General features: G+C 43.1%; 7 protein-coding genes across 9 annotated transcripts; 5 read left to right on the top strand and 2 right to left on the bottom strand.

The window, feature by feature from the left end:
• Window positions 1-33,479: 33,479 nt before the first annotated feature.
• LOC142987125 (uncharacterized) lies at window positions 33,480-41,154 on the bottom strand. The gene is made up of 4 exons (XM_076135680.1): window positions 41,053-41,154; window positions 40,369-40,665; window positions 39,891-39,973; window positions 33,480-39,631 (listed from the first exon to the last, which is right to left on the bottom strand). The coding sequence occupies exons 2-4, from the start codon at window positions 40,652-40,654 to the stop codon at window positions 38,768-38,770; spliced, it is 1,233 nt and encodes a 410-aa protein (XP_075991795.1). The 5' UTR covers window positions 40,655-40,665; window positions 41,053-41,154; the 3' UTR covers window positions 33,480-38,767.
• A 603-nt stretch (window positions 41,155-41,757) lies between these two features.
• LOC142987127 (uncharacterized) lies at window positions 41,758-42,649 on the bottom strand. The gene is made up of 3 exons (XM_076135682.1): window positions 42,347-42,649; window positions 42,137-42,222; window positions 41,758-42,066 (listed from the first exon to the last, which is right to left on the bottom strand). The coding sequence occupies exons 1-3, from the start codon at window positions 42,486-42,488 to the stop codon at window positions 41,914-41,916; spliced, it is 381 nt and encodes a 126-aa protein (XP_075991797.1). The 5' UTR covers window positions 42,489-42,649; the 3' UTR covers window positions 41,758-41,913.
• A 266-nt stretch (window positions 42,650-42,915) lies between these two features.
• LOC142987128 (juvenile hormone esterase-like) lies at window positions 42,916-45,882 on the top strand. Its single transcript, XM_076135683.1, has 4 exons — window positions 42,916-43,146; window positions 43,256-44,031; window positions 44,301-44,804; window positions 45,272-45,882. Exons 1-4 carry the CDS (start codon window positions 42,931-42,933, stop codon window positions 45,426-45,428), a joined length of 1,653 nt encoding a protein of 550 aa, XP_075991798.1. The 5' UTR covers window positions 42,916-42,930; the 3' UTR covers window positions 45,429-45,882.
• Window positions 45,883-48,455: 2,573 nt separating this feature from the next.
• On the top strand, window positions 48,456-49,648 carry LOC142987126 (dynein axonemal intermediate chain 2-like). Its single transcript, XM_076135681.1, has 3 exons — window positions 48,456-48,609; window positions 48,682-48,829; window positions 49,248-49,648. The coding sequence occupies exons 1-3, from the start codon at window positions 48,467-48,469 to the stop codon at window positions 49,605-49,607; spliced, it is 651 nt and encodes a 216-aa protein (XP_075991796.1). The 5' UTR covers window positions 48,456-48,466; the 3' UTR covers window positions 49,608-49,648.
• On the top strand, window positions 49,607-51,155 carry LOC142987096 (dynein intermediate chain 3, ciliary-like). The gene is made up of 4 exons (XM_076135646.1): window positions 49,607-49,987; window positions 50,095-50,406; window positions 50,484-50,588; window positions 50,901-51,155. Exons 1-4 carry the CDS (start codon window positions 49,607-49,609, stop codon window positions 51,153-51,155), a joined length of 1,053 nt encoding a protein of 350 aa, XP_075991761.1.
• Window positions 51,156-52,008: 853 nt separating this feature from the next.
• Window positions 52,009-54,862, top strand: LOC142987095 (dynein axonemal intermediate chain 2-like). The gene is made up of 6 exons (XM_076135645.1): window positions 52,009-52,205; window positions 52,306-52,453; window positions 52,536-53,285; window positions 53,525-53,836; window positions 54,472-54,576; window positions 54,665-54,862. The coding sequence occupies exons 1-6, from the start codon at window positions 52,009-52,011 to the stop codon at window positions 54,860-54,862; spliced, it is 1,710 nt and encodes a 569-aa protein (XP_075991760.1).
• Window positions 54,863-56,714: 1,852 nt separating this feature from the next.
• On the top strand, window positions 56,715-64,475 carry LOC142987124 (uncharacterized). Of its 3 annotated transcripts, none has more exons than XM_076135678.1 (10): window positions 56,715-57,232; window positions 60,529-60,683; window positions 60,779-60,950; window positions 61,047-61,186; window positions 61,261-61,334; window positions 61,430-61,723; window positions 61,803-61,973; window positions 62,298-62,493; window positions 62,568-62,638; window positions 63,253-63,394. In XM_076135678.1, exons 1-9 carry the CDS (start codon window positions 56,974-56,976, stop codon window positions 62,622-62,624), a joined length of 1,518 nt encoding a protein of 505 aa, XP_075991793.1. In that variant the 5' UTR covers window positions 56,715-56,973; the 3' UTR covers window positions 62,625-62,638; window positions 63,253-63,394. The 3 variants fall into 3 exon arrangements, with proteins under 3 accessions (XP_075991793.1, XP_075991792.1, XP_075991794.1); XM_076135677.1 differs by having other exon boundaries at window positions 61,026-61,186; XM_076135679.1 differs by lacking the exons at window positions 56,715-57,232; window positions 60,529-60,683; window positions 60,779-60,950; ... (4 more) ...; window positions 62,298-62,493; window positions 62,568-62,638 and adding an exon at window positions 62,662-63,159 and having other exon boundaries at window positions 63,253-64,475.
• The last annotated feature ends 6,186 nt before the right edge of the window (window positions 64,476-70,661 follow it).

Genomic DNA, 70,661 nt, shown 5'->3' with positions numbered 1-70,661 from the left:
TATTTCCAAGCTTATTTTATTTTTAATATCTCATGCAACTGCAAGTTGTTATTAGCTTACAGACTTATAAATCGACTACTGGAAGTGTACGAAACAATTGAACGTCGAACAAAGCAATAAACATGCACGTTGTTGTATGTGTATGTGATGTGTGTGTTGTATGAATGGCAGCAGTACTGTATTGACCGCGGCACAACAGTCGCACAGCTCGAGTTAAACGGAATTAATTATAACAAAACTAACTGTTGTTCGACTCCAACAAATAACTAGCTGCCTCGTGTTGGTCCGTGCTACTCCCCACCACTGCTCCCGCCGTTCCCTCCGAGATACACGCAAATAAAAGCTACGTACAAAGTAAACATGTAAAGTATCATTTAAAAAAAAAGCAACAGCTTAGTATTAACTTTTTAACCTATCCCTAGAGCTTCATCCATGTGGTTCTGGTCAAAAATAAAAGACTGTTTTGAAAAAAACTACGATAATAAAATAGCCGAGTGGTGCAAGTTGGCATCATGCACCTTGTATTAGGAATAATTATCACTTGATGATGAAACCTTCCATACCTAACTTTCATTGGCAAGCTGAGTATAGTTGTTAGTCAGTTGGACGCTGGCAGTGCCGCGGGTGATACAGTATGTATTGCATGTAGTGCGGCGCGGCGGGAGCGAGCCGAGAGAGGCCACGGTTAAAGTAATACTAATACCGCAGAGACAACGAGTGACGGACGCAACTTTGTGCGCGCCCGCCTTTATTGCACCCCTGCACCTCAGCAGCGAGACCCCACTCAGATGTTACATACATTTCCGTGAATATCTCTTTTACACAGATTATTAAGTTATATGCGATGTTCAAAAGTAATATATATATTGAGCTGAGTCAATGACAGCAGGCTTCTGTAAGAAATAGAACCTTCACGTAGCACGCAACGAACTACATGAAACACAGAACAGCGTACTCTGGGTGCATTTTTTTAGAGCTCATAATCGCTAACTTGTCATTAAGAGTTATAAGTTTATACTTCATTTAAAGCTGTGTAGTGACCTCTCAGTTGTGTCGCGCTGGCAGGCAAGCGGTGGAAGGCTCTCGTTATGTATTTATCTAGCGGCGAGTGCAAGTATAATTGTGTAATATCGTCTCTCTGCGGCTCCCTGCGCTCACCGACGTTACACTTTCATCTGTCGCATCACTTGTCGCGCCGCTGCTACCACACATCTTATGTTACATTTTTAGCAAAAAAATATCTAACTAGCATTATCTCTCTCTCTCTCACATCGTATGGTTAGTGGTCAACCTAGTGTCAACTAACATTATTAAGAGTTTAAACGAATGTGTTGCTCTGTCGTTGAGGAAGTTGTAAAATTATGTTAGTAATAAGCCAGCAGAGCTTAGCTGCTGGCAAACATTACGAATACACGGGTAGTGACGTGTTTAGGAGTGATTGGTGTACGACGTGTGTGTCGTGTATGTCGTGTGTGTCGCCAACATTGCCCAATATTTGTTCAATGTTTGTCGAACGCACTCAATTCGAATGTTTGTTTGTGTATTACCTGTGTGTCTGTGTGTGTGTGTGCACGTGTTGTGTGTGTGTGTGTGTTACCTGGCTCGTCGCCGCCGCCTCATTGGCTCGCTGCCTTTAACGTTGTTTGTTTTATCCTTATTTGTTAAAGGAAAAGTTACACAAATAACAGTTTGGCGGCAAATTGGGAACGACTGTACTTCGGTTTTTTCACGTAAATAAAACGTAAATATTAAGCTTATGGCTTCATACAAGGTTGTACACGACTGAAGTGTATTAACAGCCGCGGAACGAGAGTTAGCAGCTTATTTAAATATGGCTATGGGTGGGGAACAAGTGGAAAATATTGCGATGTTATTGGGTTCTCTACTTAACATACTTGTGCTGACATACAGATCATTAAAAAGCGAATGAGTAATAACAGAAATAAGTTTGACGAACATTAGTAACTACACAATGAGATTTATCATAATTTTGGAGATTATCATTTAGAAATGCCACTTTTCGTTTAAAGGTGTCATTTTATGGACAACATTTTAATTTGATTCACGCGGTTATCAAGAGTATTGGATCAGTTTATATCGGCTTACTTTCTTAAGACGATGCCTTTGAGCCTGTGCTTCAGGATTAACTCTTTAGTTAATTATATTATAAACAAATATATCATAATATAATTTAAACAATTTTTATTTCAGATCATATTATTCTTTAATAAGGGAAAATAATAAGGGATTCATTAATTTTTAGCCCAACATTGAGTTAGTTACAATTCTTTTTTAACGAAGATAGAACGAAATTGTTTATTAGTAGACTCACAAAAAGGGTTTGAAAAAGGTGTAAGTAAATATTTCTACAGACAATTAAATTTAGTCTTAAAAGAAAATATAACAAACCTTTTGTTAATGCCAACGTCCTTGTCGGTCACCACTCGGGGCTCAAACCTGCGACACGTCTCTAGTAGAGACTAACTACATTACTGCTTATTTACTCACTCATCAGTCCGTCTGATACATAGGTACAGATTTTATTCCACCCTATTACTAAGAGGATTATGTACGGGACCACTAAATATTATTATCATTCTAAGGCCATCGTTCAGATTACTTTTTGAAACCCAATTTAGATAACTTTGAAGTACTCGTTACTACATTACTTTTATTACTCGCAGACTTATCAAGATGATTGAGACCAGTTACTGAATATTTAACTACAAGAATACGCTTCTATTATGTGTTATTCATACCAATTTATTTTAAATTCATATTGCTTATGAAGTTCAATAAATTTATTATAAGTTGAATAAATTTTTGATATTCAAGCAAAGCTTTAAAGTTACGAGTGTTCATTGAAATCAGTTGAATAGTGATTGTGTTTCGTAGATCGAAGACATTGTTATAACGTTACTACATAGGGTGCAATAATAAGGTTTAATAGTTTGTAGTGAGCTCTGAACGAGCGCTGTCCTGCTGCTGCAGCCTCGACGCGCTGAATGCGATACTTAATGTAACTCATTTGAGGTGTTCAGTGTCGCGACACAAAAACTGTTCACTTACAGTATATTTACGAGAGCGTACATTTAATTAATGACCGGTCGGTTCATAGCGCGGCGCGGGCGAGCGCGGCGGTGAGGGCGGCGGCGCGGGCGGCGGGGGAGGGGGCGAGTCGAGTGCGCGCCCGCGATTAGCTGCTGCTAATTAACGTTATTCAATATTTGTTTGCAACGAAAAGGTTCATTACAACACCCCTCCCTCGTCCTAAGCAAATACACGAATTACGCAGACAAACAAACAAACAAACAGATACAGATGGGTTTTTCTTATCGTCGTCTCCGAGCCGCCTCGCTCACTGCGCGCGAGTGTGTGTGTGTGTGTGTGTGTGTGTGTTTGAGGAAGTGCTCGCGTTATGAGTACAGTACACACGGTACACAGTACACAGTACACAGTACAAACAGATAATTGCTAGTCAGTTATTTGTCCTGTATCTGCGGCGGCGAGTGCTCGTCGTTAATTACGCGGCGACGTCGCTCATTGTGCTTCAGATACGTGTGACAATATCGCTGTCAATTAACACTTCCTTCCGCGTTCCTCCCGGTACACAGCCTCCCCCATTAACTTCATGTTTATCTGTAATGAGACAAACTAATACTAAGAATAGAGCGGTTCGTGTTGTTTGTTTTAGATCTATTTACAACACATCTGTTTGGCTTTTTGTCATACACTAAATATTTTATATTTTGCACAGTCATCGTTGGTTGGGACATTGCCAGACATCTAACCCCCTGTGCTTGTTGTAAATGATAACAAATATAAGCAATAAATATACAATATACAACAGAAATGAAGATCCAAATCCTAAAAATATCCTAGTATAAATGCGAAAGTTTGTGAGAATGTATGTACGGATGTTTGTAACTCTTTCACGCAAATTCTACTGAACCGATTACGATGAAATTTGTTGTGTAAGTAGCTGAAGACCCAGAATAACACATAGGCTACTATTTTTATCCCGGAGTTCTCGAGGGATCGGGATTTACAAGGGAAGGGTATCCACGCGGACGAAGTCGCGGGCGGCCTCTATCAATGATATAACATTGGTGAGTAATTCTTGGAACAAGTAATAATAAGCATTGATGTCAGTGATGTGATATGAAGCCACTTATGAAATAATTAAACGAGTTTCGTTCTATATTTACGGAGAAGAATGATCCATAGCGATTCATGTTTTAATAATATATTTCACCGGAAATTCGATTACTGCGAAGCATATTTTGTTAAATTGGAGATAAATAATGAAAAAGTGTTAAAAATATAATAAATTGAAATTGCAATGAATATAAAATGAATACATAAAGAGTGTGATTAGTGCGGCGCGCCCACAACATTATTATATTTGATTGTATCGCGCTAACACGCTAAACAGAACAAACGAAGTCAATTAAAAGTTGGCACCGCGGGCCGCACCGCGGGGCGCAGCACGCGGCGACCACGGTGTCGCCCTCTCCTCTCTACACACCATCTACACCCGCTATAACTTTCATACACCGTGTTTTTGCATCAACCAGTTTAACTGGTCACTGTACCTATTGTAGGACAATCTCATAGCTTAGAATTACTTTATTTTTCTAACTGTCATCCATCACGACCTTCAGAATTACCTCATTTTCCTAACGGAGCTTTTCCCTGACCGACCTGCCGCTGACAGTCGCAGAACAAATCTTGCGAAAGAAAAGTAGTACCATAGTATCGACTTGGTATCGACTAAATGTCAAACTTTTATTACAGTTTATAATTCGTAAAATATATTTTCCATTTTCCAACATTTTCCCTAACGATAAAAATAAGTAGTTTATTAAGAAAGTAGGTTGTAAAAATATAAGACGGTTCTCAAGAGATTTACTAAGTTACAAAGTAAAGTGAAGTGGCACAAAACTATCCCGACATTTTAGCCGCGCTCGTAAACATCTACTCGTAATAACTTCATGACTTTCTTTCACTCAAAGGTTAAGCAGAGGTATGAACGTGGGTGCGCCACTGAGCGCCCACATTCATTGCTATAGTTAAAAACTTTAACACCTCGGTGTATACGTAACTTAGAGGCTGTAAGGAAATCAAAACTTAGTTATTTATAAGTCTTTAATCTATATACAGTTTCTTCTGTTGGACGAATGTGCCAATGAAAAAAGCTATAGTTTATACTCAAACTAATACTAAAGCAATAATAGTTAATGTTAATTTAATGATTTTATGAGATTAACTACCCCACGGATAAATTAAGTTATTATTTTAACAATCAAAGCCTAGAACCAACTGCATGTTTGCATTGTTGCACATTGCAGTGTTGCAGGTAGTGTTGTGTGTGGTCGAGTGTGGTGTGAGGAACAGAAAGACGTACATTTACACCTTTATCTTAATGGCACGCATTCGTTACTCACTCGTGCAGGGTTTTTATTTCTCCTTTGTACAAAACAAAGCAAAGATAATGACTGTGTGTCACGAATACTGGAATAAGTCGTAAGAAAAGTAAACTATCTGTATAAAAAATATTTGCTTCTTGATTATCATCTGCAACATATGATCATAGTGTCTTACACAGCTTAACTAGATGTAGACATAAATAAACCTTAAAACTTCACACAGGCATATGCATAAATATATACAACTAGCTGACCCGCGCAACTTCACTTGCGTTACATAAGAGGGAATGGGTCAAAATTTTCGCCGTTTTTGTAACATTTTTTACTGGTACTCTGCTCCTTTTGGTCGTAGTGTGATGATATAGCACATCAAGAATTTTTCAAATCTGACCAGTAGTTCCTGAGATTAGCGCGTTCAAACAAACAAACAAACAAACAAACTCTTCAGCTTTATAATATTAAGTATAGATTTGCGATAAAGGTGATCTAGAACTGTACGGTTGAAGGCACTAGTGACTCCAATAAATGACACATTATAATTCCGATGGCACATGACAGCACCTCGCGGACCCCGGGGGAGGACAGCGGGGAGAGGGGGGGAGGGGTGTTAGTGAAGAGAATACGAACACAATTGAGTTTGTTGGATACTGTACGTGAACTGACTGGACCTTGAGGAGGTCAGCTAGAGGTCATTCTTAACTATCGCGAGGAAGTTGGGAGAACGACGATACATTGCAATGTGACAAGTTTTTCCTGACAAGTATTTGCATTATTATGATAGATAGAAGTGTTTAGGGATCGTGGCAAGGGCGATCTTTGGTCTCGTCTCTGCCTAACCCTATGGAACAGGACGTGATGTTATATTTGTATGTACGATAAAGCAACAAGCCGTTCCATTTTCATGACTATATGTTATAAGCACCATACAATCATCGTCCACACATTATGATCAAATTAATTGAATAGAATTAAGATATTAGATCCAAATTATACAACATTATATTACTAACAACACAATATAATATGTTCATATAGACATGATGGTCATGTCCATACTAATTATGAACGTCACTGTGGTAATAGTGATATTATGTGTGATGTGATATCGGCCGCGCAACACGACGCTTCAATACACCCGATACACCGCTGCACTGTGTGCACAGATACAGAACGTCACAAGTGCATTGTGTACCTGTGGCATATACGACCTAATCATCCGCGACTAGCGTTATTAACTCATGTTATATTCCTGACAATTATGTAATGAAAACTATTAGTGCAAGGTAGTGAGTGTGAAAGTCTGTGGTGTCAACTTACAAGCTGTTTATGGAAGTTGCATAATACATCGGAAAAGAATGGTACCAAATCTTTTGAATTGTCTTAAAAATATACCAGTGCATATCGGTTTAATTTGTAGGGCAAAATGTCCCTTAATAAATGCACGAATCGCAAAGTCTCGTAAGAAGAAAAAATAACTATAGAACGCATAAATAAATAAGAAAGTGATTTTAAGTTAGAAATGTAACTTGTTTAGATTTATAAAATAAACAAACCCTCAAGACTCTGCATCAACAACTAGATGTAAACAGCGCACACATAATATATGTATGTATATAAAGGGATGACAACTAGCACTTTTCCGTCGATGTTGAAACCTGCATCTATTTAAATTCCATCAGACTAACACGAGCATACATCGTGCCGCCTGTTTGCATACTTGTTAACCACAACACACATTAGAGTTTACTATGTTAATCCGATGACATTCGTTCAGTATTCGCTTTAAACTACGTCTCATCTATTCGCTGTGTTCTATATAAAAACTTCACCTTGTAGGAATTATCTGGTAGATTCAACCAAATATCTGTAAACTGTAAAATTTTGTTCTGACGTTCGTCCCATACCAATGACATTCTGCAATACCAGTATGAAAATATGAACTTAATGCTTGATAACGAACTTAATGCTCTAGTGTATAATTCCCCTTACGAGCACGTTGACTCCGGGCGCATGCCATGACCTGCCACTACAAATATAAATACGCACACACACACGCACACACACGCATACACACAGACACACACACAGTCATACACACATAAATAAAGCAAAGCTAAGTGTAATTAATGAGAGCTTAATTATTCACATTGGATGTCCTTTTGTAGGTGGTGACGTCACGGCTCCGTGCCGCCGTCGTGTCGCCGCCGCGTCGCGCTAGCTTCCGAATTAAAACTAGTTTGTTTAGCGATTTGATTACATACACATGTTCTGTGCACTTTATTAAAGTAGTTGAAAGAGAGTCAGGGAAGTTAGCGAGTGGGAAATTTGTTTAGTGCAATCTGTAAGTTGTTCCTGTGTGTTACCAGCGCTTTTCTTTTCTGACACAATTAAAGCGCACGCTGTTGTAACTTTGCCTAATTTAAAGCTTCGTAAAGTGGCGTTTATAATCTGTAACAATTAGCTTTAACCTGGCTACTTAACCCGATGCTTAATAGTTAATTGCAACGAACCGCATGGATGTTTAAGTATTATTTCATGCTTATCACAAAGATAGTAGCATTCACCAGTCGCTGGACTCTGTAATGATGTAATCCAGAGCAATAAATTCAGTTATTGCTTTAAATCGAATAACTAGTCGTCGAAATAATCAAAATAATTCATAGCGTTGAGTTTGGGTCTAACAAAATACACAAAAAAATTAAAAAAGAAAGACTTGCTGTAAAACCCAGGTCAGTTCACTTGGTGTTGATGTGTGAACAATACGCGGCGTGTAGCCTCTGTGGAATACGCGGTGTTGAACCGACGCGACATCACCTGACGCGGACGCGACCAGACGCGACGAGACGCGACGCGACGCGACCTGGGAATCACTCGCTGTAACAATATTACATGACAATATATACACGTACATCTATACTGACCATATTTGTTAACCTAGCTATCTAATCTTAATAGTACTTTGAGTTAGTATCACACATGTTCTCCAAATATTTAACCTTCAATAAATCTCCTGATGATTTCCTTATCTCTACCGTTATCTACACTAACAACGTTCACTATCAGTGTACAAATGATCTCAATATGAATGTATTCACAATAATGTTCCACGTACAGTATACAAGTGTGTACACTGTACACGTTGTACGCGGAGCACATTGTGAGAGCATAAAGATGCCAATTGATATTCCTCTCGAAGCACAAACTTTTTCTATCAAACGACAATAAACGCTCCGCCGCACAATACAAAAGTGTCGTTCTTTATTGAAAGCGCCCACTAACTCCCACTAACGCACTGTAACGCGCACTAACGCGGTGTATCGCGCCCGCACTCAAATTGTGGAACACATTATAATTATAGTACACAGTTAAGATAACACTTAAGCCTCGGGGACGAGTCATTGGCTCCAAATAATTATCCGGAGCTGAGCGGTGCGGAGCGGAGCGGGGCGGGCGGAGCGGGCCGCTTTGTGTCCGCCTTAATTGCGCCGCGCCTCGAGGCGCTGTCTGCCGAGCGACCGACCACCGGCGATACCGCGCCGCGCCGCTTCGGGCCCGCCCGGCGCCGCGCCGCGCCGGACACTCGCCAGGAAGAGACTCGTTAATCCGCTCCTCGGGGCCATCGTGCGCCGAATTCTCTTTAATGAACAAAATCATTAAGTTCGCTAAGACGCAACCTTAATTATATTATAACGTTTTGTTTCAATGATACTCGAGATTACATTTTTCTCTTCTTTATTATTAATGCGGCGCGAACACGTTGTGCGCTTCCAATAAACAAACGTACAAAAACGTCTGTCGTGTGTAAACAAAGGCCGCGCGTCTTTCTTGTTCACAAAACTTTACTTATATCCGCGATGCAGTTTTTTCTTCCGCGACTCGGTAAAAAACGAGAGCAAGGCTGCTACGGGCTACGAGCTACGAATGGCTACGGCGCTACGGCGGCTACGGTGATGCTCTCAAAGGCGGTAACTTTTCAAAGTAGTGTGTGAGTGTAAGTGCGAATCGTTGGCGGTTCTCATGTCGGCCGGTGGGGGCGCCACTGCGGCGAGCTCGCCACTATTCACCTGCTCGGCACGTATTTTTCCCGGCGGCCGTAAGTAGTTCCGTCCGTTGAAGGCGATGTTTAGTAAATAAAGTGCAGTACAAAGTGCGGGCGCCGGCGCTCCTATCACCGCCTCGGATATTATCTCTGCGGGAACTGCGTCGGAAACCAGATTTGTTTTAGAGGCCGCACTTGAACGCTCGTCGGAAGTAGTTCAAACAAACAAGTGCCACTATCGTATTATTACGAGAGCTGCTCGCGCTGAGTGCAGCCGCGCACCGCCGCGCCGCGCAACCTCTGTGCCACGTCTAATGCTATGGAAATACCCTTATGTGTTTTACTTGCTCAACTTACTTGTAGTATCGTGTTACTAAAGCCAACATTGTACGATTATGTGGTAAGCACAGATATCTTATTTCATAGTTTATTTGAATTTGAGTGTATGCTGTAGGTTTACATATGATAAATGTTCTATTATGCACATGAGTAATAACGTTCGTCATTATAACTTAGCTGCATGGTGCCTTTGTGGTCAGTTCGTTAGGGCCGGGACACGAGGGGACGCGACACACGGCGGAATCACGCGACATAATGTAATCGTGTAGCGCGGGGCACGCGCGCCGCTCAGCGACACAATCATTGACTCAGTACATCGTCATTACCGAACTGTTAGACACATCTTTTAAACATTTAAGTTATTAAATATCTTAGTTCTCTAAATAAATGAATATTAAATAAACAAATAACCTTTACCCACGATGAGAGTAATTGTCCTAATTCAGATCAGCGTCAAATATATCCGTCTAATTCAATTTCCCGGTTTATTTAAACATTTTAAAATTCGTTTCACGCGACATATTGCAACAATTTTCAGAAAAAAATATTGTGCGAACGACACTTTAAACTTTTTTCTCTAAGAAACACGTGCTCAAATTTAAATAAACTCACAACAGCTCTTTTATAATAGTTTATAAAGCGCGGGTCAGCTAAGCGAGTGTCGGCTAAACTCGTCGATGGTGTATGGTGCCAGTTACTAAAGTGTTTGGAATTTAAAACGATGTCGCTTAAGTAAAAGTTTAAGATAACAAGTTTTTAGTGCACAGACTTGAATAAACGATTCAGTGGAAGTTGTGCCGCACTGCTCTGCTCTGCGCTGCGCTGCGCTGACGCGGCGGGACGCGACGACGGCTACGTATGCAAACTCTTGCCGGAACTCGCCGCTATTATTCCCCTTCTTCAACTTTCTGTATAAATAATGGAATACAGCTATCGTTTAAGACGACACTGCACTAGCAGAGCTACGCGCTGAGAGTGAGAGTTTTTACATGGAGCTTTTTACTGTCGTCGTAGTAAAATTATCTCATTATTAAGAGGTTTAGTCCCACCTTAATGATATAAACCCAGTTAATCGAGGCTCTTATTCTATAAAAATGACATCATAATAAAGAATCGTTTTTAAAAAATATCGCTCACTTGTCTATTAAGTGTCAATAAACGCATGCAACGCACGTAAGTTTCACGTCAACACACATCTCCCGGGTGAACGCGTCGACACGCTGACACACTGTGCACACTGAGCCCTGTGTCTGTGTGTGTGTGTGTGTGTGTGTGTGTGTGTGTGTGTGTGTGTGTGTGTATGTGTATGTGTGTGTGTGTGTATGTGTGTGTGTGTGTGTGTGTGTGTGTGTGTGTGTGGTGAGCGACAAATAACATGCGCATATATTCCCGTGCAGCTTTCCATCAACACACCGCGCGCTTTCCAGCTGCACTAATAGATCGTGATGGATGTGTCGATATATGCGCTCACTCCGCTGAGTTTACAACATCGCAATGTAATCGTTCGTCAGCGTGTCGATGTGCGAGTGGTGCGAGTGGTATAAAAGTAAATGGCACATAAAGTGAACGAATGTGTTTGGTGACGCACTCGAAGGAGACGTTTACGATCGAGTGTCGACAAGCTTTGTTTATCGCCGCATGTTTCGGTAAATAGCCACGTAAATTGGACAACGTCGGTCAAGTACCTTCCTTGATTGGATGAGTATAACATGTCGAGTAAATCATAGCCTTGTATAAAGCTAATTACGCCGCTTTACTTACGAAAAGCTTTAAAAGCCGTCATTGACATACATAACATACATAACAGTTTGAATTTTGCTAGTTTGTTAAAGCGTCAAAAGACTTAAAACCTGCATGAACGGTATTCTTGATGTCGCTCTTGTTGAAGTTTTGTAATCAGGTTTAAACTAAATCTCTAGTCCCTGGCAGTCAGTATTAGTATTGTCATCAGATAACCGTCCACACTGATCACGATTATTGTAATTTTGTGTAAATACATGACGTGCTCGATAATTAAATAATTTGCCTAATTGTTCATTAATACTGCGGTCAAATGTTTGTCAACTGATCGCGTATTTGGTTACTCTATACTTCTATACTCTATAACATAATTATTTAATATTGTGCAGTAGTGACGCTTCTAGTTCCATATCACTATTGTTTTAAAAAACACATTAGAGCTCAAATAAATTATAACGGGCTAAAAATATATATTTGTACATAATACGGATATAGCAGATGTCTGACAAAAAGGGTATAGATATTAGCACTCCTGTATTTTCAGCCACTAATTGGTCATCCAGTGTCAATCTATTCAGGTTATCAAGGAATCTATGGATTACATTCAAATTGTTGTATTTAAGATGCTGGTTACATTCATGTTAGAAAATCGTGATTGCTTTACGTAGTTACGTAAAACTATGTGACGTACGTAGTTCCAGTGGGGTTGAGCTCGGCCGGCTTGTTAATAATAAACATGTTGTCATCACATTTGTCTGCTTTCATCGCTTAGTTATGACCTGACTGACGTGTAACCGCCATACATAACTTACTTCACAACTTAGATCATGTAAACATATTGACGCAATACTGCAAGCACTTTTAAATCTAAAATATACCTGTTACAAACTCAATCTGACAATTTTGTATATCGTCCCATATATAGCAGCGAAACTACTGTCAATAAGTTAACCGAAAGTTGTACCTTACGCAACCCGGGTATGAAACTCAAGACTTATACTTATATTATTATTTCTGAGGCACATTTATTCAGCTTAAACGCTATTGAATAGATAGACTGCCGCTGTAAGTACCTCAGAAACCGGGCATTAGTAATCTAAATTTGGGTACGATATCAAATAACATGAAGTTAAATGTTTATTTCAATGATAAACTCTGATACTTTCACTTACAATCGCAATATTTATTCAATAAGTTACAGAGAAGTGGGTTGTCGTTGTAGCAATTAAGTAATACAGAGACGCACTGTTGCCTGTTGTGTGATACTCACAGTACTGCGGGGACTCTCGGTGAACTGCAGCCGCGGTACACGACCACAGCTGCAGGAGATAACCAATTAACTCACTTGTACCGTTGCAGCTCTACTTATTAAAAATATATTATATTGAATTTGTAAACATTGTTTACAGTAAAATCAAAGGCAACAATAAAATTTGCACCAATATTTTTTTTACATTGTTGTCAGATTTAGAATGTTATGAGTGTTAAAATATGTGATATGCTAACCCACACCTGACCACTGTGCATGACCATGGCCTTAAATGAAAATCCTACAGGAGTCAATCCAAAAATACTTTTAGGAACAAAAATGTGAGTGCTTTTACCATTAGGTACATAAAATTACCTAAAAATAGTAAAAGTAGACATTGATAGCAGAAGTCTGACGACATAGTTGTAATGAGTTCCAGACAGACGTCAGTTCGCTCGCCACCAAATTATCAGTCGACTGAACCGTTCAATAGATAAGTGCAAATTGTATTGTAAAGCACTACCGAGCACCACAGTACCGACCACCAGCGATCGTACTCTCTCTCAATAGACACGCTCTACTTATTCATTCAATATCACAATAAACTATTATTATATGTGTAGTACATATATTATAAATAACTCTCAATAAGTATTGAAGCCTACAATATAAATAAGTAGAATTGGCTAATGTTGTCATAGTAACAGTGATAGCACCAATGAACCAATAACGGTGATAGCCTCCCACCGAGACGTAACAGCTACTTACAAAATCATGTTGAAATAAACTGTATGAAAAATTTAATGTCAGAACATACCTACTACTAGTTAGTTCCCCGAATATTTTACACAGACTCAGGACCTGTTACATCAAATATTGTAAACTTTACGATACATCAATAAATATTCCATCCCGTTATTTTCCACACTCAATCATTAGTGAATCGTGTCGTGTTTAACACACTCCTGCCGGAATACTGCGTACCACGTAAGTTTAGATAATGTATCACTTGATCGTTAGAGGGCGGCAGGTGCCCGCGCCGCCTCTATGTATTACATTACCATGTCATGTTTACAACACATGGAACAACCAAATATCTATGATAAATTGCTTTATATTTTCAGTCGCAAAAAAACCCTAATGGCTTTATCTCTGGAGCGTTACGTTCACAGAAATGTACAATTGAGATGACTATATAGATACACTCCCAAGTATATTCAATAAGATGTGGTTAAACGCTACTTAAATAAACAAAGACAATTTTATTTGTCGATTTTGTTGCGAGCTTCGTTTATTTGGTAAGTAGCGTATCTCTCGCCCACATCATTACAATGACATAATGTTATAAACTCATGTATGTACGTATTTGTCGCCACCTTCAAACTCATTAGTTCCGCATCACTTCACTCCGTCAGTTCCTGACTAAGTTGAGTCACGCAGGTGATACAAGCAGACGTCCCACCATCTGCACCGGCGAGACGCGAGGCGACCGAGGAGGAGGGGGGTGAGGGGAAGGATCAAAGGAGCCTGTCTGTTGTATCCGAGGACGCGATATAATCTGCGACTTAACTCGCGACAACTTTGCCACAACTTGTCGCACTAGTGACATTGTCACTCGTGAGTGACGCGCGATAAGCTACGACTTAACAGTTCAAATAGTACAAACTGGTGTGATGATCGTCATCAATTCCTACACATACTAATAATTATATTCCCGATACACCTGCAACATATCTATTGCCAGCCGGTACTAAAGAAATTAAAATGTCACCACTAATTACCATATCGCCTCTTAATGAATGCCACAAATATTGACACCAATAAAACCGCATCTGTCTACTTAAACTTTTTCCCAGAGTTCTGCAGTATACATACATACTCGTATATGCATACAGTTTAGAACAGCTTTTAACAATCAAATAAAAGGGCCAGCTCTGGGTCCATGTCACGTGGTATCTGTCGACACTCTCGACACGAGGGCCGCGGGTCGCGCCGCACGTCGACGCGGCGACACGACACTTGACGACACGCAATGACCGCACACCTGGGACTTGTCCTGCACAACGTACACGACGCGCCTCTCAGTGTGCCACATTTAGCTGATTAATGTTATGTAGTGTACCAACTTGGATAAATTAAGTGTCTTTTAGCCTTCGCAATAAACGACGACAGGTTTTCTTAGGAGATTTTAACTGACTGCTCCCATTAATTTCTACTTCCAGATGTACCTATGGATGCTTGTCTCTCTGTCACAACAAATACTAGATAGATTTGGATGATATTCGACACACATAGACACAAACAGTGCGTCTGGATCAACTCACTGAATACTTTATACCTCGGTTTCATCTCAATTCCGGGCTAAATTGAGGGTGAAGAATTAGTGTGCGCGAGTGTGACGTCACAAGGTTGTCCCGCTCCGGGCGACACCTGACACGCGCGCCCATCTCGCGTCTAACACGCGCCCTCCCGTCTCGTCCGCCTGATTTATCGGCTTCACAGACCTGACGCTCCCACTGCTGCACTGTGGCCCTCGGCAGATGACGCGCGTCCAACGTTCTGGCCTCGATGCTAACGTCGAGTATCGATCTATCTAATGATTATAACCAGTCCCTAGCGGGAATGAGTCCCGCCCAGTCCTAGCTACATTATACCGTTGTAGTTGCGATTTAATTATTGCTTCCGCGCGACATCTCTCATCGCGTAAACAGACATTTGTATTCATAAACAAAACGAATAGCACAATATCAGTAGATTTATTTGAATATGCGGCGCTCAGACCGTGCTATGTTCCGCGGATTTATTGAGATGTAGTGGTACTGATGATCGTCAGGCTCCGTGTGACATCGTGTGTCGCACCTAATCGCGCGTAATCGTCGTGTTTTATTATTTGCCACGTGTCGCTCAGTAATGCCAACGAGCCTTGCGCCACCCCGCGCAGCTCGGCGTGCGGCACGATGCGTTCACAACACCGGTATAGTGTAAGAAGAAATATCGTTGAGCTGCAGCGCACAAACGTGGCACAAATAGAACAAAGACAGGAAATGCGATGAATAGAAGGAATCAGGCGGCTTATTGGACGGTGTTGTTCGCTTCACTTCGCTTCGTACAAGTCGCACGTACGTTAACGTAAGATCGCGATATTTTGTCACTCGTTTTGTTTGACTGGTGGACGGAGCGGCGCGCGGCCCACACACACACACACACACAAGTTATATCAGAGCACATTGTCCGTCTTCGCTCGACTGCTCACTTTTGTTTCTGACAACCGATAACTGATAGCTATTGTGTTTTATCAGGGTTTCGTTTTTTGGTAACAAAATGAGAAAAAATATCTAACTATGAGAAAATCAATTCTGTGTCAGTCGTTTTATATTTATAAGCGGTAAGTGTTCGTTGAAGTGAAACTCTGCGAAACATCATATCGACATCTCACAACAGTATTTTATTAAAGCAATCAAAACTTAAGACGTTTTTCTGTATCCGCGAGCATTATGTAAATACGTACGAAATCCGAGCAAACGTCGTGATTATACCGCGGGGGCCGGGGGGAGGGGGGACGCGACTTGGACTTTAATATAACATCACGGGGATGTGAGCTGTCGCCGAGATGAAATTAAAATCGGACTCGTCCGCACTTAAATCCGTTTAGAGCTCTTAATGCGATATAGCCGCGGCCCGTGCGCGTTTGTTCCGCGCCCCGCGCCCCCGGCCGCGCACTACCCCTCACTACCCCGCGTCGAGCCGCCGCCACACAATATCATATTTACTATTTTCATCCGGCGACGAATTACTTTTCATTTTCCGCCGCGACTCTCTTTGAAGCGCCTTACTATAAATCGTCAACTAGATTTATACAACTCGTTTCGTAAGTTTAAATGAAATTCAGGCACTACTGGGCGGCGCGGCGTGGCGTCGCTCGGTGTGGCGCGACAGCCGTTAATCGAATATGTCTCCGTCGCAGATAAATGTAATTCAAATGTTTTATAGCGAGTTGAGCGCCGCCACGCCACGCGCCGGACGGTGACGGACGACACGTTCAGCGCTCCTCTCCTCACTTATCTCACTCACTTACTATCGCGATTGAATTTCCAATGTCTCTCCAACGCGTCTGAACTCTACAATACGTTAAAGGAAACAACGATCTATAAAGATGGTACTTGTAAGAGATTGGTGCATTTCAGTTGAAGCATAATTCAGTGTATTTCATAAGTGCAGCCGAGCGCAATGTTCACACACAGCACTCATCCGACAAGCGAGGAGTGTTCTCGCGGTAAGCGCTCGCGTTCACTCATGAGTACTCAGTCACTCACTCATTTACTCATTTGAGTCATTTTTCCCGCGCGATGCTCGGAACAATGGCTCGCCCACAACAGTGGTGCGCCGCGTTTAGGACACGATTCGATGAGCGCGCGTGTCCGTCATGCCGTCACGAGTCCGTCGCACGTCCGTCACGAGTGCCGTGACGTGACGTCCGTGACGGACCGCACAATACGATACACATTTTTCATTACTTGTACAATGTGAGCCGCCACTACTGACACACTTTTCATCCACAACTGCTACCGCACAGATACGAACGCGGATGTAATAAAATTTCATACGTCTACAGGTCATCAAGATATAGTAGAGGTCATTATCTTAAATAATCGTTTACCTAAATCTGACAATAATGTTTCAAGGACAGTTTTGTGAGATACAAAAATGATAATGAGATGAGCATGTATTACAAAAATTGTGCGGTTTCATGGTGGAGTGTGGCGGAGTGTGGCGGCTCGTAATCTGCGCAATTTATGTAAGTAATTTGTCAGCGCGTGTGTGTGGAGCGAGGTGAGCGAGGTGAGCGAGGTGAGCCGGGGCGTGCATCACTCACAAATGTTCGTTATTTTTGTGTGCGAAATGTTTCCGTGCCAGATGTATTGTACCCGCAGAGCGCGGTACATGTAAATCAATCTAGTGCGTCGTCGTCGCGACAGATTGCACCGCACGGAACACACACACACACACACACACACGCGCGCGCGCGCCGGAATGTTCGCGCCGTACATGGCAAACATCATGCGATATTTTACTCACTGAAAAAACATCAGTATAGGTGGCACTCGCACTTACACAAGGAAATAAAGTCAATTATAATTACAGTAGTCATTCCAGTTTCAACAACAAGAACAAAAAATAAAAAAATAGGGATGTGCTAATGGTATCTGGCAAGTAACCTGAGTTGTAAAAATCTGTGAACCATAGTTAGTTGGTAGTGTGTAAGCTGTCACAATGTCGATACACTCGACATAACATCAGCGCGAGTCCTGGCGGGGCTGCGTGCGTACACCGAGTGTCGACGTCGCGTCGCCTACTCCACGATCTACTTGAAACTGGACTATTAAATAAATAGTAAACGAAGTTTGCTTCAACCGTACTGAGCGTTTTTACCATATCATGCCTATGTTCCCCGTGTCAATTTGTCAAATAAAAAGCCAATCGTTAAATTAAAATCAAAGGTCTTGAAATCGTTCAAGAACTTTAAAAAAATACTTTCTCATTTTCATCGGAAAATGAGAAAGTATTAAAGCCCTGCTAGGAGCGGCTCGGAGCGGCTCGGAGCCGCTAGGAGCGAGGTGAACCAACAGTAAAGCAGCAGCAGCTGCACTTCCCTCGCGCTAACTGAGTTACGTCCCCGGCGACAACAAATTGTCACAGCCAGTTGTATTAGTCGCCGGCGACTAAATAAAAAGTCCGCACTTAGGGGCTGCAACTCGATTTGCGGCACAATGTCCGACTGTCGCGCCTCGTTAACGACGACGCTCGGTGATTACGTTCCGACGCAGAACGTTTCATGCAACTATATTACAATGTCACTTGTTGTCGTTCATGAGTACAGCAAATCTGGATCGTAGTGTATGTCCTATATTAAGTCCAGATCGTAGCCGCTGCTCTACAAACAATATTGTGTAAAGGTGAGGTAGAGCCCGTGTCAACTCTCATTACTCGTGGTCTTCAGGGAAATATCGGAGTTATTGTTACATAAAAACCACATTATAATAAAGAGATAATTTGGTCGTAGAGTACAACGAGTACAGTCGATGGCGGCGCGGTGTAGTGTTTCATCAGTGGCTGGACGCGTCGCGCCGACTCGCGTTTAATCCCCGCGCCTCGCGACTCGCGCCGCTCACAGTATTATAAAAAGTAATTACTCATTTTCATATAATGGGTTTTGTTATTTCAATTTTAATTATTTCTCGGCGATGTTATGAATGTGGGCTGTTGTGTGTTTACGAGGGCTCGTAAAGTTCCGGCCGCGGCGGAGCTGGAGGGCCGTCGACGCAAAAACCGAAAGACTGATAATTAGTTTTTACGTGAAAGAGGCAGCTGCAAACACCGCGTGGTCAGCAGGACAGAGTACTGAAAGACACAAACACGTTGATTGCGTCGGGAACAATTTCCATTGGACGCAGTATGTTTGTGAGTAAGAAGGCACGAGCCACACGTCAGCATCACTGGAGTGTGCTTGTTGACAGAGGGCTACAGGCGCCGCGTGTGCACTCGATAAGCCGTCTGCAAACAGCCTTATATGACGTCGCGCAAGAACAGGGGAACGTGTTGTGATGACGTAGCACGATAAAACTCTCAACGTTATATTTGTTTATAAAATACTTTACTTGTGGACTGGGAACGACAGGAGAGCCTGAACACATACAGATTTACACCGAAGCATCGAGTTCAACAAGATCGGTCGCGTCATCGCATGGACTTAGTCAGGGTCTAAATAGCGATTACGGTAAAGGCACTTAAGTTTACAACAGAATGTTATGTATGTAAACAAGGCTTTGAGATTGTTCAGCGATATTTTGAGTACTGGGTATATTACAGTGAGCCTTCGTGACTAAGCAGTGCGAGATATTTATGTTTCGTTTCACAGTCCACGATTAATTAAGTATACATATTTTTTAGTCGTAAACGTTGTACAGCGATGCGGAGCGGGGCGCAGTGGGCGCGGTAACGAGCTGAAGAAACAAACCTAAAACAACACGACGTGATGTTTCCTCCGCGCTCTCACTCCACTATGACGACTATCATCTACATTTGCCGCAAGCTCTCCCTCAACGTTACAGCTTTTTTATTATAACTGAGTTAACACTGATAAACTGTGGCACTGCTGTTTAAAACAACTTGTTTATTATTGTTCACAGCTGTTGATATAATGCCTACCGACTATTTTAATAGCTTGACTCTTGTATAATTTGTTTTATAAGAACGGTTTATTGCTCTGCTGAGTGTAGTGTGTTTTTAACTTTATCGCGTTTAAGCAATAAATTAAAATAGACTCTTATTGAAAAAACTCTCAGTAGAACTCAGTATTGGACCGATGCCCGGTAAATGAAGAGTGGCGCAGACCTATCACTCGGGGGAGAGGAGGGGGGAGGAACTTAAAAGTGCCATTACCGCCGCCTCGGCGATGTATTCCTTCCTTCCATTTAATGCGCGCTCTACCCTCGTCGTGTTTCTACTGTCAATACTTCAATAATTAAAGCGCTGTCTCAAAATAGCGTGTTCTAACATAATGCTTACTTGTAACGAGTATCTTTAACTAAACAGAATGAAATTGTCAAGGAGATACTGATGAGAAGAAATGCTCAGATGTAGTGGCTAAATAGATTCAAAATCCCCTGGTCGCATGGAAATCATTTCTAACAGGAAAATGATTATGATATGAATATACGGCGGAAGAAGCTCAATAATCTATTACAAAGCTGTTCACTAAACTAGTCCGGATATTGCGAGCTCGAGTCACGTGAGCTCGGCGCCGCTCGGCTTTGTTCGGGTGTCGTCGAGAGTGGGACCCGCAAACCATTAAGGCAGTGTTATAAATCGCGCAGGTGTGCCATCCATCGCGCGATATCGCCGCCAGATGGAGTTATCTCCCCTCACGAATGCCGCTTTGTATGAATACGTTTTATAACACACACTTTGTACTGCGGGAATTAAATCGTTTGCATACGAGACAAGGAATCATTGTTTGAATGTGTTGTTGCGTTAACTTGATGTACATTATATTGTATAATATTTTATGCCATCAAAAACATGCTTTAAAAAAACCCAAGTCTCTCTGCCGCAAAAAGTTGTGAGATCCATGTAATACCAAGTCGGTAATCTATTTAGTCTCTACTTAAAGGACCTTCTGTCTTAAGTTATTACATATTAAGTTATTATCATGCCAATATTAAAAATATTTTACATTTGAAACAAATTTATATGGCATTTCAATGTTATTGTTGTTTATTTAGAAAACTGGACCGAAATTAGAAAATATTTAGGCTTTTCCATGATTAAGACGCTAAACTCTATTTGTATTCTAAACTAGCTGACCCGCGCAACTTCGCTTGCGTCACATAACAGAGAATGCGTCATAATTTTCCCCGTTTTTGTAACATTTCTCGTTGCTACTTCGCTCCTATTGGTTGTAGCGTGATGATATATAGCCTATAGCCTTCCTCAATAAATAGGCAATCTAACACTGAAATAATTTTTCAAATCAGATCAGTAGTTCCTGAGATTAGCGCGTTCAAACAAACAAACAAACAAACAATCAAACAAACAAACTCTTCAGCTTTATAATATTAGTATATAGATTTGAAGCGTCTATGCCTGCTAAAAGTGCCTTGGACTATTGATGATCGGTGGGTCAGTCAGTGAGTGACAAAATTCAGAAATTTTAACAAGTTGTCATTCTTAAACTACTGGTTAATTTTTTTTTTCTTAAATTTTATCTGCTATCAGTCCCAAACTATAAGCAGATTTATTCTGTGTCATTTTGTCATTTTTAAGGAGCTCCTCAGTAGGAGACACCTTGTCCTTCACCATCCGTCAACAATTACATCGTGGCATTTCAGTCGTTTTGGGTAGGAGATGGCTGCCAACGCAGTAGCTAAGTCATTTGGGTGATTTTCCAGCCGTGTTTTATATTTATGTAGTACTAGCTGACCCGCGCAACTTCGTTTGCGTCACATAAGAGAGAATGGGTCAGAATTTTCCCCGTTTTCGTAACATTTTTTATTGCTACTCTGCTCCTATTAGTCGTAGCGTAATGATATATAGCCTATAGCCTTCCTCGATAAATGGACTATCTAACACTGAAATAATTTTTCAAATCAGACTAGTTGTTCCTGAGATTAGCGCGTTCAAACAAACAAACAAACAAACAATCAAACAAACAAACTCTTCAGCTTTATAATATTAGTATAGATTAATTTTAGCTCCTCCCTAATTGTTGTTATTTTCAGAGCTTCGTGGATGTCTGTGTTGGTGATGAACCATGGAAGTGGAAATGGTTCTCAGGATACCATTTTGCAGCCTTTGCATTATATTTAAATTGGAGTCGCAAGCGCTTCCCCACAGTTGTGCGCCATACGTCCATACTGGTTCAAATTGTCTGAAATTTTAAATAAACCGTGTTTATACAATGCCTGATTAGTTGCTGAAATATCAGGCTTCTTGTTTTATCCACTACGAAATTAAAGGGGGTCGAAAATAGCCTGAATTGCTTCGAGAAAAAGGATGGTACGGCCGTGCCGTTTTTTTTGCTCGACTTGCGACAGATATGAAGAGATTCTATGTATGTGAATGCTCCAGGACCTGGTTGGCCACTTACATAATATATGTATATGGTATAAATTTGGACATCATGAATTATTTTAACGCTTCAAACTTTATTTTGAGGAACGTTGTAGCGCGACCTTTTAAGCACTGAATCGCCTTTCAAAAAATCTTTATTATTCAGGTTACTTTCTGATAATAAATCACGTAAAGAATAAGCACTCTAAACTTTGCTCGGAGACCAAAACACGTATTCTTGAAAGTATTTAAGTACTTCTACAACTAAACTCCAAGTTACCAACTTGTTTATTTTTTACAAAACAACTGAATAACAACCGACTTACTTGAGGGACACTAAACTGTAGTACACGTTTACAGTCAAACATTGATAAACATGAATTGCTTATTGGCTACCACTGGCTACAACAACCTACGAGAATGTCGATATAAGAAACACTATTACTTAGCCTCCATGAAAAAGTAAGTATTTCCTTCTCCTCAGGGAATATTAAGGTAATGCAGAAACATTGTGACGCACGCACTCACCGGTTATAAAAAATAATGCCATAAATGTTTGCAACTTATGTTTCGTTGGTTCGTTCTTTGTTCGTCGTCTTCAGCCCGCACCACTTACAGTTGTTATTGTCGCGTGTAGCCGCCACTGGCACAGCTTCACTCGTCACCGGTATATATCATATCTGCGAGCATCAATCACTGGGCGGGGACAAAGCGCGACAAACTCGCTCCGCCGACTCGCGGACGTTCGCGATTTGTTCACTAACAACACATAACAACATAACAACACACAACAACATAACAACACACAACAACATAACAACACAACACTACACTCTGTTAGTAGAGAACATCGTTCATCTCATCAAGATTTATGTGTAATCATTACTAGCAGTGGTGGTGGCAGTCAGCCTGCGACCACGGCGACTGTAACTTGTCAAAATTGTATGTAATAAACATGCAACGCGAAGTAAAACTAATGAACTGAGGGGTATAAAACCATTTTGGCTATATTGTTATACATACATATGTACATAAAATCACACATTTCTCCCATAAAGGTAGACAGAGACCACAGAACGTCACTTGTTACGATCCTTACAAACTTCCTTAGCTTCATTCACCGCCGGCTGCGGGTACTATTTTATTGCAAGTAATCAAACCTAATAAAATGATATTAAGTAGCGAGTGAGTATAAGCATTGTGTAGTATCTGGGAACATAATAATACGGAGTCGGTGAGAGGCTGATGGTCGCGGCGGGGGGCAGAGCGCGCGGTGTGCGCCACACGCGCGATTACTCCGCGCCGCGGGGCTCCGCCGCCTAATAGAGTCCCGTGGAGATGGACTGTGTGGACTGTGTGTGGAGTACTAACAGTCCACTAGCACTACACGACAATTAGCGCGTCTCTGCGTGCATTTGTTACAGCTGTCCCACTACATGGAGAGAACAATATTTTGTGTGTGCTCCTTGTATTGAGCCCAAGATTTTAAATGAATTTAGCAAAAGCTATTTTAATCGTGTTTAAGTACCTGAATTCTTTTGACAGATATTTGGGAACCGTTAGGTTTCAAAATATGATTTGAATTAAATTACATGAAACAACCTGTAGCGTTACATCACAGTCAGCTGCTCTTAATTATAAGACAGCTTTGAAGTATCTTTATACAGAAAGAAACTCAGAGAAAGTTAGCAAGAACAAACAATAGCGTACAGCAATGAGTGAGTGGGTAAGTGAGTGAGTGCTGTAATCACGACGCTCAGCGACCCACTCACTCATTGCTGTACGCTATTGTTTGTTCTTGCTAACTTTCTCTGAGTTTCTTTCTGTATAAAGATACTTCAAAGCTGTCTTATAATTAAGAACACCACGGCACCAACTAATAACATCAAGGCTTCTCTTTTCCCCTCCTACACCCCCCCCCCCTCCCTCTATGTCTTATGTTCAGGGAAGTGTAGCTGCAGTCAGGCCAAGTGCCTTTACAACATTCTCAGTGAATTGATACGTTATTACGTGACGGAACCCTATCACAGTCTATGTATTATGACTTCCGACGTACATATTTGATTATAAATAACAACTTTTCAAAAACAGTTTAAAAAGTCTACGACGATTAGCGCATTAATAATGCAATTATGTTCATCACGTGAATGTAAGTGTAATATAATGTGTGCGCAGTTATCGGCGGCGCGCACTCATATCTGGCGCACCGATCATCGCTGGTGCGAGTGTGTGACGTCACTCGCTGTACAATACGCGTTGTCCAGCAATACTGTAGCACAGTCACTGTTATGCACTAATTAGTTGAAAACACACATTCATGTTACTGAACTTTAATACAAAACATGTAGCGATAACTTGCAGGTAGTTGCGGTGACGACTGTATCATTCCTCACTGCGTATCAAAGTTAACGTGTGTTTCTTTTCCAAATGTTGCCTTATTTTGTTAGGGATTATGTACGAGCCAATATTGCTCGTACAGCACATTTATACTAACGCTTACGCAATTAAACAATTATTATAATTTAGTCGTAACGAAACCTCCGCGACGCGCTAATGTGTAGTGTCAACAATAACATAATTACGTAAAGTGCGACTCAGACACCTGAACATAGCCGTAGATAGGAATTTTAGAAATAAACTTTAAACTCATAACTGTGAAGTGCATTATTTCCGGAACACCTACAACAACACAACACGTCAACAACTAGGAGTCCGTCAACGACGTGATATCCCAAACAGATTAACTGATTCATAAAGGCGGATTACCAAGCATACCAGACATGTACCAACTACTTTAACTTATCATCAATATTGTACAGTACAATGAAGGACCGTTTGTTGCCATCTAGGAATTAGAAAAGTGTACGGCACGCCCTATGAGTCTCCGTGCACTGCAATCATAATGCGATGACTTAATGTCGTTTGTAACAATACACCGTTTAAATTTACTACGTAATTATTGCTTGACAACTACTATATTTTATTTAGTTATCATAATCCTGTTATCTATCAATAAAGATATATTAATCCTTGAATAAACAAATAGATTAAATAAATAATAAGTACGTAAGTTCAATCAATGAAATATCAATCAAATAAATGAAATCGTGTGAATATGAAGTTGTAAAACTGTTTTCTATAACAGGTCTTGGAATTCATGATGGACGTCTAAACGATCTCATAGCTTTATTCATACATACATACTTCATAGATCCTAATATAAATAATGAATACAAAAATACCTAGCTAAATAGAAACATTTAACATTTGTCAAACTATAGCAGATACAGCTTGATGTAATAAAAGCACATACCTACTTCGTTCCTAGGAAGGTAAACAAAAGGAAATAAACAACAACTTAACTGTATTATACAAGAATGTTGCTAATGATATTGACTCAATCAATACGTATTGTACTTCTTTCAATGTTTGTATTGTAAATGAATAGCTCTAAACAGCTACTCACAACGTTAAGTAAATGAACATGACTATTATTTTTAATCGAGTGTACATGAGAGTGGTCGCACGCTGAGCGTCGAGCGTCGAGCGTCGAGCGCCGAGCTCGTATCGGACCTCAATATAAGTGACGTAACTCACTCTCCTTGTGGTTATTTTTATCACATCATTGAGAGAGAGTATAATGTGCTTGTAGAACTGAGCCCACATCGTGGCTCCCTCACGTTGTGTGCTGTGAACAAACGATGCAGTCACAGGACCTGTATCTGACACCAAACGTTCATAAATTGTTATCATTTTATCAATGAATCATTCAACATGATATGTAGCTAGATTACAAGTGATGTAGATAGTTGGAATGTCACGTGAATGATACGAGTACGTATGAATCTATAGCAATGCTCTAACAATACAACAGTAGAGAGGGATAGGTGTCGTGTGAGTTACTATATTTTAATACATTGTTAGACAATAAATCCTTTTGGTCCCTTATTCTAATCAGCTGAGTCAGACGACGTGGATTGTACGCTCACCGTACACCGTACGCTCCGAAGGCCGAGATATTATTATTCGTACCAAAATATCGTCACCACATATCTACGCAAGCACTAACCTACCTTATGTTATCGTATGTTCTATATACATATACATATGTAAGACTGACCGTTTCATGAAATTATCCATCATTTACTTATCGCCATTATTACAACCCAACGATATTGTTATTGACCGTATTCTTTAATCTCTACTAATGCGATATGTTTGATAACCCACCTAACGTTACTTATAATGTTTGTTATTAACTCTATAAGTACCTCTCACGGACATTGTTTATCGAGTGTATGAGATTACGTACTTGTGTGCTGCAGCTGTCGGAGCCGGTCAGATCCGGAGGGCGGCGACAACTGCGCACCGATCATAATAATAACTTATATCTGCAGTATGGCGGTGGTGCGCCGAGTGGAGTCCGAAAAAGACGCGACGGAGCCAATATAAATGCAAATTTGGCGAAGTACAAACAGATTTGGGAAATATTAATGTACAGAAACGACTGTGGAAGTTTTACCTGCGCCTCGCGGAGCCTCGCGGAGCCTCGCACACCACGCGCCGCCGCGGCACCGTGCACGGGGTGCGGGGCTACAACTTTGTGACCAAAGCTTGTAACATTGTTCTATTTACTTAAACACTAATGGACAGATAACCCGCTCACCTGCTTCACCATGCGACACAATGTTGTCACGGATCATATAGATAACTGTTGAAGTAGAGTGTCGGCTCATTTGTAGGTAGTGAGGGGGTGCAGGTCACCGTCGCGGCGGCGCGCCGTGTTGCCGCCGTCCTCACTCGCTCACGCTGTTGCAGCCGCCCGTGCCGCCTGCGCCGCATGGAGCCGGCGGACTCGGCCAGTCGACGTGCCGCGGAGCGAACACTCCTCTGCTTTGCATAACTTAATCATGCTCTTTAATTATGAAAAACTTTCACAGTGTATGCAAACGAAGGCACAGACCCATTCTTTAAACAACACAATAGACGCGACGACACTTGCGTCGTTACGGTAACTTTGTTGAACTGAATAATGAAGTAAACTCGTGTAATGGTTTAACTTTGTGCAATAACATTAGTCACCAACACTTCGCTAGTGTGTGCTGAGTGTACTGACTTACTGAGTGTGCTCACTAGCTAGTGGCTACTCATTGAAACATATAATGTGTTTACAATACATATTCAAACAAAGTGCCCTATAATCCTCATACACAGGTCGACGGAACAAAAATGTATGTAGCGGCTCGCTACATACAGCGACATCTACTGCACTGCAACTGACTATATATACTTAGGTCACTATTTATATTTTGAGCCTTGACGAATCTGATTGTTTTAGACCCGATTTGGCGTTTTCATCATAAAGTTTGGTCTTTTTGACTAATACATTCCTAAGAAAGTTTTGAAATCTGCGCTGAAAATATTTTCAATATCGTCGATCGAAAATTGTAAGTGTGCGGGAAAATGGAATTAGGATGTTAACATTTTCGTGCAAATATTTTTTAAGACTTTCGACGTGACTTATAGAAACAGTCGTGTCTATAGCGACTTATTTATTATTTTGGTGATAAAGTCTGATCCTTTGAAAATTTAAAACGCCAATAAATAGAGTTCTATCATGATTATTTTTCCATCACCAATGAAATTCCTGAAGGTCGTCCAAGGTCACCAGTTGTCTCCGGAAAAATTGATGCTGTGCGAAAATTAATTACGCATTTTAGTTTCCTGATACACGAAAAGAATGACACAATCCTAAACATTATTTCCACTCTTAGATATAAAATATTAGGTAACAACGTTTCCGATTAGAAGATTTTTTCTAAATGAACCAATTTTTTTTTTACAATCATTCGAGAAGGTCCTCCCGCCGATTAGTACAAACAAATGCTTGAAAAGTCCATCGTTTGGCTTCAAAATACGTGTATCAAATTGTGATAAAACAGGGATGTAGGATATAATGCGCATGAGCCCAAAAATAAACACCAGTCGACTTTATGGAAGCTTTAAGATGAACCAAATCCAGAAAAAAATATTCGCGCTTGAAGCACTTCGGAACAAATTGTCCCTTGATTTTTTATAAAAACTTTATAACGGCACAAAGTGTCTTTATAAAAATGCAGAATGGTTAATTCTTATTGATTTACAACCAAAAATTTACCTAAAGACTGGTTTAAAATATGGAAAAATCACAAAATCCTACAGGTCGAGCTCAATAAAATCAATGCCGGCCGTAATGCATCTCGCTAAACAGCTGGCTATTATGTGCACGAAAAAAACTAATTAATGAGTTTCTCGTAATGCCGTTACAGTTTGACATCAAATGACTTTATTTAGATCCAAAACGTCAAAAATAAATACCGTAAACATTGATTTTTCATCGCCTCAAGAAACAGGTTACGCTTTTAAACACCTTGTTTTTGAGGGGTCTTCGGGAAAGAAAAAAAAACATTAAAAAAATATTTCGATCGGATAAAAATCTATCTAGATCATGCATTAGAATACCCGAGAACACGATAAAGTAGTTTTCACTCACACGTTTACCGTTTTTCATAGTTAGGCTCAAAATATAAGTAGTGGCCCACGTACAAGTTCCCGACTACAACAGTCGGGCAGCCTAGGCCCACCAGGCATGATCACCTCGCCTGGTCGGAGGATCCACCCTTTGTGATGGAGGAACACGATCACCTCGTTCCTCCACATGTACATTTAATGTTGATGTGAACTGAGGCACACTATCAGTAGTGCACGGTGGCGTGCTTGTAGCACACTGGACATCGTACAATCAGCTAAATTACTGGCTACTGCTTACTGCACACCGCGTGACGTAAGACTTCATTGAAGATTGATGATTTATTGATGACGACACAATGGGAGCTGGCGGTGCAAGTTTAGTCGACTAATAATATACATGATAATACGATACTGACACAATTGGATACTTGACTACCATTCAAATATGCTACTCTTTATGAAATGTGTAGTGGTGACGTCACAGTTTCGTATTTTCGTTGGAATCAAATGAGTGCCCAACTAGCACACAAGCGCTATAACAAGCTGCACAATGGCCGGTTAAAGGATTTTTATAACGCCTTAGGCTCCTTAGTAAGAAGTATAGTGGTTCTATAAGCGGCTACAGATCTCTTGTAGCGTCAAATAGGCCCATACTGTCCAGCTTATAGCTCGACATTGGATCTACAGTGGTCGTAAATAGTAATTATAATAGTACGTAGTATAGTAGTAATACAGGAGCGCTAAAATAAGATGAAGGTGGTATAATCGCGCTACAAGAGCTTTTTCGCAGCTTCGTGGCGCTTACCAGCTGTTGTACAGAGGTGGTTAGCGCCACGAGCGTTCGAAAAAGCTCTTGCAGCGCGATTATACCACCTTTACCTTATTTTAGCGCTACTGTGTAACGGTTATAAATGCTAACGCTCTAAATTAGTAATATGGTCGGTTTATTATGGTGTAAACTAAATATATTTTTTTAAAATGAATCATCAGTGACAAATGAGGAGACATTTTATTTTTACGGATTGGATTATTAAAATAACAAGTAGTCTATCGCTTTTATTTCTTTGTGTACGTGATATGAAAGTGCGAGTTCCAGTTTGCTGTCAATATATATGTATATTATCGTCAATATTTTCATGCGCCCTCAAAATATTTAGTTTTAAATGCAAAAATTATATAGATATGTGGATTTGGAAATTGTATTTTGAACATAAATAAGACTTTGAGGGTTACAGATAATTTAATTAGGGTTATAGGTAATAAAAAATGATTTTAATTATGTTAACGTTACCAGGCTATAGATTTATATGATCTTCAAAAGATCGTAATAACCTCAAAAAATATGTTTACCAAATGCTGTAATGGCGTCTCGATCAAGCAGCTCTCAGAGTTGGTTACATCTGCTATAGCGCCTTAAGCTGTACAAAGGCTCTAGTGTTTGCTGTTGTAGACCTCAAGGTTTTGCAGTTGTGGCATAAGAGTGCTCCAATATAATTGTTTTGGTCGCACACCAGCATTTTACTCGTACTTTTAGGGGTCAGTCGTTGAATATTAAAATAGTTTGAAAATCATTTTTTTATTTTATTTATTTTATTTATTTTATTTATTTTATTTATTTTATTTATTTTATTTATTTTATTTATTTTATTTATTTTATTTATTTTATTTATTTTATTTATTTTATTTATTTTATTTATTTTATTTATTTTATTTATTTTATTTATTTTATTTATTTTATCTATTTTATCTATTTTATCTATTTTATCTATTTTATCTATTTTATTTATTTTATTTATTTTATTTATTTTATTTATTTTATTTATTCTTTAAAAACAGTTGACAGACTGAACCACCACTGCACCTATGTAAATATATTATGATAATAATTTTAAGCTTTAGTATAAAGGTATATTACTCGGTTATAGCGCTTTAGGTGCTTAACATAATTCTGTAATCCCCATGGCTGTAAAAATGTTTCGAATGATACCTTATACATTTATTTGCCGTACAGAAGCCATATAAATATCTGATATAACGCTCAAGGCGCTATTAAAGACCTACGCAACTCTTTTATAGATGAGTAATACACTAGCCCTAAAAAAATCTGTTATAGAACCTAAGGCATTACAAAAAGCTTATTTACGCTCTAGAGCGCTATAAACGCAACGCATAACTCCGTTTAAACTCCTTTATCTCCTAAAGTCCCCTTATACAGTTAACGGTGTTATAGAAGATTCCATTAACTCAGTTATACTTCCCTAGGCTGTCTAGCGATGCAATTACATGCTCATATATCACTATAAGTCATTAGTTTCCTACTAAACGGCTACTGTCCCGCCTAGCTGTTAAAGGGTTTTTTAAATAGCTAGTATACAACTTATAGAGAATTGTACAGCATTTGAACGACTCTTATGCAACTATCAGGCTGTATAACGACTGTATAAGCAGCTTGTGTGCTAGTTGGGTGCCTAACAAAATATTTGAGTGTGTATTGTGTAAGAATTACAGTTTTTTTTTTATATTACATAGCCTGAGCATTTTAGATGAACTTACCAGTAACAAAGTTTAATAATTTTTCGTTAACCCAGGCAACTACCTAATTGCATTTAACTAGTTCGGCATGTAATTAAGTGACAGTAACACGCAGTAGGCAGGAGGCAGGCAGGTGTCCGGAGCACGCGGGGCCAGCGGAACATTTAAAACCTCCGTAGTGATGGCAGTAAACAGTTGCATTGTGTCATTATCGGAAACTCAATTACATCGACGCCGCACGGTGGATCGAAAATCGGCTGTAGAAGACATAGAATCTCGATGTCGTGAATGTTATTTTTTTGGATGGAAATGTATTCTGCTGATCATTACTATTCTATAAAATGTCATATGACGTAATTGTGTGCACAAATGGAAGAGTTATAATTTTTTAAAGAAAATTTTGTATGGAGCTGACATGAAAAATGAGAATATCTCTGGAATCGTAAGGTTGGCCGTTATATCCTTGCACACTGATATAGTACTATTTATTTGTGAATTTTTGACATACTTTATATCGCGGCATCACTTGCGATTTTTTTTCTAAAAATCGTCAAAATTTTCAAAAAAAATATTTTGTTTATGATACATTTAAATGCTTAAGTATGACTATAACAAGTGTAATTTACAATATTTTTTATGCTTACACCAAAACGTTCTTAGAAATCACAAAATCGTACTACTCCTCCTCCAATGGTGTTCTCTAAACCTCGTATAATCTTTGTTTCGGGCCTCCGAAGCTTCTTCCGAAAGACTTCCAATTGGTACAATAGCATTTACTGCAATTATGTCCCCTCGGTGAATCAACAATTTGTGGACGGTTGATGACATGTAGCACCCATCATACAGTTCCATGTATTTTTCAGCGGTTGTTCTAGCGTATTCGTTAAATTACGGCATGTCTACAAACTCTCCAGATGTGATAGCTCTCAGAATCACAACAAATCTGCGTATTATGTGTTCATCTGATGCAATGATCATCTTTGAATCGATCTTGGATTAGTTTTTATGTGGATGCAATAACTCTTGAAAGCCTTCTCCTCTAGCAGACCACTTTTTGTAGTCGAGACGATACGGTATGTGTAAAAATTATTCCATCACATTTATGAAATGCATGCATGAAATGATGATAATCCGGACTCATACACACCAGAAGAAATGGTTTTTGACGCAACAGCATCTAACTTATTCATTTATGTGGTCTTAGCCAAACACATGTAGCAGGCCGCATTGACTTCGCTTTTTTGTACATGTCTATACAAATTTTGCCCTCAATCATCGTCATCATTAATTGGTGACTAATTTCATGTCCCTGACATTTTGAGGGAACGAGAGCTGCAATTTTGTTATCCGTAACGAGAGTTTCAATACCCATAGCAGTTTTTTCCTTTATGACAACTTCTTTGGTTGCTTTCGAAAAACTAAACTGGACTGGAGGGTAATACATAGGTGAGTAGTGTTTTGGATTCACCCATACGGTATATCGGTATCACCGTCAGCTACTATCAACTACGGTATCACTTTCATGCCCGCATAAATGTGATGGAATAATTTTTACACATACCGTATCGTCTCGACTACAAAAAGTGGTCTGCTAGAGGAGAAGGCTTTCAAGAGTTATTGCATCCACATAAAAACTAATCCAAGATCGATTCAAAGATGATCATTGCAGCAGATGAACACATAATACGCAGATTTGTTGTGATTCTGAGAGCTATCACATCTGAAGAGTTTGTAGACATGCCGTAATTTAACGAATACGCTAGAACAACCGCTGAAAAATACATGGAACTGTATGATGGGTGCTACATGTCATCAGCCGTCCACAAATTGTTGATTCACCGAGGGGACATAATTGCAGTAAATGCTATTGTACCAATTGGAAGTCTTTCGGAAGAAGCTTCGGAGGCCCGAAACAAAGATTATACGAGGTTTAGAGAACACCATTGGAGGAGGAGTAGTACGATTTTGTGATTTCTAAGAACGTTTTGGTGTAAGCATAAAAAATATTGTAAATTACACTTGTTATAGTCATACTTAAGCATTTAAATGTATCATAAACAAAATATTTTTTTTGAAAATTTTGACGATTTTTAGAAAAAAAATCGCAAGTGATGCCGCGATATAAAGTATGTCAAAAATTCACAAATAAATAGTACTATATCAGTGTGCAAGGATATAACGGCCAACCTTGCGATTCCAGAGATATTCTCATTTTTCATGTCAGCTCCATACAAAATTTTCTTTAAAAAATTATAACTCTTCCATTTGTGCACACAATTACGTCATATGACATTTTATAGAACAGTAATGATCAGCAGAATACATTTCCATAAAAAAAAATAACATTCACGACATCGAGATTCTATGTCTTCTACAGTCGATTTTCGATCCACAGTGCGCCGGGGGAGAGAGGGGAGGGGGGCTCACTGAGTTGACACGGAGCGCCGCCGCGCCGCCGCTCACACACAATGCCAGGATACTGTCACAAGCCCCGCAATTGTCATCGCCACTTTTCTGTTAGTTGTTTCCTGCAACCATCAACTCTCGGATAAATTGATAAAAACAATTCTACGTTACCTTGAAAAATATATTGAAGCTAACATTTTTAATCAATTCTACCCTTTGAATGATAATTTGAAAAGGTCAGTTTAATATTACCAATAGTTGATAAGTGCAGCTGTCCAATGTTCGAATCAATCGCTCGAAAGCCGCGTAACCCGGCGGCTCTGTGTGTAGCGGCCCTAATACGATTAAGTATGTTCCGAATGAGTTCAACATTTTAAAATGGTATTAGAATTCTCCATCTGGAAGGGTATAACTTCGCCTACAACTTAGAATCGAAATAAAATTGAGAAATTAATTAGCGAAAAGCGACGGCCGCCGCTGAACATACGCATTGTGTGCGATAATATAATGAATCATGGCCGCCCTACGATAGCGTCATGCTTCACACCCAGCACCTGCAGGGCTCTCTTCACATTAGTTGCGAGCTCATGCATCTAATCTCAAACAGATTTATGAAGCTCGGTCAACTGTCACGTCATTTGACTAATACTTAATGCGGGAGAAAGACTCGTCGAAGTGTCCACTCCTCTCGTGTCCTCTCCCTCCCCTCTCTTCCGCCCTCGACGGTCTTTATCTCGCGATGGAAAAAACAGTAGCCGGCGGAATGTTGGTCCGTTATTTATTCAAGACGGAAACTTTGCTTTCGTTTCATTTGTAAAGGAATGAAAGTCAAGCGACAGCAGTCGACCGCTCGACCACGCCACCCCCACGCCACCACCACGCCACCACTTCACCACTCCGCCGCTAACAAATGTATTCAAATATTCCTCAGCAATTGTAATATTCTGCAGTTACAAGTTCGCTCACTGCTCTCACTATACTGCGTTATGTGTATATGTTACTGTAAAAGCCCGGACTGTGGTCAATCCTAAGATTTTCCGGTTAAACCTAAGATTTACCAACTCTCAACGGTAAAAGTCCGAATAACTCTATTATTTCGAACTTTTACCCCTATTAACTTGGTAAATCTTAGGATATACCTCAAGGGCAGGTAAATGTAGCTAATATAAAATAATTTAATAGTTATAAAGAAGGAGTTTTCGGCAAACCGACATGGGTAGGTTAGGTTAGAAGGCTGAGGTGGGAGCGAGCGAAGCGAAGCTCCCACCTCAGCCTTCGTGGTTATTTTTTTTTAAACCACCCAGAAGGAGGAGCCCCGCGAAGCGGGGCTCCGGCGACATCTTCAAACTCTCATTATAATTATGTTACGGCATATAATTATATCCCTAGCAATGTCATTATATTACGGCTCAAACACATTACAATATGACTTTATCAACTTCTACCGTGTCATTATGTAAATCCTAAGATTTGCCAATTAAATGGTGGTAAAAGTTCGAAATAAAAGAACGTTCGGACTTTTACCATTGAGAGTTGGTCAATCTTAGGTTTTACCGGAAAATCTTAGGATTTACCACAGTTCGGGCTTTTACAGTAACATATATAAGATATTTCGCATTCCAGTATGTCACACTGTGTCAATGTACAATTATTTAACATGCGAGACACTTTTTGTACTGACAACTTTTTGACTAACAATGACTAACTACGAGCCAGTGGTCGTAGTTAGTTATTGTTAGTCTACAAGTCAAAAATTACAAATATTATGAGTAATTGATACTGATCAATTACTACGTTTATACGTATATACGTAATAATTACGTTCAGAGTTCGTAGGTCTTACATTTTATACCCCGTACAAATGTGCTACATCATGCCGATCTCTATCAACGGGATATGTTTTTGCGCGGCTGGGGCACAGATTGACAGGCTCCCTCCCCTCTCCCCGCCAGTCCCCGCGCCCCGGACCGCCCCTCACTTGAACTAGGCAAGTTCAGCAATCGCCTTCGGACACGCCTGTTGCAGGAAAAGAGCATTTCCCTCTGTCGTCAGTGTCAACGTAAACTGCGTTATCTCGTTCCCACGTCTCACCGCATGCATGAATTAGCGTGATGCATGGAGTGCAATCATTATTTACAGTGTTCGATATTTATATGTTAGCTGACCATAGAGGTCCTCTGCCACGATGATAGTTGTTATGATTTTTCTGAGAATTAAATCAGACTGAATTGATCCGGACATACTATCTAGGAACTGCGACAACAAACTACAAGCGTTAAAGGTCGAGGACAAACGTCGATGGGTGTTGTACAATGTAGGCGCCAGGCGGTTTCTATAATTATCTACTGTTTGCCACACTGAAACTTTGCTAAAGTAATTTCCACATCAATTTCAAGTTGATCATGTGTCATGTGCCGGCGCACTCACAACAGATTATACTCAATATATAGCCAAGTTCGACTCGTAGACGTCCCTGCGTCACCCACGCCACGCACGCCACGCACGCCACGCACGCCACGCACGCCACGCACGCCACGCACGCCGCGCACGCCTGTCGTCTATTACTTCGGAAACAAATCGTTTATCGATCCTCGTCGTGTGGTCTACACAATCTGTTTGATGATGACACATGATGACACATGATGACGTGTGTCCAGCTAGGAGTTCATTTATAATTCTTAGAAACGTTGTTCTGTACGAAGTGTTTGGTTGGGAGGCGAGGTGAGGTTGCGCCTAGTCCGGATCATCTCCGCGTAATCCAGGTCGACTCTCACTTTGCTTCGTGGCAAATCTTGTCTATTTATAATACACCAGAAAATAGGAACGTTAATATTTTGAGACGCAACCCTGCAGAAATGGAGACAGGGGTGAATAGGTCTCGATCATTTAAATAACGAAATGAGAGGTTCAAAACCTCACCGGTACAAAATAAAACTGTAATATTTATCATTAATAACTATAACTACATGGATTGATGACATAACACCTAAAGTTAATATCGCACTCTCATAAAAACAGTAAGTATCTCCGAGTAAGAGAGCTCACAAGTAACGAGAACAATACGAGTCGAGTGTCGCGTGGCGTATCATCAGTGTTGACTGTTGCGACACGTCGGACTGGTGACGTGTCGGTGCGTGCAGTGTGCGTGTAGTGTGCGTATAGCGTGCGTGTCGGGCGTGTGTCGTGCGCGTGTCGTGTACGTGTCGTGCAGGACTAGTTGCAACACGTCATCAAATGATAGTCGTCGGCGCGCGGGGAGGGTGGTACTGCGTCCGCGGCCTCATTATAGCGAGCAGCGTCTTTTGTGCTTGTGTTTATTTCGTCTCAACAATGGCGCATTGTGACGCGCCGGACGCAATCAACCGTCCCGTCCCGTCCCGCCCCGCCCCACCTCGCCCCGCGCTCGCCCCGCACTCGCCTCGCTACAAATGATACAATAACATTTTTGTTTTCCACGTTGATCAAAGTTTCGGTGAAAACCACTGTGTTATTTTACAATAAATGATTAATTCTGATATCTCTTATTGTGTTTCACGATAGCTAATAGTTAACTAATACCTATCAAATGTCTGGCACAGCTCAAACGTAAACAAGAAGCGAATACACTCGGTAAATACTAATATTATTAGAGTTGGTGTAATAAAATATTACATTGATATTTTATTGATTTTTTTGTGTTGGATTATTATTAGTAACTAGCTGACCCGGCTAGCTGACGCGGCTCCGCTCGCGTGAATGTTTTTTTTTTACTAATACAAAACTTGATTATTCCTTAACAACAAAATATGCTTTTTTTCACGAAAAATATTCTCAAAATTATTTATATCTCATATAACTCGCGCTAAAGCATATCCGCCATTAAAACTGTTGCCATGACAACGGAATTTTGTTAATTCAATCCATACTAATATTATAAATGCGAAAGTAACTCTGTCTGTCTGTCTGTCTGTCTGTCTGTCTGTCTGCTACTCAATCACGTCTGAACTACTAAACCAATTTGCATGAAATTTGGTATGGAGATATTTTGATACCCGAGAAAGGACATAGGCTACTTTTTACCCCGGGAAAATGACGCATTTCCCGGGAAAATTCAGAAAATTCAACGAAGTCGCGAAATATCAATATTATAATGACATTGAATTAACAAAATTCCGTTGCCATGGCAACTGTTTTAATGGCGGATATGCCTTAGCGCGACTTCGTTATACTAAGAGATGTAAATAATTTTGAGAATAGTTTTCGTGAAAAAAAAGCATATTTTATATCATTACGCTACGACCAATAGGAGCAGAGTACCTAACAGTAAAAAGTGTTACAAAAACATGGAAAATTCTGACCCATTCTCTCTTATGTGACGCAAGCGAAGTTGCGCGGGTCAGCTAGTGTCATTATAATTTTGATTATTCGCGACTTCGGTGGCGAAACCTGAATTTTCCTGGGAAATGCGTCATTTTCCCGGGGTAAAAAGTAGCCTATGTCCTTTCTCGGGTATTAAACTATCTCCATACCAAATTTCATGCAAATTGGTTCAGTAGTTTAGGCGTGATTGAGTAGCAGACAGACAGACAGACAGACAGACAGACAGACAGAGTTACTTTCGCATTTATAATATTAGTATGGATACTTAAAATAATAAATACTGGAAAACATATTAATGCCACAAAAAGCATTCCCATGCTAAATTCCCAAGGCATGTAAATGTATAAGCCCTAACTTTAACCAATTATACGAGTATATAGGATTAGAAACTTGTCTTTACATGAGATCTGATTACGGCTTGACAGGACGAGCTCTATGTTATCCTTCGCTTGGCTCGTCTTGGCGGGAACACTCACGTGCCCCCCATTTTAAATATAAGAAAGAACTAAAAGTAAAAAGTTCCTATAAGGGATTATAAACAAGTGTTGTTTAATCTCAATCAAGTGTGCGAGTGGGGTGCACGGAGCGCGTGCAGTGCGTGGAGCGCGCCGTGAGTGTGGGTGCGGTGTGGGCGCGCCGCACGCCGCGCCACGGCTCGGTCCAGGGCCGCACGTGGCGCGCCCACCACCGCGCCAGCCGCCCCGCCACCGACAGCGGCCGCCACGACCACGACGTCTCACCCTCCCACTGATACGCGGAATCTACCGGTGGTCGATATACACCGGTCACACCGTCCACTTTCGCCTGCGGCTCTGGATTGCCAGCCGATTGGTCTTCGATTGCGGTTCCTAACGGTAATTCAGATTGATATTGTGGTCCAAGTTCGGAAGGATTTGGTTCATCTTCTGATTGAGGTGTCGATGTAGTTGTGTCTAGGGTTCCCTGCTCTGGGCCCCGAAGAGGCGGTTTGTTCGAGAGTATATCGGGAACGCTTTTAGGAAAATCTTCAAATTTCGGTGACGGTACGCTGTCCGACCAGGGACCCGATACTGGTAAAGATGCGGCTTCGTAAGTTTCCATGGCTTGAAATTGTTTTTGTAAATGCGGTAACGAGGAAGACTCTAAAGAAGCTGTAGGCTGCGGTGACAATTGTCGTCCTGAACGATCGGACATGGTGGTAAGCGTTTGCATTATAGCCGGCGGCGGTGACAGTTGCGAACGAATTGTAGGAAAACGCGTGTTGGGAACTAGGAACAGGTAGGAGCTGGGTTCACAGTGCACGGTCATGTAGAGGTAGGCGCCGGTGGCGAGGGCGCCGACACGCTGCACGCGCCCCTGCGCCAGAGACGTCATGCGCAGCAGCGGCGCCACGTCACCGTCGCACGCCGTCGCCCGCACGCCCACCGGTCGCTCACACACCTGCGCAACATATACTGTTTTAATGTAGGGGTTCCACGTCTATTAGCTGACACGAGAAGTATCGGTTCCGAATAACTCGAAGGAGCGCCCACCAATAGAATTGTGGTATTGCCTGTAGGTGGCAGACCATAGTGTCGTCTCGTAAACTACCACAAGGTGTACGAATGTAGAGTCCAAACGGAGTGAGAGAGATTAGACAAATGAGTGTGAGCAGCGTGACTGTTAGTGAGCTAGTGATGAGGCGGCGCGTCGTACTCACGGGCGGCACGGTGATGTTCCAGAGCGCGAGGCGCGGCGCCACGCGCTGCTCCACCACGTGCCGCTCCCGCCCCGCCAGCCGACCTGACGCACACCACACCTTCACACTTTACTATACCAACGACGTTCTCAGTTCATTACCGACATGACATTACTCTATACGAAAAACTACGAACATTTAGATATCCGCGTCAGGAAAGAGTTTGTTATGTAACAGTAGTGTGTGTCACATCTCTGACCTATGTATATGTACTTAGTTTGTAAGCTATTCATGCATTATACGTTTGGTGTTACAACAAGACATTCGTATGTATATCGAACCTTTGCAACCAACACCGCAATTATTTAAACTGCTACCAAATCCCATCTGTAGTTTCCTTAAAATAATAAAAAATAAAAAAAGTGGTAAGTTTTCCAAGTTTTCGTAAAATTATTAAATAAGTAAGATTTATGGCGATCGATGTGATGACTAAACGTACCAAACTGCGCCGTGTTGCAGGCAGGAGGTGCGAGTGCGAGCGCGCACTCCACTGTACTCACTGTGCACACTGCACACCACACCACCAGCAGCGGCAGCAGCGGCAGCAGCGGCAGCAGCGCCGCGCGCATGTGTCTGTGTCCGCGCTCCGCCTGCGCCGCGCCAACAACGAACATAACGTCTCTTACTAATGTATGCTCCCCGCTAGTGTTGTGCGCACCACTGCTGACGCTACACTCGTGCACTCGCGACACAACACTGGCCACACTCGCCGACACACGGTACATTTTTCATTTAACTGAAAACATACCACCGATCACCGTGACCAACATTTACAAATCAATTAGTTTGTACTTCTGGAACTGAATAAATAAAGGCCATCAAGCAATTATTCTATAAGAAGGTAAAACAAATAATAGTCACGCGGAGCAGTGACCACCAACACGCTCAATAATCCAATAAATACTTTGTTTTTACATTTTTTTCTTATATTCGATCTACCTAATACATATATATTGAATATTTTATTCTTGAAGGTATAATATACGTTCAAGAACAAAATATATACTTATAATTATTCGAATTCGTATACACTCCGAAGCTAGAACCAGCAGAACAGCTGCCAGCTTAATAAAGGACGTGCTATTTGTATATGTAGGGGTCAAGGTGTAAACAAATACTTTACATAGGGACGTAATTATTATATCAGTTGTTCATCGTGGTCAATGGTCGTGGTACAAAGTCATGGTTTTCACTTTTAATGAACGACATTGAAAACAATTCAAAGCCGCTCTAGCTTCATGTAGCAATCACAGGTTACAAACACAATATGTTATCGATACAAGGTGTACATGTATTCATTATTTGATAGTTAATCAAAACATTCCTACTGCGATAGCACCACGTTAACTTCGCACTTAATGTCCACACTTCATATTACGCCATGTTACGGGGATAGCAACTTACAAAAGAAAATAATTCATTCAAACTAATGTATGCTTGACTTGAAGACATCTAGATCTTTTATACAAATTCTAATGTGCTTCGTAAATGGTTTAGTTCCAAAATGATTTGTGGAATGTATCTAATAAGTGAATCCCCTTCCTTAAAAATTACAATCACATATCGTACGCGCGTTTAAGTGTCAATGACGCAGTTTCTCGCTTAGCGAATGTCAATTAACTTTTAGTATCACTAAATAGTAGAAACTTACTACTCAATACAATAGGTACATTTCAACCCATGCATAACACACCTTTGACCGAGACAGTTTATTAGTTAAACGTTTCATTGTTACGAACCTATCTCAACGTGATGACTCTAACATGGCGATATCTTACAGCATAATCAGCGCCTCGACATCCTAGGAAAGTAAAAACAAACACAGAACTATTGTGAAAGTTCTTTATTGCAGTAGATACATACACAGAGTATATCGATTAAAAATACTTTATATGTATCCGCTACATAAATATAAGTCATCATGGTGTCAGCTGATTTATTGATATTGATATATGCCGTAGTATGAGAATGCGAGTGGGCGCGACTAGGCGCAGTATATGAGGAAGTCAGCGCGGGCGGGCGCGGAGAGGTCGCCGGTGCGCGTGACGCGGGCGCGCTGCGTGCCCTGCAGCAGCACGTGCGCCGCCGCGCCGCCGCGCTCGCACACCGCCACGGACACGCCTCGCACGCTGCAGCCCTGCAACATCACCCACACGATCACGACGTGGCCCGCCGCTCTCGCCACTCCCAGCGCTCCCTGCACGTACCTTGAACTCGGGGATAACGATGTCGAACGTGGAGGTCTGCGGGGCCAGTGCGTAAGTGAACGGTCGCGTTTTGTTAGTCTGGAAACCTGTAAAGAGTTTATCTTTTGAATACCGGTAGCATGTGTCGATAAAATATATGAATACAATTATTTATCCAAGTCCAAGTGTAAAATTTTCCAGCTAATTAAATCGTTATTGTGTGGGTCTGACCGCTGAGAGCGTTGTAGCAGGTGCCCCTGACGTCCGTGGTGACGTCGGGAGCGGCGTTGCCCGGCTCAGCTGCGGCGAGCAGGACGCACGCTACCGCCAGCAGCTGCACCACGGCGTCCACCACACTAGGACACATCCTCATTTCGAGTATATTACGATCGCTGGTGAGTCGAGGGAGACTTAACGACGCTAATGATTACGTCGAAATAATAGCGAGGCTCATTTGCTAAAACAGAAATCTATCACGATGGAGCACAGCGAACAATCTCGCATGACGAATGTGACATGACCACTCCGCCCGATGGTTAATTATAATAGGTACTGTGATTATAAACAAAAGCTTAACAGCTTTTGTTAAAATAACACAGTATTTGCTGCCATGAAGGGTACAGCAGTGCAGATAAGGATAGAAAATTACCTAACAAACTATGTGTTCACATTTAGATATGGTGAGTACATAGTCGGATCAATAAATTACAGACTCAATAACTGCTGAAAGACTCCTACAATCTGAGCTAATTGATAACATCGCAGTTGCGATAGATAATCATCGGCACGATAACACAAGTGATGGAGAGTGGCGGATGGCGTGTCAGTGCGAGCGGCGCGCGCGCACGATGTGGTCGCGCCTCAAGTGGCTGGTGCTGTGGTCGCTGTGGGCGGCGCGCGGCGTGCGCCACCCCTCGCCGCCGCTGCGCCTGCGCCAGGGCGCGCTGCGCGGACAGCTCGCGCCCGACGCGACGCACTACCAGTACTTCGGCATATCCTACGCCACCTCACACCACCACTATAGGTTTAAGGTGCAGATGTGTTGGCCGAATTGATCGATAGCGCTAAACGAGTTTTTAGAAAAAATTATAATGGAAAGTGCTTCTTGAATAGCGAAATGGACGACTAATGTGATTCCAGGCCCCCGGTCCCGCGCCGGCATGGGAGGGCGTGTTCGAGGCCGTCGACGAGAACGTGCGGTGCCCGCAGCTGTACGCGGGCGGCGTGGTGGTGGGCCGCGAGGACTGCCTCGTGCTCAACGTGTACGCGCCGCTGCACGCGAGCGCCGCCGCGCCGCTGCCCGTCATGGTGTTCATACACGGCGGCGGCTTCAAGGAAGGCTCCGGCGCACGTCTCCTGTACGGGCCCGACTACCTGGTGGCACGCGGCGTCGTCCTCGTCACTTTCAACTACAGGCTGGGAGTCCACGGGTTTTTATGCCTCGGAATAAAGGATGCCCCCGGTAACGCCGGCATGAAGGACCAGGTGGCTGCGCTCAAATGGGTCCAACGCAACATTCGCGCGTTCGGTGGAGATCCTGACAACGTGACTATATTCGGTGAAAGTGCGGGCGGCGCATCAGTCTCGTACCACCTTTTATCGTCGGCGTCGCGCGGTCTCTTCCATCGAGCGATCATACAAAGCGGCTCGTCGCTCGCACCCTGGGCGCTACAGACTGAGCCGTTGCAGACGGCTACCGTACTAGCGAAAGCGCTCGGCCACACCGCCACAGAACCACACCAATTGTATCATATTTTCATGAACGAAACTCTATCTAACATGATCACCGCAAAAATGCCAAAGAAAGAAGGACGATTTAAATACTTGCATCTCCCGTTCACTCCGTGCTACGAGCCGCAGATAGATGGAGAGGAACCGTTCTTCACCCACGACCCGTACGATATTTACACTAGTGGCAGTCTGACTGCCTCTGTGGCGCAGTGGTTTAGGTCGCCACGCTGATACCACTGCAACGGGAGGTCGTGGGTTCGATTCCCACACGGGACAATTATTTGTGCGATCCACAAATAATTGTTTCGGGTCTGGTTGTGCTTTGTGTCCGTTGTTTGTATGTTTGTAAAAGTCCCCGCGACACAAGAGCAATTCTTAGTGCGGGAGTTGTCTTTTAAAAAAAAAAAAAAAAAAAAAAAAAAAAAAAAAAAAAAATAAAAAAAAAAAAAAAAAAAAAATATAATAAAGTTCCCGTAATCATTGGAGCCAACGATCAAGAGGGATATTTTTTCGCTGCCCTCGAAGACGACGAGTCTTTAACTAGAATGAGTTTCGAGGCGTCGCTGCCGAGTAACTTGCAATTTCCGTCGGCGACGGAGCGGCGCGCGGCGGCCGAGCGGGTGCGGCGCGAGTACCTGGGCGACGGCCGCGTGTCGCGGGACACCAGCGTGCAGCTGTCCAGACTGCACGGCGAGCCCTACTTCAACTTCCCCGCACTCGTGGAGACCGAGCTGTTGCTGAGCACGAGCGACCAGCCCGTCTACTCGTACGTGTTCGAGCACGACGGCTGGCGAAACTTCCCTAAGTTCTCTTTGGGACTGAGATGGTGGCGAGCCAGCGGCGCCACGCACGCCGATGAACTTTTCTACCTGTTCAATCTGTTCCCCGTACCGACAGTTTTCGAAACCGACATGATTAATATCATGACGGCATTTTGGAGCAACTTTGCCAAATACGGGTTAGCCGAATTGCTAATTTACTTACTCGCTTACATTAAAATTTTATTTTATTCATAGGCAACGCCATCAGATATGGAGTAACGGCAAATAAGAGTAGTAATATGGATTTATAAAATGACACATCCTTCGTTACCATGGCGTTACCGACACCACACCGAGTTGTGAGCTCGCCTCGCTTCAGTTATAAAAGTTTATCACATGGTCATCATTTAATCATTTATTCAAATCACCTAATTTCATATATTTTAAATTACATTATATCTAAAAACAGCAATGGAATGAACTGACAATGGTTGTAGGTGCCTGAACTAGTTAAACCTATATCTCAGGCGGGAAGGACTATTTAGACTACTATGGTAAACTTTTACAACTCGATAGTGAAGCGAGGCGAGCTCGCAACTCGGTGTGGTGTCGTTAACGCCAGGGTAACGAAGGATGTGTCACTCAGTGAAGTTGTTGGGCGCAGGTCGCCGGGCGAGGCGGGCGGCGTGCGCTGGCGCGCGGCGGACACGCTGCGGCTGAGCGCGCGGCCGCACCACGCGCCGCCGCCGCAGCTCCCACTGTGGCGTGACCTCTACCGCGCGTATGGACACCAACCTACTGCACTGACGGCTCCCGGCTGACGGCCAACGTCGCTGGCACATCTGCTCGACATTCTGTTCACGTGAACACAAGTTATTCAGCTAAGGACTTCGTAGTTTACGTAAAACGTTATAATATTATTAACAATTTTTTATATTATTTAGTGAATTCGTACATAGTTATTGAATACATATCATATTGACTGATATTATATTATTGAGTTTATTTATTGTAGTCGGTATGGTAATGCGTTACTGATTAAAACTTTATCCAAAAACACTTTCCACAAATTATGTCAATAAATAAAAGTAACTAGTACTAAGAAATCGATTTCATAATTGAATTATTATAATGGAAGAATGTAATACTATCTATAAAGCCATGCTTTATGCTCATGTGTATAAATATGCTGATAATAAATTTACGTGCAGTAATAATGCATTTTGACAAATAGTATATGTGTAGAAATAAAAAATAGCAGGTGGTGGTCGTACCGCACTGCGTCAGGGAGAACTATCCTTTTTTTTGGAGGAAGGCGCAAAGACTGGCTTCTTCCGTGGAGGAATACACGTCATGTTTCGCGATGAAGACGGAGACGGCGCCGATGACGCCGAGGAACGTGCCGGCAGTATGGGAGCCTCGGGCGCCGGCGCCTCTACGGGGGCTTGGGCCTCTACGGGGGCTTGGGGCTCTACGGGCGCTACGGGCACTGCGGGGAGCGCAGGTTGGGGCGAGGTCGGGAGTGTCGGAGGGGCGGGGGTAGGGGGCGGTCCGCGAGGAAACTTGTTGGGCGCGATGCGGCGCAGCTCCGCCATGAGGCGGTCGATGTCCTGCTGCTGCAGCACCAGCTCGCGCTGCAGCTCCTCGAGCGCCAGCAGCACCGCCACCCACTGCGACCGCTCGTCCAACTCCTGCGTCACGCGCACCACACACTAACACTCATGCTATATTCTGACATTCATTACTCTACTTGTGATGGCTAATTACTAGGCGGCTTGCTATTTCAACATTTTGTTCAGTTTCCTGCTCTCTTATCCAACCTACCTGAAATATCCGCCCGGTGCCGTGGAGTGCAATGCGATAACTGCCTAGTTTTATACCTATTATTTTTATTTTTTTTAAACGACAACTCCCTCACTAAGAATTGCTCTTGTGTCGTGGGGACTTTTACAAACATACAAACCACGGAAACAAAGTACAACCAGACACGAAATTTGTGGATCGCACTTATAATTTTATTGTCCCATATGGAAATCGAACCCATGACTTCCCGACACAATGGTAGCGGCGTGGCGACCTAAACCACTGCGCCACTATATAATATATAGAACTAATTTAATTCGCTATTACCGTTCACTACCGTTTTACGAAGTGATCCTTGGCTTGCACTACACGTACACTTCAGGCCAACAATCTCCTCCCAGTGTTATGTATTAGGTCCACAGTGCAGGGTGAGCGCACGATGACAATTTTAAATCATTGAGAAATTATTTGTAGAATTCTACGCAATACTAGTTTACCCAAAAATACGCACCTTGTATTCTTTGTTGAGTGCTTGCCGGTTCACCTCAAATATGATAATTAGTGACCCCAGACCGAACACGACCACTTCGCCTGCAACCAAACATCGGCCTAGAGTTTACGTCGTTGCCGACATTCGGCAAACACAGTTTTAACATATACATATATTATAATATGTAGACGGAAGGCGATCGTGAGTGAGAGTGAGTGAGTGAGAGTGAGTGAGAGTGGGTGAGACAGGCGGCGCACCGAGCAGGTTGGCGCCGGCGTCGAGCGCGGCGCTGTCGGCGAGCGGCGGCACGGCGCGCGGCTGGCGCAGCGCCATCACCCACAGGCGGAAGCGCAGCTGCGCCGCATTGTAGGCGCGCCCCGTCGCCATGCACACGTGCCGGCTGAACCACGGGTGCTTGCGCGCCACCTCCTGCACACACGACACTGGCTCGTCACTCGTCTCCCACCATTACCACGCACCACTGCGCACCACTGCGCGCCATTGCGCCGAGCGCGTAGCCCCTACTTTGATCCTGGCGGCGAGCGGCGCGCTCAGCTGCCGCGCCAGCAGCGTCGCGAGCCGGAACATCGGGAACTGTTGCATGTCGCCACGACACTAACTTGCGCGCACCTCGCCCCGCCTTCTACATACTCGCCACACGCAGCCCGTCATACCTATTTTATTGTTATCATTTCACGCACTAAAATTTTGAACCTACGTGCTTACTTAACCTTTATTATCTAGCCTTACCGATGACATCACTGTCTGTCATTTTTTATTTTCTTAGCTCCCACCGTGGACACTTGGACAGAGTACTGTAACTATAGCTTACCACATAACACAGAGTACTTTAAAACTACGATAATAAAAATAAATAAAAAGTAAATACTATAATTTACGCTGTCTATGGCTCCCATGTGTTCTCAACGTGGACAGAGTAATTAAGTTAGTAAGGGCATCTACGCACTATGCGGTCAGCCGCTAGCCGTCCAGCTAACTGCGGGACGCGGTTGCACTTTCGGTTGTAAGGAAACTATAACCACTAGCCTGGTGCCGGTAGCAGCAACCCCAGTGCATGTGTCAGTATACTCACTACTCAGTATCAAAGTACTCTATGACACTAATTAGCACACCTCAGTTGATATCAAGTCCTGTAGCTCGATTCTCTGCTACTATCGACTACCGACAACCGACCTGTCATCGAGAAATTTTGTATGAAAATCTGATCAGCGCCTCTGACGAGCGGCCTGCGATTATACGTAGTATGTATTTCGTATTATAGTAGTACGAAGTCTCAAGCAATAGTTAGCTGTTCAAACAGTCAACGACGCGATGTTCGCCAAATAGCTAAAATACGTATATCTATGACCCGTCTTTGACCATAACGTAGAAACTATATATTTTTTATCTGTTATTCTCTAAAAATATATTTTTCGTGAATGTTTACACATTTTTGTATTTTGTTTTGATACGTTTGCATACATATACATTTTTACATAGAATTTTGATAAGATGAGTTTTAATTATGAATATCGGTTGAAGCGAAGGCAGTTGGGTCGCCAGGCCATGTTCAGTGAGATGGGGCCGGTGCTGTGCGACTCGGTGCAGCCGAGCGCGGAGCTGCAGCGGCAGTACGTGCTGCGCAACCCCGTGCACGCCGGCGTGCAGGTCGCGCGGCCCCTCGCCGAGCGCCGCACCAACACGTTCCGGTGAGTGGTAGCAGTGTAGTGAGTGTAGTGAGTGTAGTCAACCCGCCCGCTCGCATGACCACCGTGTTACAGCGCCGACGTGTGCAACTCCGGCGCGAACCACGCGGAGGGCGGCTGGGCGCGCGACATCTCCTTCAACGACTCGGAAGCTACGCAGAGGTATCGCCGCAGAATAGAGAAGGAGGACGGCTACATACATACTGTAATGACACAATCGCCGGTGAGCTTATCGTTTTAGGGTTGGACCTCATCTGGCAGCACGGAATCGCAATTGTTCCGCCTGTGCTACCACGTGCTGCAGTATGCTGCCGCATGCGAACGCGCGCTGTCGCATTCCGCAGACAAAAAAAGGCGATCGCACGCGTCAGCATGCTGCAGCACGGGTGGCATACTGCCGCGGTCTTTCATGATCAGTAAAGTTTCAAGCGCGAGATAGATAGGACCACGGAAGAGAGAGCAGTGATTCTAGCGTGTACATGCGATAGCAAGTGATCGGCGGTGAAAGGATGCGTTAGCACATCGCGCGCTTCGGCGTCAAGTGAAAAGGCGATACCGTGCTGCCAGATGTGGTCCAACCCTTAACGTTCAGCAACAACACGTATTAATTACTTGTTTACGTAATAATACATTTGGTTTAGGTCATGGAACACTACATAAACCAGAATAATGCCATCGATGTGTACGAATCGTATTATTCGAAGATGGCGGGGTTCCCAAAACTCGGAAAAGACGACTGTCGCACAGTTAACATATACCGTGACAGCTCCATCTCGGGGGGCGGCAGGCCCGTCAGGTCCATCTGCTGGGAGCCAGGAGGCGGGTATCGATTTGCTGTTGCTTATCTGGACGTGGATGTCGATAGGAATTCACGGGGTTCCCTTGACTCGTACATATGGGATGTCGAGTATCCCAATCGCCCCAAAATGTCGCTCCGTCCGCCATGCCCCATACTGGATGTACAGTACAACCCGCGCGAGGCGAGCGCGCTGGCGGTCTGATGAGCGGGCAGGTGTGCGTGTGGGACGCGCGAGCGTCGCCAGCGCCGGTCGCGTGCAGCGCGCCGCACGAGGCGCACCAGGACCTCGTGCGGAGCGTGCTGTTCATCAGCTCCAAGGCTGGCACGGAGTTCTTCTCCGGCGGCGCCGACGGCGTGCTCAAGTGGTGGGACACGCGCAACATGGACCGACCCACGGACGTGTTAATACTGGATCTGGTCAAATCTGTTAACGAGCGCCAATCTATCAGTAATGCTAACAGCGTCAGTACACTCGAGTACGAGCCGACTATTCCGACACGATTCATGGTGGGAACTGAAAACGGTTCGGTCGTCATGGGAAATCGCAAAGGAAAAAACATCTTGGAAAAATTGCCAGGCAAGGTACGTAGTAATTATAATGTGGAACGAATGCAGCGATTGTTTTTAAAACGTTACAAGTTTGGCGCACAGGATCACATGGACGTACAAAAGTGTTTGAATGGTTCCAGTATACGGCGCACGCGGGTCCAGTGTACCGAGTGGAACGCAACCCTGGCTCGTTGAAGAACTTCTTGAGCGTGGGCACGTGGCAGGCGAGCGTGTGGAGCGAGGAGGTCCGCGAGGCGGCCGTGCTGTGGACGGGGCCGCAGCGGCGCGCGCTGGCGGACGGCGCGTGGAGCCCGGCGCGCGGCTCGCTGGCACTGCTGGCGCGCGCCGACGGCTCGCTCGCGGCGTGGGACCTGCTGCGCCGACACCACGCGCCCGTGCTCAGCGTGCAGGTGTGCCGCCGCCCGCTGCTGCGCGTGCGCCTGCATTCAGCTGTCGGTCATCATTTCATTTGTAAACTACAAGAAGCGTCACTTGATTTCATTTAATAAAATCGTACTGTTTTTTTTAGGGCAAAGTTCTTCTATGTGGCAGTAGCGATGGTAACATTTACATGCAAGAGCTGTCGGAGAGCCTCAGAGACTCGGACAAACAAGAGAAGGGTCTATTGACACAGGTGAGAGTAGGTACAAGAGTAGGTATACTTCATTTAGTATGATCGGAACTATAAACCTTTACACCTGTACCAGATCATATTATTTACCACTAGAGGCCGCCTACGCCTTCGTCCGGTTAACCTTCCCGTGTAAATACCAATCCCTCGGGACCTTCGGGATAAAAAGTAGCCTATGTGTTATTAATCTGATTTCTGAGGTTATAATATTTATGTGACAGAATTTATTCAACTAAAGCAATGTTAATGCGTTCAGCAGGCTCAGCTTTTTTAGAATATATGTAACTATGTAACTAGCAACGTATTCGAGTGCAGGTGCTCGAGCGAGAGACAAAACGCGAGCGCATCTTGGACTCGCGGCTGCGCGAGCTGCGGCTGCGGCAGCGGCAGACGGGCGAGCGCAGCGCCTCCGCGTCGAGCCGCTCGTCCGCCGCCAGCCTCGCCGCCGCCGCCGACCTGCCCGACCGCGAGCTGGCCGACCTCAGCGCCGCCTACCTGGCGGCCGTGCGCACCCACCTCGCCGCCTTCACCCCGCACACCCCGCACACCCCCGCCCCACACACCGCGTGACACGACATCCTTCACTTTCGTTTTACTTTTATTTTTACATTCTTTTTATTTATATTTTCTACGTTTATTTTGTAAACAACATGTATTTTCTATATTTCACGTGGTCCATATTAAGTTATTATGTATTAAATACGTGACTAACAATAATTGTTAATATATTATTATGTATGTACAGTTAAATACATAACTATGAACGAATTGTTCTTTGTTTTAATTAAAATTTTATCAACATACAAACGTCGATCATTAGACGACGACGTGAAAATTAACGATGAGGCGAATGCGAGCTCTGGTGAAATTACTGTATTACGAAATAATGACATTGGAGTTGGAGAGATACTCTGAGCCGCTCTATGCTCACCAGATGATACGCGCACAGCACACTTACAGTCGCGAACTGACTGATAACGTTCAGACAACTATATTCATATATGTATGTGCGTGCGCGGCACGTAGGTAACTGTACCACAGCGCGAGCGCTCAGGCACATTCGCTCGAAACTAAACATGCGCCGCCCTCCTGCCTGAGCTGAAATGTTCGACTTGTATATTTACTACTTGGACTTTTACCATTGAGAGTTGGTAAATCTTAGCTTTTACCGGAAAATCTCAGGATTTACAACAGTTCGGGCTTTTACATTATAAGATACTCTTTGGTTTGACGGCCAGTATAATCTATGCTTTGAATATTTTATAAACGTGGTTATAATTATTCTCTTTGATTTTTTATCCTAGCAGATAGCAGAAAGATTATATACAAGAATATTATAATATATTAGACTAATTGTTATAGTTGCCATACAGTTAAATTTACAATTCTTAATTAAAATATATTATTAGTTTTCAGTATCAAAATGGACATAACCTTCCAGTACTCGAAGTTGCGCAACAGTTTCGGGCGTCAGCCGATGTTCTGCGAGTCGGGGCCGGAGCTGTGCGACACCATCCCCACGCACGTGCCCGAGCACAAGGCGTACATCCTGCGCAACCCCGTGCACACCGCCACGCAGCACACGCCCAACTTCTCGCAACACACCGTCAACACCATCCGGTGAGTGCGCTCCGTCCCGCCCGCCGCGCTCACTGGCGACACCGCGCGACACCGCACGTCACACGCACGTCACGCACACCTCACGCGCACGCTGTTGCAGGGCCGAGTACACCAACAACGGCGCCAACCATGCGGAGGGCGGCTGGCCCAAGGACGTTAACGTCAACGACCCGGAGACTACGCAGCGCTATCGCCGGAAGATCGAGAAAGACGACGGGTACATACACTGCGTCATGTCGCTGGCCGGGGTGAGCGCGTGCAAAAGCACCCTTCTGACGCTCCCTAGCTGTAGGTGCCAATTTATTATGCTTCATTTTCTCTTCTTCAAAGGGTATGGAGAGTCTCGTGCTACAAAATAATGCCATCGACATGTACCAGACTTACTACAGCGAGCTGTCGGCGATGGCAGAGCTGGAGCGCACGAGCTGTCGCACGATCAACGTGTATCGCGACGGCGGCGGCGTGCCGAACCTGCCCCAGAGGCCCGTGACGTCCATCTGCTGGCGGCCGGACGGCCAGCTCTTCGCGGTGACTTACGTGTCCGTGGACCACAGCCGCGTGCTCAAAGCACCGGTGCGCTGCTTCCTATGGGATCCGGAAAACGCCAACGCGCCCGAGTCGACAATCAACCCGCCGTGCGCTCTGCTCGATCTGCAGTTCAATCCACGCAACACGGAACTGATGGCGGGCGGGCTGATGAACGGCCAAGTGGCGATGTGGGACCGGCGCTCGCGGGACCCCGAGCCGTGCACGCTGTGTCCGCCGCACGTGGCGCACCGCGACCTCGTGCGCAGCGTGCGCTTCATCAACGCTAAGAACGGCATGGAGTTCTTCTCCGGCGGGCCCGACGGCGCCTGCAAGTGGTGGGACATGCGCAAGATGAGTGAGCCCATAGACGAGATGATCATCGACGTCGTCGCCTCAGCCAACGATGTGCAGAGCATGGCGAAAGCGTTCGGCATTAGCTGCTTAGAGTTCGAGCCCACTATACCGACGCGGTTCATGGTCGGAGCAGAAAATGGTTTGGTTATTGGTGGCAACAGGAAAGGAAAAACTGCGTTAGATAAGCTTCCAGGCAAGGTAATTATTGATCACTAGTGTCGGCCTACTATATAGTATCTAAGGACCTACTTCATCTACGATCAACACATTCATCACACCTAGAAATATATAGTATTCATATACATTGATACATATAAGGCAGATAAGTGAGTTGACACACATTAACTGGCTTTTCATCACCTAGAGTAGTTCCACGGACGGCCAGGCGCCTAGAATGCTGAACATAAAGGTTTTAATAAGAATAGTTTTTTGTTTAGTTCGAAGCGCACCTGGGCCCCGTATGGACAGTGGAGCGCAACCCGGGCTTCCTGAAGAACTTCCTGACTGTGGGCGACTGGACGGCGCGCGTGTGGAGCGAGGAGTGCCGCGAGTCGGCCGTGCTGTGGTCGCCGCCGCACCGCCACAAGATCACGGCGGGCGCCTGGAGCCCCACGCGCCTCTCGCTCATGTTGCTGGCGCAAGCGAACGGCGTGATCGCGCTTTGGGATCTTCTGCGCCGCCAGCACGAGCCCGTCCTCACCATGCAGGTCTGCGACGAGCCGCTGCTGCGCATCTCCATGCACGAATCCGTAAGTCCCTTCACATTACACGCTTTTGCTTTATGTAAAAGCAACCATGTGCTCTAAATTATGCAGAGATCGTGAATACCTTCATCTATACTAATATTATAAAGCTGAAGAGTTTGTTTGTTTGTTTGAACGCGCTAATCTCAGGAACTACCGGTTCGATTTGAAAAATTCTTTCAGTGTTAGATAGCCCATTTATCGAGGAAGGTTATAGGCTATATATCATCACGCTACGACCAATAGGAGCAGAGTACCAGTAAAAAATGTTACAAAAACGGGGAAAATTTTGACTCATTCTCTCTTATGTGACGCAAGCGAAGTTGCGCGGGTCAGCTAGTAAATAAATATACCCAAAAATGACAATGGGCATAAAGTTTTACCATATAAAGATAACTACATATACATATGTTGAGGAGCTTTAGAAAAACAAACATTGCTACAAAGCGTAGAGGTACAATGCTTTAGTCACGCGCGCGTTTCACGTTTTCCTAAACTCAGTTCGCTGGCACTATGAGGAACTATTAGTGCTGCTGCAATTACAATCTAATCATACAATGCGTAATAGAGTTTTGTGACTCGTCATATATTGTCTATTGTGTATTACTACTGAACTGATAAAAAGAATTACAACTCTTCAGGGCTCGATTGTAGCTTGTGGCAGCTCTAAGGGCAACGTGTACATGCTGGAGTTGTCGCGAAGCCTCGCCGAGTCCAGCAAGAACGACAAGGTGCTGCTCACGGCGGTAAGTGTGCGGGGCTCGTGCCCACCGTGCGTGTGTCGCGGCCCGCGAGTGATGCGCATATTGCGTATAAGTACTGTGTGTCGTACAGATGTTCGAGCGTGAGGCCAAGCGCGAGCGCATCCTGGAAGCGCGCATGCGCGAGATCAGGCTGAAGCTGCGCGCCGCGGAGGAGCACAGCCCCGCCGCGTCCGCCACCGACCTGGACGCCGCCATCGGTGACCGCGACCTGGCCGAGGCCACGCTCGAGTACAACCAGATCACCAAGAAGGAACTCGCCTCCATGTAGACGCATCGCTTCACATCACACGATCACAACTACATTACGATTTATATCCACATTTAATGTTTTAGAATAATTTTGTTACTTCTACTCACCTAATTATGACAATTGTCTTTTAATTGTACTTAGATTATATTTAGTAAAATATTTTTAGTGTTTAATTAATTTGTAATTGACTGTGACTTGAACAAGAACCGAATAAACAAAATCAAAATTAAATCATTTTATTCATTTAGGTCAAATATTGACACTTATGAAAGTTGTTACAATTACTGAATCTACCACTAGTTCGGAAAGTGGGTAGAGCCTTATGAGAAGAGCTAGCAAGAAACTCACGGCCACTATTTTCAATCGCCAAAAGTTTAATTTACAATGTGGTTGATACAATAATTTGATCATGCGAGGCGCTGCCAACAATCTATGATATAGACTAAACGTCAATTAAGGAAAATGCATATACTTACTTACTTAGTTACGATATATATTAGTCTCTGATCATACCGTATGTTGGGAGCACCTACCAACATGTGACAATAAGAATATGGGCAGCAAGTGAGCACATTGGTTGTGAACATTATAGAAGAAGGAAAGAAAGTGACAGTTTTATGATTAACATAAACTTGTACGTTATATCACTTATTTGCATCATTAATTGCCCATATTTTACAATATTTAGACCGACTGCTACTGAGTTTATACAATTTATAGCAAAGTTCCCTATTTTCAAAGAATCCTAATCCTAATCAAGCGAGCGACTATTCCCAAGAACTATTGTCGTTCAGTTACTCATCAATTCTGTAATAGGCTTGCTTAACGAGATGTTCCTTAACAGCAACCCTGAATTTTAGCAGGGGTAAATCCTAGATGCGCTTAGGAAGCTTGTTCAAGAATCGAATGCCAAGACCTACAAACGAATTATGCACCTAGTGTAAACGATGATAGGGACCTACTAATTTGTGTTTGTTCCTAGTGTTATAATTGTGCCTATCACTATTTGTTGCAAATGTCTCGATATGTTGTTTTACATACAACAAGTTTGCAAGCACATAGGTACTGTGATGCCACCGTCATTATCCCTATCCGTCAAAAAAGCTCTCTCAAGGAGTCCCGCGCTCCTAAACTAAATATAGCACGCCCCACAGTAATATACCGTAAGGCAAACAAATAATACATTAACTAATATTTTTTTTGTTTGATATAATAAATATATAATAATACAATGCCTTTCTACAGTATAATAGCGATCCAGGCTTTATGTGGAATTCCACTATTAACATAGTATTAATTAAATACATAAAAAAATATTTTAAAGTGGCATTTTATTCACTGCTAAACAATTTTTACCAATTAGAATTACCGCGTATTTCCGACAGTTGTCATTACTGTCAGCAAATATTTGTCATTGTCATTAACGTCAAATTGTGTCATTCGTAGCTCTAATGAAGTAGCTAACAAGGATCCAAGATTCATATAAAAGCTAGGACTAAAGCACACTCAGGACTTTTGTTTCAAGATAAATAAATAAATATCATTTGATTCCAAACTAAGCAGAGCTTGTACTATGGTAACCAAATAACTGATAAACATACTTATATACTTCTAAATACATAGTTATATAGATAAATTGACACCCAGGCTCAGAACAAATACTCGTGCTCATCACACAAAGATTTGTCCCGGGTGGGATTCGAACCCAATGAACAGATGGTTCCTTAGCAGTAAAAAAAATACGACTTTAAAATATTTTTTGATATATTTTATTTAATACTGTGTTATTGGCGGAATTAGGCATAAAGCCAGAATCGCTACGAAGCTAAACCAAAAAGAAAAGAAACAAGATCCAATGCCTGATCCAAAGTCTCTTTTGTCTTTACCCTACGCTCGCGCTCTATCCCCTTGACCAACTGTCAGTTTGAAGTTTTAGGTTTCAATTACAGCTGTCAAAAACAGAAATGTCATAACAATAATTTTATTGTAATTAGATCTCTAAAAATGTAGTAAAATAAAATTAATCCTTATTAATATTTTAATCTTAATCTATCGTTGGTCGTCTCATCAAAAGATTGGTTTGTCGATGGGTGTGAAAATTCATAATAAAGTAAAGTAGTACCGGCGCGATGTCGCAGCCCGAGAGTGACGAGAGTACGGAAACGGCGGAATGGTCAGTGTGGCAGAGTGAGGAGCGGCGCTGCGGCGTGGTGCTGCGCGAGGTGTTCGCATGGCTGGAGGCGCGGCAGCTGGCGCGTGCGGGCGGCGTGTGCGCAGCGTGGCGGCGCGCGGCGCGCGACCCGCCGCTGTGGCGCCGCCTGCTACTGCGGGACGGCCTGCTGGCGCCGCACACCCTGCGCCAGCTGCACGCGCTGCGCCGCGACCCCGGTACCCGCCGCGTGCCCTGAGCCGGCCCACTAACCGTGTGTGTGTCGTATGAAGTGTGCTGCCCCACTGAATAATGACCATTGTGTTCTAACACTATAGAGAGCCGTTAGCTTGTTGTTTTCAGAGAAACGATAAGTTATATCAAATGTTATGTACAGTGGTACTGTCATGATAAAGATGAATCTTTTTCTACTTCCTTTTTATTATTTTTTAAAAACAATAAGTGTAGTACATAATTGTACCTAAGTATAACAATTGTAACTGTTATTATTGATAATAACTAAAACATTATGAACCAAATGTTTATAGATACTCAAGCAATAGTGTTCACAAATGCAGTTAACCGTGGCTTGGCTCCGACATACTGTAATGGTAACCTATACAGCTAGTCATTTAGTTTCCTGGGCAAATTCTACCATACATTCTTAAAGATTAAACGATTATTGAGTCAAACGTTCTGATATAATAATGATAGGCTATGATTAGAAGTACAAGTATAAATTAGACTTCATTATTTTCTTATTTCCTCACTTTCTGATGTTTGTTATAGTGTTCCATAATATTAGGAAAAAAGACCAGAAGGCTGATAATAGGTAGGTACTATGTATTACTGTACAACATTTATTTACTTACATGAGTACCAATATAATATAATACTAACTTTATCTCTAGCTAACTAGATGTATGTACATGTTGTATTGTGGTTGTATGTAGAAAATTGTTGACTTGAAGTAAGTGGCTCCTTTATACCTGTTATAGTAAAAGATAAGAATTCAGTAAAATCCATACAATGCATATGTAAGAGTGAATTTCACTGGGCGCAGAAGTTAACACTGCTGCACATATAATTACATACAAACAAATAAATTTGTTACTAAAATTTAAAACATGTTATCTAATTCATTGAATTTTCCTTTAAGACCTTGTTCTTAAAGCTATTTAATAAACTGCGGGCTCATCAGAAGCAAAACTATGGTTGATAGTAGGTAACCCTCGTTATGTAACCTTCATATATTATGTGATAATCCAAAGTTTTCATTAAATACATCAGTAAAGAGTTGTGTGTCTTAATTAATAAATAATGTTGTTACTAACAAAACATTTTTATTTGTATGTTTTAATGATTTGAGTATCTATACTATCTATACTAATCTATACTAATATTATAAAGCTGAAGAGTTTGTTTGTTTGAACGCGCTAATCTCGGGAACTACTGGTCCGATCTAGTCAGATCAGTCAGTGTTAGATAGCCCATTTATCGAGGAAGGCTATAGGCTATATATCATCACACTATGACCAATAGGAGCAGAGTACCAGTGAAAAATGTTACAAAAATGGGAATCTTATGATTCTCTTACGTGACGCAAGGGAATCAGCGCGGGTTAGCTAGTAATTAATATTCCAGAGTGTCTATTATTTTACTTTTTTTCCTTCAACAATCTATTCCTATTTCCCTGCTTGTCTGCTAATTCTTGCTGATGCTCACAGTGAATATGTTGATACCTAGAATGGATTTGTAAATAAATATTGATATAGTGCATAGGTGATTGAGAAAGATGGTATCATTAAGTTATTGTGAATATGTATAATGAACAAAACTACACAATGCCACAATTATCACCCATAGAGTTAACGCAATCAAGCGTGTCCAGCAGACAGTTACTGTTGTATTGCTAGAATAATATCATTTTGTTTATCAGACTTCATCAAGTTTTTTTTTATTTAGCTTCAAAGTATGTAACTATAAATAAGAAAAATATCATAATATGACAACTCACACATGGTCATTTGATTCCAAATTCCAAACTAAGAAGATAAACTGACAACCAGGCTCGGAACAGATACTCGTGCACATCACACAAATACTTGTCCCTGGTGGGATTCGTACCCACCACACGCGGCGCTACGGTTACGGCAAGGTGACCACGTTAGCCACTACGCCAAACGTGCAGTTAATAACTATAGGATAATAATATTTTCTTAGCCACAGAGGCAATCAAAGTGAAATATGCTCTATTTCATAAACTTTAACAAATATTTGAAATCGTCAAAGTAGGTATTTTTTATTATACCTATCTTGAGAAGAAAGAAAAAACAATACAAGATATGAATAATATTAAAATAATAAACTCATCTTCGGCTTGACTTAGTCGGCTGGTTGGAGTGAAAACTCACGAGGAAGCGGCCCCCCACCTCTGGCTTGCCTTCATTGGCCATCCAGAGTGGAGTCGCAAGAGCAGATCTTCCACTCTGCTCGGAGGAGGACTGATGCTGAGCGTAAGTGGCTAGTGGGCCAGTGATGCCGGACCCTCAGGGAGCAAGTGATCTGAGTTTAACGTCCAGCGAGGCCTCTCCGTCCTTCAGCCGCTCACGTCCCTGTTGCCCCCTTGTTGCTATTGATGCGGCTTGTTTAGGGTGGCCCAGTTTGTGAGTTGGCAAGACTCCGACTGCCACTTTTACATATTTTCAACATTGTTATCGTTAGTTTTTTCTCATTCGTTTTGCCATAGCTCCACACAGTCCGGTGATTGTCCTTGGGTGCATTTTATGGTGTAAACAGGGATAATCACCGGATTGTGTCACCATACATTATTGAAAGATTAAAGCCGTCTTAAAAGGGCCTCTACGTGTTGGCTTCGGCCCCACGCACACCTCCCAAATGTCCGGGACAGGGTCTCTGTAGTCCAGAGATATGAAATGAAATAATAAAGTTAATTAGAAATCTAAAGAAAACTAATACCTACCCATCTTTCATCGAATTGTAATATAATATTTTGAAACAGACTTGGTGGAAGCAGCACAGTCCCAAGCTTTGTTATCATCCAAATAATGTCTAACAATGTAATACCCTTTTAAACATAGTTAAATACATATTATTAGAAATAAATAAATAGGTATTATTATGTACTTATCTCAATATTATGCACCAAAATTACTGTTATAACAAAGTTTGAGGTATAATAAATTAGTAGTATGTGTACCTAATCATTTTTAAATTATTGAGACAGAGTAAATAAAAGCACCTACCCACCTACAAGTAGTTAGACCAGCGGACTATTTAGACAAAAAACAAATGGTTCGGCCCGAACTTTGAACGGGGGTCTATATGTTACTATAGGTAGGTACCTACAGGGAGCCAGCCAAACGATTGTCCGAACAAACCACATACCTGATTTCGACTGCTGCCAAGGTCTCATTTTTTTTTTCAACTTAATTTACGTACTTTCGTACTCAGTTACTTGCAAACTATCATAAATGAATCATTGTATTAACAATATTAAAAATGGGGTATCCAGACACGGTGTCATGGCGGCAAGAATACGTGAGTGCACTGGCGGGGTGGAAATTAGAGGCGCGTTACGCAGCGGCCGGCGGCGCCGCGCTCTTGCACGCCGCCCTCGCGCCGCGACACGATGCGCTCGCGCTCGCTGCGGACGACGCCTCCCTCGCGGTACGAACTCCTGTCAGCCCTGTCAGGTCCTATCCTCATCCTGACACCTGTCTCTCCTGATTACGCTCTAATAATTACGGGTGTTAATTTCGCAGGTGTGGTGCTATCTGGAGGGCTCTTGGCGTGAACTGTGGCGTACGGATCTGCGAGCGCGTGGATGGGCCGGCGTAGCACGCGTACAGTGGGCTAACGCGGCACCGCGCTTGCTGCTCGCGGGGCCCCGGGCGCTCATCGACGACTGGGAACTAATGGTGCTTCACCTCGACGGTAAACAGGGCGTAGGTCGCGTTGCAGTAACCCTTTCCCTGTCCGTATGAACGCTTAACGTAACTCGTTTCCCAGATGACTGCGGTGGCGGTACAGTCGCAAGCCGTGTCCGGTGTAGTGCTGGGGCCGCCGGATGTTGGGCGGATCCTGCCGGCGATGCTTTTCTGTCGCTGGAACTGCGCCGCCTGGGGCCGGGTCTAGCCTGCACTACCGTCTGGCTTAATGCCGCCACACAGGTATTCGCTCGACCGTTCTGAAGACAATTTGACCGCTAGAGAGGGCCTTTCTAAATCCAAATACTCGTGCACAGGAGACGCAATCCGAATACGCCGGGGTGACATCGCCTCTATTGAGGATCTTCAACGAGAACCGTGCGCATATCACGTGAGTGCTACAGCACTAACTACACAGCACACGAACGAACAGGTACGGCACACGTACTGTGGTGCTATTTACGTAACCCGTCTTCTACTCTGCAGGCACACGGTCGTCATGGACGTCCCATCCGGCGGTGACGACGTGAGACGTGTGCTGGTAGCGGGTTCGGCGCGCGGGCTAGCCACGTGGCCCGTGGTGGAGCCTCGTCCTCTGCCGCTACTCGCCGGCGAGCCGGGGGAGCTCGCCGAGCGAGTGCGGCGGCGCCGCGCCCGTCGCGCCGAGCCCGAGGACGAGGCGCCGGAGCCGGACGAGGACAGCGTCCGCGCCGGTTGCACGCCTCCCGACCGCGAGTATCTCCTCGCCGCCCCGCTCGTCGGACTCGTGGCGCACGATAGGTAGGCCGAAGCGGCGCCGCTCGACGGCTCAGTGTGGAGAGGGCGCGAAGGGCACGGTGCCAATGTCGGTTCTGTGCAGGGAGCGGCGGCTGTGGGCCTCGTGCGCCGACGGGAGCGTGACGTGCGTGTGCGCGCGCTCGCTGGCGCCGCTGTGCGTGCTGGGCGCGCGCGGCCCGCCCGGCCCGCCCGCCGCGCCCGCCTCGCCGCTACACTACGTGCAGCCCGACGTGTCGGAGCGCTTTCTTGCGAGGTGTTCATTATATTCCTTATTCTTGTCGTTTGCATCGCTAGCTCCTCCGTGGCGCAGCGGTTAAGGACGCTCCTACCATAGGTCGTGGGTTCGATTCCCACACGAAACAATTATTAGTGCGATCCACAAATAGCTGTTTCGGTTGTGTGTAAAGGACCCGCGACACAATTTAAGAGCAATAAATTCTTAGTGCGGGAGCTGTACGTTTTCTTTTTTTAAATTATAAACAATAAATAAGCATCGCTCGTAATAGTGATTACTGATTATGAATATCTGTCTACTGAGTAATGTCGCGTAGTCCTATTGAGTGAGTGTTGTGTGCAGTCCGGCGGGGGCATTCTCGTCGCATGTGTGGACGTGGTCGCTGCGCAGCGGTGCTGCGGCGCAGTGCGGCGGAGGCGGCGGCGGGGGCGGCGGCGAGGGGCGCGGAGACGAGCGCCACGCCGGCCCCGCCGTGTGCGCGCTGCTGCCGCGCACCGCGCCCGGGACCATGCTCGTGCTCGCCGCCCATTACCTTTATGTGAGTAACTAGCTCTGTGAGCGAGTGAAGCCCGCGCGACTCTGCTAGAAATAATAAGATTGTGATCTACACAGGTGTGGCGCAGCCGGGCGACGCCGCAGTCTCAAGCGGAGCGCTTCGCCTCGCCGTGACACTCGCCACTGATGTATGTAGCGATACATTATATAAGACTAGTGCTTTCTTAAGTTATGTACTTAGGTAGTCCCGATCCCGGTCCTCGCGGTTTCCGACGGTTATGATCGGCATCGAAACGCCCCACCCTTGTGAGAACGTCACTACGCTTCAAACTTGCAGTCGACTAGTTTCGAATAACACGAGGGCTCCGGCACGAGTTGCGAGGAACACGAGGGCGACCATCGAGATTGTGCATTTTCGCTCGACAAACCGCGAGCGTCACACACAAACACAGATATGGTCGCGCAACATCAGTTAAGAACGATCCGACTCGTAGCACGCGCTCTCACCGGCGGAGCGTCGTGTGGCGGCCCCGGGAACCCTCCGCCGTGCCCGCCGTGTCCCCCCACCGGGCCCCCGCCGTGCCGCAAGCCGCTCGCCATCGTGCCGCGCGCCATGCGCGTGGTGTGCTGCCCCCCGCGCTGTCCTCCGCCACCCCCCTGCATTCCCGCGCGCCACGGGCCCAGCTCCTGCGCCGACGTCACTCGACAGGTGCCTCACGCGTACTTTTAATCGAACACTCAATCTGAGCACTTCCTCTCTCCGATCGATCGTACAATCTCACAACTCACTATGAACTTACAGAGTCACTCCGACCGAGCGCAGAGTCGTCACGGCCCGCCGCCGCCGGACGACTTCCACCTGCCCCCCAGCCCCCAGGACCTCGTCGCCGAACGACTCGCGTGCGCCAAACGATCCCAGCGGCGGCAGTACGAGCACGAGATCTCGTGTCGCCCCAGCACCCGCACGCTCGAGCCCCCGCCCGCGCCCTACGCGCTCGGCGCCGAGCGGGAGCTGGCGCGCGCCACCGACGGCCGCATGTACGAGCTGGCGCGGACCGGCGAGGAGCGGCCGCGCTGCTCCGCCACGGGCGAGGCGCCGGCCCCGCAGCGCGTCACCATCGTGCAGAGCACGTGCCGCGCCGCGCGGGCGCGCCCCGACCCCTGCGCCCACAAGCCGCGCGTGTTCCTCGAGATCGACCGCAGCGGCGCCGCGCAGCCCCGCGCCGCCCCGCCGCCCGCGCCCGCGCCGCCCGCCCCGCCCGCCGGCCCTCGCAGCTTGAACGACTCGGGCTGGTGCGCGAACCCGCCGCCGGGCGCCGGCGCGCCGCAGCGCTGCCGCCCTCTCACGGTGGTGGAGCGCTTGCGCCTGCGCGCCACCCGCTCGGCGCCGCGGCGCCCGGACTCGGGCTGCGAGCGTCGGTTCCATACTTCGGTTCGGTCGCTCCAATCGAGAGAGAGACTGAAGGAAGCGGGTCTGGGCCGCGTCGTCGTCGACTCGTGCGCGCCGCGGCCGCCTCGGCCCGAGCCGCCCGGGGGGAAGCTCGTGATGGACGTGCCGTCCGGTACCACGAAGGTTCGCGTGCGAGTCTCCCTGGACGGCGTCGACGCGGGACCTTGCGCCTCGGTCCCAGATCCGACCGCGAAATCTTCTACTGTGGCGTGCAAAAGTGGTGATTCTTGGTTATCTATAAAAAACATACAGAAGAAATTTAAAGGTAACACCGCTGCAAAACTAGTATCGTCGGGGTCGGGCGGCTGTCCCGACAAAATACCGAGCTCCCCGTGTGCGCCGGCGTCTCCCCGGCGCCAGTGCCCGCCTCCCCCGCGCGTGCAGAGCGCGCCGGCGCCGCGCGGCAAGCCGCCCCCCTGCCAGTGCCCGCAGCCCTCTCCCTGTGGAGGACAGAATAACAAGCCTAAGAAGTTCTCATCCGCGAGCATTGTTTTACTAAACACGATAGTAGGTTAGTATAGCGGCCATACTGATGTGTCTGTGTGTGTATACATATTTTTCAATAAAAAGCATTTCATAAATTGTCGTTTCAATAAAAAAAAAAAATTCATAAACGAAAAGAATGAAATGAATGCAATAAATGGACTGTAGAGCCGCAATAGATCGGCGACAATAAAATAATGAGCAGTGAACTTTATAAAATGTATACCTAATATATTATAAGTAATTATATGTACATATGAGGACATAATTATACAGGGTGTAAACGACAGCCTACCGAAAACGAAAAAAAATGACTTTAGACACGATTCTGGTGCTTATGGCGTTGAAAATTTTCATCGGTTTTTTCTTGATTTTTCCGATTTTTTATGGGTTTTTTTTTATTTTTTCTGGTATTATTTCGTTAATACTACACAATGCAACATGAATATGAAAAAAAAAACCGTCATATTACTGTTTTTCACAAAAAACAGCAATGGATTAAAACAACGTATAAATTCGCTATCAGCTGTTCGGCCAACGACACCGCGCCGGCGGCGGCCGGCCGCGACGGTCGACGTCACGCCGCTTACCTACGCGCGCCACACAGACACGATTACGCACACAGCTGTCAGCCTCACACTCACTAGTATGCAGCGTTACTTAGTATTTGTTCTATGTTAAAAATGAAAATTACATAATTATCCCGCTCTCCGATAAAAGGTAAATTCATAAGATTTAAAATGTGTGATATCTTATTATTACACGTACAAATACATACAGAACAACAAAAAATCCTATTGATATTCTTCAGCGCTATAAAAATCTCTAATAAACAATTTAACATGTATTGTCGCTTTGTTCCATTTGTTCTTGCAAAATTCTATTCGATATTTACACGCTCATTCATACTTCATACAAGCGCGGTGCGACTCGAAAAGTAGATGGCCGTAGTGACGCGTGACGCCGCGACCGCGCGTGGATGTTACATAGATGGGATGCGACAAAATGGATGCTAAGTAATTCTCCGGGGATTATGAATTATGATAAGTTAGTTTCTCTGATAAGAATATTAATGGATATTGATTGTTATCATTGTTATGTACCTACATTTTTTATGGTTTAATTAAATAAACGTTTCGTGTTTATTTTATTTACTTTAAGCTGATTTTATGTTATAAATATCAAAGTTTTTTAAACTTACATCAATAATGTTTGTAATGTTATTTGGTATTTGAATAAAACTACAATGCAACGAGTAACAACTGTGACAAGTAAAAATAGTAATGCCACATCAATATTTTATTGAATCTAATCTCTCGCTGGGATCCTAACTCGTCGCTCGTTACCAAATCGGCGGCGCGCGGGCGGACGGCGCGGAGGAAGCGGGTGGCGCGAGTGAGCGGAGAGGCGCCCGCGCCGGCGGCTCTCTTTGATCGATAGTTCGAGCAATTCGCTCGCGGAAGACGGAAGCTCTTCACCTGTGTCGTTCGTTATGTCCTATTCGTCGTGTCGTGTGTGAACTGCTGTTTATTATTACTTGTTATTGTTCCGGTTTTGAGTTGTTAGTGTTTTTATTGTTATTATTTTTGTTGTTATTGTTTTCAAAGTGCAGTTGTGTTCGTAAATAGGAAGAAATGTTGATGTGTTATGTATGGTGAAGCACGTGGAAGTGCACGGCGTGCTCTGCACCTGTACGTCCGGATCCAAAGGTACTCAAACTCTCGCCACCACACCAGGTATTTGCGTGTTGATAGACATTGATAACAATTTGTTTTAGCACTTCCTTATGATTGGTTACGTTTTGCTATTATTGTTTGATTTCACGTAAGCCAAGTAGGTACCTACCTACTTACAATTTTACTATGAGCTATTGTAACATACGGGCCTACTTACAATACCATAAACGATACATAAGATTGTTATCTAATGATAGCGTTGCATACTAGTGAGCGCATAGACGTGGTGGTACGCGTATGTACCTACGACGCGTCGCGACATGTCGTCGCTCAGCGCGCCGCCGCCGCCAGAAATCTCGTAGGCATGCGCGGAGATACATCGCGTTGTTCACTATACATTGAACGCTCAAAAATGACTAACTCGGGAACCAATCATTTCCGAGAAATATCGTTGGAGTAAATTTCGCGCATACAGTGTCACAAACTTACCAGTAAAGTTTTCGGTTAGCTGTCATTTACACCCTGTATAACATCTCCCTGAAAGATATTATGACTCCCTAAAATCTTATAACATCTCCCTGAATCGATAATATAAGTTTCTGAAATTATATAATAACTTCCTGAAACCTTATGACATCTCCCTGAAATCTTATTCCGTCTCCCTGAAATGATATTATGACTCCCTGAAATGACATAATAACTTCCTGAAATCTTATAACATCTCCCTGAAACAACATAATAACTTCCTGAAATCTTATTCCATATCCCTGAAATCTTATTCCATCTCCCTGAAATGATATTATATCTCCCTGAAATGACATAATAACTTCCTGAAATCTTATTCCATCTCCCTGAAATCTTATTCCATCTCCCTGAAATTTTATAACATCTACCTGAAACCTTATGACATCTCCCTGAAATCTTATTCCATCTCCCTGAAATCTTATTCCATCTCCCTGAAATCTTATTCCATCTCCCTGAAATCTTATAACATCTCCCTGAAACCTTATGACATCACCCTGAAACCTTATAACCTCACCATGAAATGACATAATAACTTCCTGAAACCTTATAACATCTCCCTGAAATGACATAATAACTTCCTGAAATCTTATTCCATCTCCCTGAAATCTTATTCCATCTCCCTTAAATCTTATTCCATCTCCCCGAAATGATATAATGCATTCCTGAAATGACATAATAACATCCTGAAATCTTATTCCATCTCCCTGCAATCTTATAACATCTCCCTGAAACCTTATGACATCTCCCTGAAACCTAATAACCTCACCCTGAAATGACATAATAACTTCCTGAAATCTTATACATCTCCCTGAAATTACATTATAACTTCCTGAAATCTTATAAAGACTCCCTGAAATTACATAATAACTTCCTGAAATCTTATTCCACCTCCCTGAAATCTTATAACGACTCCCTGAAATTACATAATAACTTCCTGAAATCTTATTCCACCTCCCTGAAATCTTAAAACATCTCCCTGAAATTACATAATAACTTCCTGAAATCTTAAAACATCTCCCTGAAATTACATAATAACTTCCTGAAATCTTATAGCATCTACCTGAAATTACATAATAACTTCCTGAAATCTTATTCCACCTCCCTGAAATCTTATAACGACTCCCTGAAATTACATAATAACTTCCTGAAATCTTATTCCACCTCCCTGAAATCTTAAAACATCTCCCTGAAATTACATAATAACTTCCTGAAATCTTATTCCATCTCCCTGAAATCTTATAACATCTCCCTGAAATCTTATTCCATCTCCCTGAAATCTTATAACATCTCCCTGAAATCTTATGACATCTCCCTGAAACCTTATAACCTCACCATGAAATGACATAATAACTTCCTGAAACCTTATAACATCTCCCTGAAATGACATAATAACTTCCTGAAATCTTATTCCATCTCCCTGAAATCTTATTCCATCTCCCTGAAATCTTATTCCATCTCCCTGAAATCTTATTCCATCTCCCTTAAATCTTATTCCATCTCCCCGAAATGATATAATGCATTCCTGAAATGACATAATAACATCCTGAAATCTTATTCCATCTCCCTGCAATCTTATAACATCTCCCTGAAACCTTATGACATCTCCCTGAAACCTAATAACCTCACCCTGAAATGACATAATAACTTCCTGAAATCTTATACATCTCCCTGAAATTACATTATAACTTCCTGAAATCTTATAAAGACTCCCTGAAATTACATAATAACTTCCTGAAATCTTATTCCGACTCCCTGAAATCTTATAACGACTCCCTGAAATTACATAATAACTTCCTGAAATCTTATTCCACCTTCCTGAAATCTTAAAACATCTCCCTGAAATTACATAATAACTTCCTGAAATCTTAAAACATCTCCCTGAAATTACATAATAACTTCCTGAAATCTTAAAACATCTCCCTGAAATTACATAATAACTTCCTGAAATCTTAAAACATCTCCCTGAAATTACATAATAACTTCCTGAAATCTTATAGCATCTACCTGAAATTACATAATAACTTCCTGAAATCTTATTCCACCTCCCTGAAATCTTATAACGACTCCCTGAAATTACATAATAACTTCCTGAAATCTTATTCCACCTCCCTGAAATTACATAATAACTTCCTGAAATCTTAAAACATCTCCCTGAAATTACATAATAACTTCCTGAAATCTTAAAACATCTCCCTGAAATTACATAATAACTTCCTGAAATCTTAAAACATCTCCCTGAAATTACATAATAACTTCCTGAAATCTTATAACGACTCCCTGAAATTACGTCATAACTTCCTGAAATCTTATAACGACTCCCTGAAATTACATAATAATTTCCTGAAATTTTATTCCACCTCCCTGAAATCTTAAAACATCTCCCTGAAATTACATAACTTCCTGAAATCTTAAAACATCTTCTTGAAATTACATAATAACTTCCTGAAATCTTATAGCATCTACCTGAAATTACATAATAACTTCCTGAAATCTTATAGCATCTACCTGAAATTACATAATAACTTCCTGAAATCTTATAGCATCTACCTGAAATTACATAATAACTTCCTGAAATCTTATTCCACCTCCCTGAAATTACATAATAACTTCCTGAAATCTTATAGCATCTACCTGAAATTACATAATAACTTCCTGAAATCTTATTCCACCTCCCTGAAATCTTATAACAACTCCCTGAAATTACATAATATCTTCCTGAAATCTTATAACGACTCCCTGAAGTCTTATACCATCTCCCTGAAATGATATTATGACTCCCTGAAACCTTATAACATCTCCCTGAAGTCTCATACCATCTCCCTGAAACGATAGTATGACTCCCTGAAATCTTATAACATCTCCCTGAAATGATATTATGACTCCCTGAAACCTTATAACATCTCCCTGAAGTCTCATACCATCTCCCTGAAACGATAGTATGACTCCCTGAAATCTTATAACATCTCCCTGAAATCTTATTCCATCTCCCTGAAATGTTATAACATCCCCCTAAAATCTTATCCATCTCCCTGAAATCTTAAAACATCTCCCTGAAATATTATAAAATCTCCCTGAAATGATATTTAAACTCCCTGAAATTTCATATAACTTCCTGACATCTTATAACATCTCCCTGCAAAAAAAAAAAAAAAAAGGGTTCCCTGAAATCTTGTAACGTCTTCATGAAACCTTACATCTCCCTGAAAGCTAATTTCATCTCCCTTCAATAATAAATAATATTATGTGTCCCTGAAATCCTATAACATCTCTCTGAAATTTTATTACAACATCCTGAAATCTTATAACGACTCCCTGAAATTACATAATAATTTCCTGAAATTTTATTCCACCTCCCTGAAATCTTAAAACATCTCCCTGAAATTACATAACTTCCTGAAATCTTAAAACATCTTCTTGAAATTACATAATAACTTCCTGAAATCTTATAGCATCTACCTGAAATTACATAATAACTTCCTGAAATCTTATAGCATCTACCTGAAATTACATAATAACTTCCTGAAATCTTATAGCATCTACCTGAAATTACATAATAACTTCCTGAAATCTTATTCCACCTCCCTGAAATTACATAATAACTTCCTGAAATCTTATAGCATCTACCTGAAATTACATAATAACTTCCTGAAATCTTATTCCACCTCCCTGAAATCTTATAACAACTCCCTGAAATTACATAATATCTTCCTGAAATCTTATAACGACTCCCTGAAGTCTTATACCATCTCCCTGAAATGATATTATGACTCCCTGAAACCTTATAACATCTCCCTGAAGTCTCATACCATCTCCCTGAAACGATAGTATGACTCCCTGAAATCTTATAACATCTCCCTGAAATCTTATTCCATCTCCCTGAAATGTTATAACATCCCCCTAAAATCTTATCCATCTCCCTGAAATCTTAAAACATCTCCCTGAAATATTATAAAATCTCCCTGAAATGATATTTAAACTCCCTGAAATTTCATATAACTTCCTGACATCTTATAACATCTCCCTGCAAAAAAAAAAAAAAAAAAAGGGTTCCCTGAAATCTTGTAACGTCTTCATGAA

The sequence above is a fragment of the Anticarsia gemmatalis genome, chromosome 3, assembly GCF_050436995.1.
Source record: "Anticarsia gemmatalis isolate Benzon Research Colony breed Stoneville strain chromosome 3, ilAntGemm2 primary, whole genome shotgun sequence".
Classification (NCBI taxonomy): Eukaryota; Metazoa; Arthropoda; class Insecta; order Lepidoptera; family Erebidae; genus Anticarsia; species Anticarsia gemmatalis.
The sequence above is the reverse complement of the archived record's forward strand: the minus strand, read 5'-3'. Positions and strand labels throughout refer to the sequence as shown.

What these genes read in the sequence shown, in the direction of transcription:
- LOC142987096 (XM_076135646.1), top strand. Translation starts at nt 49,607, where the DNA reads ATGAGCGGGCAGGTGTGCGTGTGGGACGCGCGAGCGTCGCCAGCGCCG. An exon ending in TGGAAAAATTGCCAGGCAAG is followed by an intron (nt 49,988 to 50,094) that starts GTACGTAGTAAT and finishes GAATGGTTCCAG; the next exon opens with TATACGGCGCACGCGGGTCC. An exon ending in AGAAGGGTCTATTGACACAG is followed by an intron (nt 50,589 to 50,900) that starts GTGAGAGTAGGT and finishes ATTCGAGTGCAG; the next exon opens with GTGCTCGAGCGAGAGACAAA.
- LOC142987125 (XM_076135680.1), bottom strand. Translation starts at nt 40,654, where the DNA reads ATGTACCGTGTGTCGGCGAGTGTGGCCAGTGTTGTGTCGCGAGTGCAC. An exon ending in CTGCAACACGGCGCAGTTTG is followed by an intron (nt 39,974 to 40,368) that starts GTACGTTTAGTC and finishes GGTGTGCGTCAG; the next exon opens with GTCGGCTGGCGGGGCGGGAG. An exon ending in GGAACATCACCGTGCCGCCC is followed by an intron (nt 39,632 to 39,890) that starts GTGAGTACGACG and finishes TATGTTGCGCAG; the next exon opens with GTGTGTGAGCGACCGGTGGG.
- LOC142987126 (XM_076135681.1), top strand. Translation starts at nt 48,467, where the DNA reads ATGTTCAGTGAGATGGGGCCGGTGCTGTGCGACTCGGTGCAGCCGAGC. An exon ending in CGCCGCACCAACACGTTCCG is followed by an intron (nt 48,610 to 48,681) that starts GTGAGTGGTAGC and finishes ACCGTGTTACAG; the next exon opens with CGCCGACGTGTGCAACTCCG. An exon ending in CTGTAATGACACAATCGCCG is followed by an intron (nt 48,830 to 49,247) that starts GTGAGCTTATCG and finishes CATTTGGTTTAG; the next exon opens with GTCATGGAACACTACATAAA.
- LOC142987127 (XM_076135682.1), bottom strand. Translation starts at nt 42,488, where the DNA reads ATGAGGATGTGTCCTAGTGTGGTGGACGCCGTGGTGCAGCTGCTGGCG. An exon ending in CTGCTACAACGCTCTCAGCG is followed by an intron (nt 42,223 to 42,346) that starts GTCAGACCCACA and finishes AACTCTTTACAG; the next exon opens with GTTTCCAGACTAACAAAACG. An exon ending in TCGTTATCCCCGAGTTCAAG is followed by an intron (nt 42,067 to 42,136) that starts GTACGTGCAGGG and finishes GTGATGTTGCAG; the next exon opens with GGCTGCAGCGTGCGAGGCGT.
- LOC142987095 (XM_076135645.1), top strand. Translation starts at nt 52,009, where the DNA reads ATGGACATAACCTTCCAGTACTCGAAGTTGCGCAACAGTTTCGGGCGT. An exon ending in CACACCGTCAACACCATCCG is followed by an intron (nt 52,206 to 52,305) that starts GTGAGTGCGCTC and finishes ACGCTGTTGCAG; the next exon opens with GGCCGAGTACACCAACAACG. An exon ending in TAGATAAGCTTCCAGGCAAG is followed by an intron (nt 53,286 to 53,524) that starts GTAATTATTGAT and finishes TTTTTTGTTTAG; the next exon opens with TTCGAAGCGCACCTGGGCCC.
- LOC142987124 (XM_076135677.1), top strand. Translation starts at nt 56,974, where the DNA reads ATGTCGCAGCCCGAGAGTGACGAGAGTACGGAAACGGCGGAATGGTCA. An exon ending in CGGACGACGCCTCCCTCGCG is followed by an intron (nt 60,684 to 60,778) that starts GTACGAACTCCT and finishes TTAATTTCGCAG; the next exon opens with GTGTGGTGCTATCTGGAGGG. An exon ending in GGACTCGTGGCGCACGATAG is followed by an intron (nt 61,724 to 61,802) that starts GTAGGCCGAAGC and finishes GGTTCTGTGCAG; the next exon opens with GGAGCGGCGGCTGTGGGCCT.
- LOC142987128 (XM_076135683.1), top strand. Translation starts at nt 42,931, where the DNA reads ATGGCGTGTCAGTGCGAGCGGCGCGCGCGCACGATGTGGTCGCGCCTC. An exon ending in ACCACCACTATAGGTTTAAG is followed by an intron (nt 43,147 to 43,255) that starts GTGCAGATGTGT and finishes ATGTGATTCCAG; the next exon opens with GCCCCCGGTCCCGCGCCGGC. An exon ending in TACGATATTTACACTAGTGG is followed by an intron (nt 44,032 to 44,300) that starts CAGTCTGACTGC and finishes AAAAAAAAAAAA; the next exon opens with AAAATATAATAAAGTTCCCG.